Consider the following 67,012-nt stretch of genomic DNA (forward strand, 5'->3'; position numbering starts at 1 on the left):
GACTATCAGAGAGCACTTTCAGAGGACCCTCGAATTATTAAACCATGGTTTGATTTGGTCCAAAATACTATTGAAAAGTGGGGTATCACTTCAGATGATATTTTCAACTTTGATGAGTCTGGTTTTGCTATGGGGGTTGGCGCGACACAGAGGATTATTACCTCGGCTGAATACCATGGGAAAAGAGCTCTCTTACAAGCCGGAAATCGCGAGTGGGTGACTTCAATTGAGTGTATCAGAGCTGATGGAAGTGTTCATCCTCCACTCTTTGTTTTCAAGGGAAAACTTTTTCCAGCGCATCTACGCCAACCCCTCCTGAACAATCAAGAAGGAGCTGGTCTTACTACAAGTAAAAATGGCTGGAGTACCAATGAGATTGGTATTTGGTGGCTAAAATACTACTTTATCCCAAATATTGGGAGAAGGGTAGGAAAATATTGCCTCTTGGTCCTGGATGGTCATGGTAGTCATTTGACCCCTGAATTTGACCAACTTTGTGATGAAAATGATATCATTGCAATCCGCATGCCTTCCCATGCCTCTCATCTTTTACAACCTTTGGATGTGGGTTGTTTTTCGGTTTTGAAGAGGCTTTATGGAGGAGCGGTTTCAACCATGATGCGGAATGGAGTCAATTCTATTGATAAGGAAGATTTCCTTGAATTGATTGCAGATGCAAGAAAGGGTGCTTTTACGGCCTCTACTATCCAGAATAGCTTCTTGGCTACTGGATTAACACCATTTAATCCAGATAAAGTCTTGGAAAAACTGAATGTGCGCCTGGATGAACTTCCTCCTCTTGAGATCCTTTCCCAGCGACCACTCTCTTCCGGCAGTGATAGTGATCCAAATACTCTCTGGACTCTCTCGAAATTCTCAAAATCGCAATCTCGTATCAAAAAAGGTCTAGAATCTTCTTCTTCAATCCTTTCTTCGCCTATTAAACGGGAGATTAAGAGGACCTACGAAATGACCATAAAAGTGGTCCACCGCCAAATTTTCCTCCAAGATCGCTGTATACAATTAGAGGCAACCAACAAAAAACAGACAAAAAAACGAGTGATCAAACATACATTTATTGATCAGAGAGGCATTTTAAGGGGTCAGGAGAGCAGTCAGAGTGATGTGGTTATTGAGAAGAAGGATGTATGTAAAGATATATCTTTGCTGGAGATGCCTGTAGAACAACCTACAGAACCTGCTTTACCCTCTATGCCTACAGTTAGGCGGCAGGTCACCTGTTCTGGATGTGGTACTAAAGGTCATACGTATATTAAATGCCCTACACGTGTTAAATAGCAAAATTTAAGTTGTTTTTGTGGTATTATTCTTGCTTAAAAATTGAAGGTTTTTTCATTTTTGGTGGGGCCGCCCGACCAGCAGTGTCGCCCGGGAGACCGTGAATCACGTTATGTGTTTGTTGCATGTTATCTAAGATACAAATAGGCTGGTGAACAGGTATATATGCATGCACGTGATCCCAGCCTCATTATTATCTCAGCAACCGGGATATTTCAACACTAAGACCCAACCCAACCCACGGGTTGGGTTTTCGTGGGCGGGTTGGGGTTTTGGGCGGGTTTTGGCGAGGCCTAGTTGGCTCTCGATGGTCCATTTGTAGGTTGCGGCTACAGGGGCCGTAACAGGTATGAGACGCCTTCAAAGCGTTCTTCTAGTTAGTTCTTCAATCAACTCGTTCAATTGGTTCCCTCAGTAATAGTACGTACAGAAATCCTGGCTCAATAGAAATTGTCGATTCCAAGAGATACGGTACGCGCTAGTTCTACAACAGACCATTGGTCGGCCTTGATATCATAGAATGAGTGTAAATTCTAGGACAAGCTGATGCTGCGCTATTTAACCAATGCTCATGAAGCGGTGAATGGCTTGGCGAAGTAGCCATTTATACTGTAGCAAATGAGTAAGCAAAAATGGGTGCTGCTAAAACTCGAGTAAGCTAGTACTGTAAGGACCGCTTTTCTTGACACACCCCCTCAGCAGCCATTCTGCTTCTCTTTCATGCCACTTTGTCCTCCACCAAGTGCTTAATGTCGACCAATCCTAGTGTCTGAATGAATTGCGCATGGGACTGTGATGGAAGCAGCTTAGTGAGTCCATCGGCGGCCATTTCGGCTGTGGGAACCCATTTGATTGAGATAGTGCCGGCTTCAACTTCTTGACGAAGCCAGTTATTGTGGATATCGACGTGGCGAAGCTTGGTGCGAAGCTGAGGTTGCTCCTTAGTGAGAAGATCGACGGTTTGCTGATTGTCGCAGTGGATGTCTAGTCCTGATTGATAGTCGAGATTGACTGCGTGAAGTAGCCTTTTCCACCACATAGCTGACTTGCCAGCCTCAGATATAGCTAGCAGCTCGGCTTCAGTTGTCGACGTTGTGACGGTTCGTTGCTTGCTGGCTTTCCAGTCGACTGCTGCTCCAAACAGCTTACAGAGGAAGCCTTCTGAGCTTTTCCGATCAACGTGATCTCCGAATGATGCATCGCTAAAGAAGTGGAGTGCAGACTCCGTGAGAGTTGGATGATACTCGAGAGCAAGGAACCTTGTTTGGTAGAGATACTGGATAAGGCGGTTTGCTGCTTCTCGGTGTTCGGGTCCGGGGTTCGTGAGGAACTCGGCCAAGTGATTTGCTGCTTTGGCAGCATCTGGACGTGTGATGACTGTTGGATAGATGACTGATCCTACCTTCTGCTGGTATTCGTGAATCTGCTCCTTAGTTGCTTGTCCCGTATACCGAGTCATGCGATTGACTGGTAGAGGTGTTGTAACCTTTCGTCCGTTGGTAAGACCATACTTGGCGGCCATTGATGCGATATAGGAATCCTGGCAAAGCCATAGCTTATGCTGCTTAGTATCCCGGAGGATGCGAATGCCGAGAAACCAGCTTGCTTCTCCTATGTCCCGAAGTTCCCAGTGCTCTTTAAGCTGTTGGCGCAGCGTTAAAGCTTCCTGGTATCTCGCTCGGTGGTAGACGATAATTATATCGTCCACATAAAAGAACACAATGACTCCATTTCTCGTGAATAGGCATATATCCTCTGGTACGTGCTGAAATCCAAGCTTTCTAAGAACGCGTGTGGCTTCTTGCTGCCATAGTTTCGGAGACTTGCGTAAGCCATAAAGTGCTTTAAGGAGCTTCCAGACGCTTGTTGAATCGTGGAAACCTTCAGGCATATACGTATACACCTCTTCGTCGAGATCACTATTGAGAAATGCGTTAACAGCGTCGAGTTGGAAGGTTCCTAGGTCAAATGCAGCAACGAGTGCGAATATTGCACGGGCTGTACGGGCAGCAAGCGTGGCGGCTCGCTTGTCGTCTGAGCTAATGGTTTGTAGGTCGCCTCGAACACAGATTCGTGCTTTAAGCTTGGTGAGGAAACCATTGCTGTCATACTTATAGTTGAAAACCCACTTGAGTGGTAGGACCTGAATGCTGCGGTCCTGAGGGCGTGGTTCAACTTTGAATGTTTGACGGAGCTTGATAGATTCCACTTCGAGGCCTGCTGCGGCCATGAAACCGTCCCGAAACGGATGATTAATCATTTCCTTCCAGCTTTGGGGTTCAGGAGTAAGATCATCGCGATGGTAGCGAGGTTCTGGGCGAGTGGATGAGAGCGCGGAAGCAAATGCAGCTAGTACGCCTTCATGGTCATCTTGGTCATCGTACGTGAAGTAACTCGCAAGGTATGGGTCCTTTCTCACTGTCCTTCTTCGAGTGCCTTGGATAACGTTGTCTGTAGAGACGTCTCCGTTAATATCTCGAATGGCTTGGTGACCTTGTGAAGCTGTGGGGAAGCTTCCCGGAACTTGCTGATCTGGAGAGGAGGCCGGTGCTGGACTTGACGGAGTGTAGACAATTGGTCGTACTGGAACTACGTCCACTTGCTTGAATGCTGTTCGTTCTGGTGCTTGCGGATAAGCTGGACGAAGCGCTTGATCCGGTGTAACAGGCTCATATGGAATGGCCGTGAGTGGTGCCGGTAATGGCGAGTTTGGTACGCTGGTCGGCAGCGGCACCTCGCTTGGTATCGGACTTGGCGGAAGACTCGCTGGCAGCGGAGTCATTCGTGGAGTGAGTGACGGGGTCACTTGTTGCCATTGTGGCGAAGTGGATTGTTGAAGTTTTGACACTTGTTGTGATGCTTCGGCTTGTTCAATTGGCATTTGTTGAGATCGGGTCTCAATTGCTTCTTGCGGATCTTGTGGCTCATTTTGTATGATTGGTGATGTAGCAAGTCGGCGTAGGGCCTGCTCAAGCTCTGCTTCAAGCTCTTCCTGATCGAAAACCTCTGTGTAGGGTATCTGGCTGATGATTGGAGCTTCTTTCGGCTGGTGTGAATAGTTCATATTCTCATCGAACACTGCGTCTCGGACGTACTTGCTGGTATTAGACCTAGGAAACCAGATTTTCCAGATGTTGCCTGTTTTATATCCGACCAAGTAGCCAATTTCAGCTCGGCGATGCATTTTATCGGATTGAGGGATCCCCTGAATTCTGACGTAGGTGCGACAACCGTATACTCGAAGATTTGATAGGTTGATCGGAACCCATGTGCTAGTTCCTTGCTGGTGAAACTCCTGTTGTGGGATGATCCAGCGGCCATCATTGAGCTTGGTGGGCGATCTGTTTAGTATATAGATAGCTGCTTGCGCTGCTTCCGGCCAGAGATTCTTAGGGAGCTTAGAGTCTTCGAGAAGTGATCTCATCCTTGCTATTATCACCCCCCCAGATCGCTCGGCAAACGAATTCATTTCAGGAGTGCCGGGGATGCTGTGTTGGATGACGATACCGCAGTGAGTGAGGAAATCCTCGACAGCTCTGCCTGCTGATCTCTCATTATCATAATGAAAGGCACGGATCGGCAAGTTGAACCAAGTCTTCATTTGTGACACGAAGCTAGTGACTGCTTCCTGACAGCCGTTCTTTTGTGGGTGCGTTGCAGCCCAATGGTAGCGGATGCCATCAATATAGAAATGAGTTATCCACCTGTCGCCGTTATAGGCTTCTTGGATCGGAATTAGATCGAAGTGAATTCGACCAAGCGGTCCGAATGTGGCTCCTTGAGCTCTTCGAGACACTTGGCGATGCGCTTTTGTCAACTGACACACTTCGCAGTGCTCAGGATTGTCTTGTTGTGCTTGACCAGTAGGTTTTGTGACTTCGATGCCATCTACCATATCGGCAAGCTTCTCGATACGTTGATCATGCATATGACCAAGTCGGCGATGCCATGTTTCAGCGGTTGCTTTTGAGACAAGCGGTACGGTAGAACGCTTAGTGGTTGAAGCAAATGCAGTTGTTGCGAATGAGGCAGGAAACAGTATGTCTACCTCTGAGAGTGCGAAGAGGTTACCAATTTCCTCTATCTTTGCAATACACTTGCCGGACTGCTTGCTAACGATCGTTAAGTTGTCAAAGTCCGCTATAAAACCTCGCTTCTTGATGATTCCAAGTGAGATCAGGTTTGTGTGAAATCCTGGTGAGTACTCGACGTCGTCAAGCGTAATTGTCACTGGCTTCCCTGTGGTAGGACTAAGTGCCTTGATGCTGACTTTTCCACTTCCTTGAAGGGTGCAGTAGGTGTCTCCGACCTTGATAGTGCCGTTTGATTCCTTAAAATCAGTGAATAGGCTTCGTTTGTTTGAGATATGCCTTGTAGAAGCCGTATCAATTAGCCATCTGTCTTTGATTGATGCTTGCTGTGTGGTAGGGAATGCTGTTATCGGCTTATCATCCCATGTTAGGAAGCTAAAGGGAGATTCGTCCTCTCGAAATTCAGCGAAGTGCGCTTGTGTATCGCTTGCGGTGCTTTCAGCTAGCTTGGCAGTGAGGTCTTTGACTTTTCTTTGAGCTGCTGAAGATAACTTTTCCGTGTTTTGGCTGATCTTCTTCTTGATGCTAGGATCAGGCTTCCATCCTGATGGTCGGACAGCTTTGACGAGATATGGGCAAGCTTGGTAGAGATGCTTATCCTCGCAGACGCAAGTAGGATTGCTAGGCAGTTTCTTTCGGTCATTTCCGCTACCAGCTTTGCGCTGAGGTTGCGGCTTTCCGGCTTCTTCCTGGCCATTTAGCGTAGCGAATGAAGCGTGAGTTGCCTTGAGACCCTTTTTCGGCCGAAAAACGGTCCTCTCCGTTCGGAACGCATTTAGCATGCTCGTGAAGCTTACGTTGCCTTCCTCCCTGAAAGTCTTCTGATACCAAGTGTAGGAGAACTGAGGATCCACTTGCTTGATAGCAGTAAGGAAGTCGTAGATAGCATCATCAGCATCCTTCGTGAATGAGACCTCTGCAGCCTTGCATTCCTGGTATAGGTTTTCCCATCTCATGATCATTGCGTCAAGTCCAGAGTCTTTGACTGGTGTTGAAGCTAGAGCATTCCACTGGGTGCGTAGCTCTTGCTTCCTTTCTCTTTCAGCAAGTGAGAAACGGTCTCGAAGTGCGATAAGGAGGGTATGTACGTCGAATACGTCAACGGTAAGTTGCTGGAGCTCTGGCGCAAGTGAGTTTCGAATTCGCTCGGTGACTCGGTCTATGGCTCGCTTGATAGTGTTGTACTCGGCTAGGTCGGTATCATACTCCTTTCTGTCTTCTTGGTATTCCCGGCGACCCTCCTTCGTGAGCTTATCGCTTGTTTCTGACTCTCTTTCGTAGTCGAATTTGCTCGGTCTCACTGGCTTCGTCGGTAGGGCCGGTGGGTGTTGGTCCTCGGGATCGAGGTATTCCCAGACGTCATTGCCCTTAGCAACTGTCTGGATTTGGCTGTACCAAGTCCTCCACTGGGCGGAGGAGTGTAGCACAATGCTCGCTCGGACTAGGCCGAAGCGTTGAGCGTCGGCGGGCTCATGTCTGTAGAGCTCGTCGTATGGGAGTGACATCTCGGCGTGTTCTCTTGTTTGAATTCGGAGGGAGTTTGTGATGGCTTCAGCGTGCTTGCTCGGAAGCGACTTTGCTGGAAGCGACTTGCTCAGGGGCTCGAAGGCTTGCTCGGAAGGCTTCGAGGTTTGCGATCTCGAATACTGATTTATTCAATGATACGCTTGCTAACCGGGCTCATAACTGTCGATTCCAAGAGATACGGTACGCGCTAGTTCTACAACAGACCATTGGTCGGCCTTGATATCATAGAATGAGTGTAAATTCTAGGACAAGCTGATGCTGCGCTATTTAACCAATGCTCATGAAGCGGTGAATGGCTTGGCGAAGTAGCCATTTATACTGTAGCAAATGAGTAAGCAAAAATGGGTGCTGCTAAAACTTACCTCAGTTACCTCAGCCGCCCCAAAAAGGCGGTGAATTTGGCCATCCACCGCCTGCTGTTTCCAGCGATGCTGACACACCTTTTTTGGGGAACGTCTGAGCTGGGAATTTGGTGGTACCATACAAGTTTCCGGGGTTTTTGCCCGTGTTTATATGGCGAAGTTTCCAGGCGCGTCTTTCAATATTTCCAAGTTTCTCGCGCACCCACGCGAATATTAAGAATCGGGCGACGATGTCTTCTGCATCTTTCTGAGCTGAACCCATTGACACCAAAATTGTATGTATAACTGGAAAGGTGGGTGAGAAATATGTCCTTAAAATACCCGAAGGAACCCTTTCTTAAGCTGTCAAAGCCATTATATGCCCCAAGTATTCCGCCAAAACCTCCATGAAGCATATATTGACATATTTTAATGTATAGTGGCTACATCTGATCCACAATATTAACTCTATCGCGTGAGAATTGACTCCAAACCCGCCTCACGATGCCAGATCGACGCCCATCACGACGGAAGCCTCCTCGGAAATATAACGCGAAACTGAACGACCCCGGAAATGGACAGACACAGTTGGATAACTGGTTGGCCTCTGAGAATAATCGAACTTCTTCAAAGGCTGGAGAGCCTATTGAATTGGGAGTGGAGTACGAGAATGAGGGCGCAACTGTCTTGCTGGAGAAACAACAAGTTGAGAAGAATTCAGTTCTTCAAGCGCAGAAACTGATTCGCGATGCGTCTGAGAAGCGTAAGGATGAACAGGACCAAGCCATCAGACAAGCAATTCGAGAGCTGTATCCCTATTATCCACGTGCGGGTCAGTTGCAAGCATTGAGACAATTGATCTACCTGAGAAAGGACCTTATCCTGATTGCGAAGACGTCATTTGGGAAGAGTATGATATTGCAAGCAGTGTCACTCTTGCTTGATAAGTCTATCACCCTTGTTGTGCTTCCATTGAATCAAATTGGCGTTGAGCAGACCAATTACATCGAGAACATTGGAGGGCGACCTTGTTTCCTAAACAGGGAAACATTCTCATCCGAACTTCTTGACAGGGTACAAGCGGGCAAGTTCACACATGTCCTCGTGAGTCCAGAGCTTGCAATCAGTGACAAGTTCCGTTCAACTGCTATGCATCCAGGTTTCCGAGACCGGCTGGCTCTGGTTGTTGTAGACGAAGCTCATCTTGTGGCTCAATGGGGCAAAGATTTTCGAACGGACTATGCGCGATTGCATCAATTGCGAAGTCTATTCGGCAGTGGCGTCCCCTGGTTTGCATGCTCTGCTACGCTTGATATGAATACATTGCGCGTTGTTATTGAGGGACTTGGGTTTCCAAAGGATGTTGAAATCTTGCGGACATCCGTCAATCGTCCAGAGTTGCTCATTCAAACAGCTTGGATCCCACAAGGCGCGCATAAGAAGGCAACGGCCTTGCGTTTCCTGTTTGACAATGGTCCTTGTCAGCCCATTTTACGACCGTCACGAATCCCAAAGACATTGGTATTCTTTGACTCGAAGAATGATGCATATACTGCCATGGAAAATTGTCGGTATTGGCTGCAGCATAACAAGCAACCAGATGGGGCAAGTGTTCAACATTGCAACTATACCCTCAAAGAGGCAATGGATACGGTGAAGGTCTACCATAGCGACACCGCAAAGGGAGACAAGGAAGCAATGATCAAAGAGCTTCAGAAACCCGGACCGCAATCCAAGCTTCGTGTCCTCATGACCACCGAGGCACTAGCGCTCGGAGTGGACCTCCAGGATATTGATCAAGTTGTCATGTATCGGTTCCCCAAAAACCTACAACCAGCAACGCTCTGGCAACGCGGTGGTCGGGCATCTCGCCTTGGACAGGATGGAAAGATCGTTATTCTCGTTGATCAGTGGATACAGGGGCGTATCAAGAAACGTGCCGTGAAACGCAAGATTCATACAGAAAATGATGATCTAGCGGAAGACAACCCACTGGCCGATTCAGATGATGAAGTCAAAGAAGCAAACCCTGAGAGACCACAGAAAGGTGGACGCTTAAGTCATGAAGAGCGACGTGCTGTGTTGCCTGAATTTTGGTATCTCCTTGCCAATGAGCCTACAGAATGCCTCCGGAAACGGTTCCTGGACTACTTCAATGAACCTGAAGAGTTCAGATGTAATCCTCGGCGTGACCGGTGCTGCAGCAACTGCAATCCTGAGTATCAGCTCAATGATCCAACTCGTTATCTGTATACTGAGCACGGTCCGAGGTCAGGACAGATGGACGAGATAATCATCAACCAGTTAAAATATTGGTCCAAGGAGGTCCTTTCAAGCGCTTTGAACGGAGTGAAGTTCATACCTGATTGCTCAAGCATACTGGCAGAAGAACAATATGTCCATCTTGCGATATATATTGAAAATGCCACCTATTCGGAGCGGGAATATTTCCAGGCAAAGGATCTTCAGACAATATTGGGAATATGGGCTTTGTCGAATCAGCTTGCTGAGGGTCTTGTGGATGTCTTGAAGAATGCATATCAAGCAGCCTTTATGGCCACTATTCAAACCCCTGCAAAGAGGAAGCGTGTGTCGAATGACTCTAGTCAAATGAGTGAATGCAGCAACCTCACATGGTCTTCTGCAGTCACGCCAGAAAGCACCAGTCAACCAACTCCATCTCGGAATATCTCTCCGTGGGTTGATATTAACACGCCATCCCAAGCTTTTATGGACATGCCTCCTCCTTCGGCAACTCCAGTTCCCAAACGCAAGGCCCTCGGTGTGGTATCAGGAAATGGGCGTCGCGTGATGAAGGGTGGAGAAGACCTAGGTTCTAAGGTCTGGTAGAGAATGATGAACAATCCATCTGATGCATTCCATCAATGTGTGTCAGTCACCTTATAATATAGCGTGGGAGTATTATCAATGGAATGAAGAGAAGTATAGCTAAAGCTGTCCCGGCAGCAACCTGCTATTCAGTGTCATGTGTCATTCTCTTCAATCTCATCTAGAACAGCAATAGGAGTCGATGTCATCTTGCTAAAATCAACTTCTTGTGCCCACTGTCCGTTGACGACGAGGCTATTGAAGTTCTGTACGGCTTTGAAGAGCTTTTCGCCAATTGTTTCTGTGAGTATATCACATGGTTGAAAGCCTCTTGTCCGACCATTTGGTTGCTTTTGGATGCACTTCGAGATCTGATAAGCTAGATGACGAACATCCTGGCTAGCATCCTTATTTTGGTGTCGCCCATTGCTATATTCTCCAAAGGTAGCCTCCAGAAGCTCCTTTAGATCAGTACAGTAGCTGGCTGTGAGAGCAGTTCGACGGAACATGGTAGTGATGTCCAGATTTGAGGTCCGTCGAGTCGACATGAGTGTCTTCATATGAAGATTGAAGAACTCATTCAGTCGATCAATTTCGAACCAACCGTCCTCCGCACCCCGTAGATTCACAAGTCCGTTGGCAAGAATGGCAGTCTGCAGCTCGGGATCAGCTACTTTGGTTTGAGTGAGCCATGTCATATACAAGGAGAGGAAAGAATATCGGGTTTTCTTTGTGCCAGGGAAGAGGAGACAACATTGTGCAAAGATCCGCTGGATAATTCCAATGTCACCAAGTTTGATGGCAAGCTTCAAGGACTTGTAAGTCTCCATCTGCTGAAGGAATTTCGCATGTGCTGAGAACTCATAGTCGACTGGTTCTCCTTCTCGTTCACGAACCTTAGACTGCTGCTCTTTAAAATGGAACAGAGACTGGCGTATCTGATCCACAACGTCCAGGAATTGACCCCTTCCGAGGCTTTGAATCCAATCATCCACATCTTTAGCATCCGCGAAATTGACTGTTAATGGGACAAACTGATAGAACATGGCCGTGACGCGAGCGTCAAATGAGCGAGTAGCCACCTCTTCTTTATGGTGGAATGGACTTTTGTGTCCCTGTACGCAACCGAGACAGACCTTATTATGATGGATCGTCGATTCAACGGTAGGGTGGTCTGTCCCAGCATAGAGCTCAAAGATCATATCCAAGTAGTTCATACGCCAGTGGAACAGTCCGGGGATTGGCAATATCCAGCTGAAACGATCGAAAAGACGAGAAGCCTCCGCACGTTCTTTTTTGACGGCACGAAGGAGTGACACTGTTTTCTGATCTCCATAAACCAGTTGTAAAAGCCCATCAAGGTCTGTATCATCATCATCCCCCAGTTGCTCCAGAAAGACATTCTGAATGACCTTGTATGTCCCCTCTGTCGTGCCTTCGTTGTATAACATTGGCCCAAGGCTGTAGTGAATTGTCTTCTGCGCTTGCAGTCGTTTAACTGCTGGGAATTCAGGCCAGTCAATAAGATGGGCTCGCGGTTTCATCTGGCCTGGTTTGACGCACGCTTCCGCAGTAAATAGTTTCTCTACTGCCTCCCGATGAGTATAGCGAATGGCCTCTGCAATCCAATGGCGCTGACATTGATGGAAGATCTCATCATCCTGATTGCCTGGTGCCATGTAGATATCATGAGGACTCAGTGTAACCTCTGGATGGAACATAGATCGGAGAAGCCCTCCTGCAGGGATGGACTGACCGATACAAAGCTTGCCAGTGGTGGCGGAGATATGCTCTGATGGATCACGAATAGTTTGATGTCGAACAGTCTGGCTGTAGTCAAAGTTATCCCATGCCACAATGAGATTCCTGCGAGAAGCCTGGGCATTCTGTTTCAATTGTTTCTGTACACATCTTGGGGTAAGAAGTCAGCCAGAACATGTTATTCTCCGGTAAATGCGGTTATAGTACCTGTCCTAGTTCTGCAAGTTCCTTCCGTCTGTCCATGATAGTCTGGTATGCTGAGTTTATCCCCAGGCCAGCCAGAAAGCTAATCACACGTCGCTTGACACCCATTGCATGTAAATACAAGCCGATCAACATCGGGAAGTTGTTGCTTTTCCGTGGTGCAAAAGCGCAAGCCAGAATTGAACAGACCATCACAATGCTGCCCTGGTGGATCTTGGGTGTATCGCGATGGTTTCCTGGAGGTGTCATGATGCTAACGAGCAGTCCACAGAGCTCTGGAGCTTTCCTCTGCATCTGCGTAGCCAAGCTAGAGATGTCCATATCTTTAGGGTCCACATTGGACTGGAACTCGCCGAGTATATCTCCGTTAATCAGCCCTCGAATCTCGGTCTGTATCCGAGACACGAGATCGGATGCACCAGTGGCATATATGTCTTTTGAGACACTACCTAGCCGCTCAATAATTTCAGGTTGCCCATATATAGCGTCAGACAATTTCTGTGCTCGATACGATGTCGAATATCCATTTTTTTTGACTGGTTGTGCATGCACCATGTGGTAAAGAAGATCCTTGATTGTCCACCGGTGCTTATCATTAAGCTCAGCCAGTACCATATCGACACGTTCGCGTGGCTGCAATCCTGAGATATAACGAGATCGCTGAGTAGACGCAGGTGGTTCTTGTAATGGTGAACTGGAAGAAGGCCACTCGAGGGAGGATTGTCGAGCACGCTTTCGCGATCTAGAGATCATATTGGGCAAATCCGGTGATGCCATTCTTTCTAACAATGTCAGAAATACTCTCAGAGAGCTTGAGAAAACACACCTTGACCAAATGGTGGGGTTGCTGGCGAGAACCGGAAACTTGTATGTACGGAAGGGGTTCCCGGCTCAGACCACGGGCTGATGAAGCAACCCAATCGGGTTAGCGTGGCAGAATCGGCAGAATTCTGTCTCATCATTGGCTGTGGTCTGAGGGAACTGAGGTAAGCTAAAACTCGAGTAAGCTAGTACTGTAAGGACCGCTTTTCTTGACAGAAATCAATAGGAGCCAGCTGTAAGTAACTGCTCCACTATCCTCAACAGAAACTCTAATACACCCCTCTGTCAGGACAAACCCCCTCCATGTCCCGACATTTAGCAATCTCAGCACCACAATCTCGAGAATTCCTTAGAATCTTATGCCTATTACGGCACCGAAACTACCCCCATCAAAGCTACTCTCCACCCGTGATATTACCAAGCGTTTACTAACCAAGCTCAGGGGGCCACCAGAGGTGAGTGCGGCGAATTTTCGATTATGAAGATTGTCAGAGGCTTCGCGAGAACTCGAAAGTTGTCGCCACCCCTCTCCCACCAATACCTCTTCCCCAACTGCATCCATCGGAGACCGAAGTGGAACGCATCCGATGTTAGGATCACTCTACGATTAGCTATCCCTCACGGCATCACCAATCCCCAACCAAGTTAGGCCTTTGTCTACAGTTGCGATCCGCTACGAAGCATAGGCTGGATGTTGCACCTCAACAGTAAGTGATGGGGAATTAGGCACCAGAATCGGGTATATTTAACCGTTTTCAATCATTCACTTTACTGAAACACAGGCCATTATCCAGCTATGTGACTATAACTAACATACATTCAACATGCACTCACAAAGTACTCCTGGAGTGCTCAGCAAGTAAACCGATATACCACTGCCTTGCCGCCTTCATATTGTTGGGACGGCAGGCGCATCAGCACATTCAACTTGAATAATCTGATGCTCTATTTCCTTGTCGGAAACCCCAATCACAATCGCGCTTAACTGATGGCCGTATAAGCATGCTGAATCCAGTCCAATCGTAAACCTGCCAAGCTGCAAACGACGCTTTGCATCATGTCCGAAAATCACCGTAGTCTTGGATGCTAGCTGATCTTGCCACCGGTCCCATTGCATAACCCAGCTTTCTTCTCCGGGAATCTCAGCCGGTATAAACTCAGCCTCATCAGCCATCGTGCGGACGAGGCTTCGCATATGCATTATAGCGTGTGGATCCTGGTCTTCAAGCGGGACACTAGGAACGAGACCCGCGTGTACGACAATTAAAGTATCGCCAAAGGGGGATGTTAGGCTATGAGGTAGCTCGACGCGCAGGATTAAAGGCAAAGCGGCAAGCCAGTCGAGTTGGAGCGTCGAAAGTGATAATGCCGTACCGTGCGCTGTTGCACTATATCTCATATCAATGCCGGCTGTTGCAGACGCACATTTGTCAGGAGTCTTCAAATCTCGGACAGTATTCCCAGGCAGCTCCGCTTCAGAGTTCCCAGGTACGACTGAAGCCTTGGTCAAAACTTCAGAGTGTAGTCGACTACGCCCCGTGACGTTGATCTCTGCGGCCGCATTAAGAACCGCATTGTCGTGGTTGCCTCTCACTGCACTGGCGCCTAGCTTGATAGCCAGGTCAATAACACCAGGACTATCGGGCCCCTTGTTGACTAGGTCGCCAGCTAGTATAAGATGATCTCCTCTGTGTTTGTCGAAGCCAACTTTGTCTAGGAGTGCCTCCAACGACTTTCTCATCCCATGTACATCGCCTACAATAACCAAGCGTCGGCTATTTTCGGAAGATGATAGGAGGGGCTGCGGAATGAGATTTGTCGGTAGGTCTGAAATAAATGTTGCGATTGGGAATATCTCGTCAGGGACTTTCGTTGCAGCCATTTTTTTCTAGACTTGAAGGATGTCTTTGTTAAGAGGGAAAGGGAAGACGGAGACAATTGTGATCAGTGCCACGGTTGGGTGGAGGCTCCCCTGCTTTGTCACTGGGAAAAGTAACTTAAGTTAGTCAACTAATTAGTTAACTATTGGTACGAAGCGAAAGTAGTGGCCGAGTACGCATGGCTTCTGTACTGTGTACGGTTAATAGTCGGGTGAGTGCCGTTGGCCCGATCGGCCCGATGGGGCCGACGTGCCCCCACCCGACACGACAACAGAGCAAATCCTTGAGTGAAGGAAGGTTGATTGTGACCCACTGAAGGAGATCTTAGTGCACGATTTTGGATGAGATTTATCATCAACCATCTTCTGCGCATCCTGGGCAAGAGCAAACGAAGAGAATGGTTGCTGCACGATATTATTGCCAAGGTCTCACTGGAGATGTAATACTCTGGCAATTTTGACTGTGTCCTAACGCAGGATCAAAATGTAAGATTCCTAGTCAATTACAAACTGTCGAGTGTACGTATCGTCGTAATTGTGGTCGTAATACTCTGCACTGATATGGATATCTCGGGCCAACCGAATCGCTTTATCCGTCTTCCAATCACCGAGTTGAACCGAGATGCGAAAAGTGGAGCCCACCAGTTTTGACAGCACTTCGATCTTTGAGTACTGCCAGTCGCTATTCTGAGGGACTTTCTTCGCTATCGTCAGAGGCAGCGTGGGCCAATCTTGGAGTTCCCGGTGTAAGGAGGAAGAAGCTAGGGGAAGTAGGTATTTATATTAATGCGCTTCACAAGTGCCTGGTTCTACGAAGGACATCCGAGAGTTTCTTAAAGAAAACCCCGCGTATTACGTATATAAATTAATCATCAGGGCACAAGTGGACGTGTATCGAAGTAACATTTACACATATTAAAATGGTCTTCTCGTTCGGGGATCATGACAGAATATTCAGGTATCTCGAAACTGGCGGCGGTACGCTCCCTATCTTGCATCGGAACTGAATCTTTGACACTTACCCTATCCATACACAAGACACATCTGGACGTAAAAAGTGCGGTTGGATCTCTGCCATTATCGTCTTGAAGAAGTTCAAGATTGGCAGATACCTCAGAGCCAGTACCCCTTCCTCAAGTAGAAGTAGGAAGCGAAGTCAGACCTGCCTTTTCTAACATCGTGATTAGGTTAGTAGCTTCCAAGTGGGTGGGGGGATTCTCCCCATTCCCGCTACCTGTGTGGAAACTTAACTACTCTTTAACTACTCTTTAATACCGCTCGGGATATCTGTCATTATAGTCGAGATTCTCGCATGCCTGGAACATTTAGGGATCTTACGCTGTTCATGTGTACATCAAAGTTTGATGTCGAGGACGATCAACATATGTTTTTTGATGAGTATCTCTCTCATTCGGAGGAACAGGCAGCAAAAGAGGAAAAGAACTCAAAGGAGAATGATTTTGATCCAATTAGTGACGAGTCTGACGACGAAAAAGAGTATCCACCTTCAATTTATCCACAGTCTCCGATTCAGCCTCTTAAGTGAAACAGCACTCGGTAAAAGGCGAAGGAGGGTCGGAAGACCGTCCTCACCAGGAGCTGTGGAGCCTTTTGCTGCTCTGAGAGATCGCTGGTTTTCTAGTTCCGTGGTCCATGGCCATGGTAGCTCCAGAGGTGCCTGGACGAGTGAATCCTCGTGGTGTAACTACAATCATTCTCGAAGTCGGCGTGACATAGGCACACCCGATCGCTCTTCTCTGGCCCCACCGCGGCGGCCTTAGCGCGGATAAATTTATTCAATGTTCAATATTAAGGTGACTGAGAACAGTAAAATCCTTGACATTATTAGGAGAAGGCTGGATCATGTTAGGCTAGGCTGGGGTTGTTAGTTGTGAGAGTAGTGGACTGGATGGGAGCCGATGAGGGTCCGCAAGATTTGTGTGCTTTGCTTGATAGGCATGCCTTTAAGCACCTCACCCGCTGCCCTCACTTCCTGTTTCTCTCTTTCTCTCCACTTCCGATACTTTCGTTAGTAGGCACCGACTTGATCTGCTCCTTTCGATTTGCCCGAAGCATGCAATAGTTAACGTAGTCCACGTAAATTTATAGCCAACACTTTAGTTACTAAGAAACAGACCTAGACAGCCACTGTACTATAAAGCAGTAGGGAGGGTTAATAGTGCGACTCTCAATTTGATGCGACTGGTCGAATATGTATTCGTGATAGGGCTTGGATGTGAGGCTAGAAAATATTTGCTCCGTGTATTAGTTAAGCCGATTTCGAGAATGACAATGCTCGGCAACAATGTTTGCTGCGTATTTTCGGGGCATTTTCATATACAGAAGCTCGGGAAATGGTCTGCGAGGTGTTCAAAGAGCGAGGAGAAGTGTCGGCTAAGTAGGTGTAAGCGATTGATAGGTGGTCAATCAACCCCAGTTGAGCAACTGCATCTATTTGCAATGAGTAGTTCTAATTCAAAGGCGGATTTTAATCACAGAGTTCTATCGCAGTCCACATAACAGTCGATAATATCTCGCCTCCAACCTTCTCCATAACCCTCCGACTTGCCATGTTATACTGAGCCACATCCGCATGAACCCACTCTCTTAGGTGGTTTTGCACTTTCTCGTCCTCCCCTTTGGCGCTAAATATCCCGTCCAGATCCATTCCTCGACGCATGGTTTCCACTGATAAGCAAGGAGCAAGACCCTGGCCCCGGTGGCCAGGCTCGACATGAAGCGTTGCTAGAGCGCCATCTAGGCCCAGGAAAGCCCACGCGATAGGCATTTCATCCGTTTCCTTAGAAGAACAACAACTAGAACCTGAGCATCCATGCACGTTTTCTTCTTTGCCTGAGTCGTGGTATATTACTACGCTCGGGATACTTGACAATTGCTCTTTTGACCGTGGAATATGGGTACGACTCTGGATAAGGTCCAGCTGCGAGTAGAGGACACCGAATCTTCCGCGTTTGTCACAATACCGATAGCCCTTCGGTAAAGGTATCTCACCATCAGAAATTTTGGAGTTGACGCGAGTTTGTCGAAAGAAGTATTTCAGGTAGGGCCGACCATCAAATCGATGGATCTTTAGGCCGGGATAGGGATCTAGATCCACATCCGCGTCAACTATCGGGTGGGCGAATGACCCCGAGCGTAGAAGAAGCGTGAAAAGACCAGTATGTAATGACCCGATCAAAAACGCCTTTGGTTCCAGACTAGGAGGCGCACAGTTGGAGGCTGGTGATGACATGGCTCCGATTGAGCGCATCGATAATAGAGATGCCAGGTAGTCTGGCAATAGGTTGGCCTTGATATATAACAACATCTGCAGGAGCTGCTCTCGCGTGACGTCCAAGTGTTCCGGGCTAGCTGTTAGGGAGGACGCAATGAGGCTCGTGTTAATGGGGCCCGGGCCTCTAGATCCTGCTCCGTAGGACGTGGTTGCTTGATGCGCAGGATCAGTAAGGAGAGGAAAGATAGCCGGAGTCAATGTATGCTCTGCTTCGAGGCTAGAGTACAGAAAAATCTGGGTTTCCCGGCTGCGAAAGAGATCTACTCGTGCGGCTAGCCAAGGCTGGCTATGCGTAGGTGATGATCCCGGGGGGAAAGTTGCTAAGATTCTGGCGGTTGAAGATGGGTAGGCAATGCCATGTTGAATACGACGTAGAAGAGCGATTGAAGATGGCAATTGTGCAGCAAGATGAGTAAGGATTCCGATGTCATGTTGGTAGATTTGGGGCTTCAGGGCTGCCATGGAGAACAATATGCTGCTTGGTGTATTGCGAAGCTATGAAATGCAACTCAGAACTGGAACTGGAATCCTGGACTCGCATATTTATGGTTTTTCCAACTCATAAATCAGTCAAGCAAACAGTTTAATCCCTGGCTATGAATGTCACTACCAATAAGGTATCTCAGACCAGGGAGAATAGGCGAGTGGCTGAAGTAAACTTCGTGGCTTGGCTGCAAAACACGTCATCAGCTCTGCACAGTTCAGTGCAGCCCTCAATCCGTTGCAGTTCACTGATCTGCGCTAAAGCCGTGAAAGTGGGTCCAGAAAAGAGTGATTGAGTGTGTTTTGGTCAGGCTGAATTCGAGAACGAATGTAGCATTGGCTTGGGATTGATTTCGGAAGTATACGGAGCAGACGAGCCCTTGAGGGAGGCTATTAATAGACCATCAGACAAAGTGCCTCTTGCTTTCTACTTTAGCCTGGACTCGCTACTGAATATTGGCTCTGGCAGGACATTGTATTTCGGCAGAACTTTCCGCTCCGGCAGGACTTTCCACTCTGGCAGGACTTTCCACTCTGGCAGGACTTTCCACTCTGGCAGGACTTTCCACTCCGGCGGGACTGTTGGCTAGGCTACCAGGGTTATGAGACAGGTACGAGGGCCTAGTATCAGTTAAAACAACAGACATTTCCCAGAAACGAGTCTGGGCTAAATTAAAAGCAGCGGGTGCTTTGTATTATGGACTATAAATAGCCACTGCTTGGGCGTCTCCAGCTTACCAATACTGAAGTATTGACGCCTCAGTTGCACTTGTGTATATAGTATGCGTGCCACCTGTGTTAAGTTTTCAGTAGTGGTCAATGCCGCTGAGGCCTTGTTAGATACTAGGTACTCGTCCCTGAGACGCACTAGCTTGATAGATATCGTGGATCTTAGGGAAGTGCGTATAGATCGGTGGTTTATACGCCAGAGAAGACTAACTCGCCAACCGGGTCAACCATAACACCGCCAGCGGTTGCAGTCGCACCATTGGCCTGCCCTATCCGAGTACAAATATTCGTTAATATGTCAGAAGGCATGTTTGTGGTGTACAGAAAAATTCTCGGGAATGGGATTATGGTGCCTTGATCTGGTTGCTGGAGTGTCAGTCTTGTGAACGAACTTTAGTCTGATTAATCCAGATAAGACTCTCGCTGCTTACTGAGATACAATCGGGGCGCGGTACTTGTTGCACCGTGGACTGCAATGACTCCTTCTTATGCTACTAGAGTCTAAACGTAGACGGGGTTCGTTCAGAACTCGGCCAAGTTTACCCGCGACTAATTCTATTCTGATCAACTATTTAGGCCGGTGGGGGGAGGAGGGTAAGCAGTTAACAGTAGACTAAGCGACCCTGATGCATTCCAACCCTCCTAGGAGTAAAATCGCCCATCCCGAGACCACAAGGTTGATTTTTCGAATACACATTCTTTTGCCTCGCTATGACCTTTTTTGACATCTCCAGCTGTATCCTCGGTGCTGAGCACTGCAGAAGTGTGCAACTCTTGCGCTATTTCGACCCGTCTGCTTGTCAGACGGCCATCGAGTGCTTCCCTCTCCTCGACACCTTGTTCGTCCAGCAGTAGCCTGACCACCGCTTCGTGTCCACCTTCGGCCGCACAGGATAACGGTGTCCGACCCCAATTAGCCTTCGAGTCCGCCTCAACATCTTGTCGGTCCAGCAGTAGCCTGACCACCGCTTCATGTCCGCCCCCAGCCGCAAAGGACAACGGTGTCTGACCCCAGTTAGCCTTCGAGTCCGCCTCGACATCTTGCCGGTCCAGCAGTAGCCTGACCACTGCTTCATGTCCGCGCCAGGCCGCATATAACAACGGCGTCCGACCCGAGTTATCCTTCGAGTCCGCCTCAACATCTTGTCGGTCCAGCAGTAGCCTGACCACCGCTTCATATCCACCCCGTGCCGCATAGGATAACGGAGTCAACCCATCGTTATCGTTCGAGTCGGCCTCGACATCTTGTCGGTCTAGCAGTAGCCTGACCACTGCTTCATATCCAGCTCCTCCACCTCCAGCCGCATAGAATAACGGCGTTCGACCCAATTTATCCTTCGAGTCCGCCTCGACATCTTGTCGGTCAAGCAGTAGCCTGACCACCACTTCATATCCTTCAGCCGCATGGGATAACGGCGTCCGACCACAGTTATCCTTCGGGTCTGGCCTGATACCCTCATTTGCGAGCAGTAGCTTCATCAATTCGCCCTCCCCCTCCCTCGCGAGTAGATGTAGGATGGTCCTCCCTCCTTCGTCCTGATGCGTGGTATGCTGGAAAGTTAGGACCCGTGCGAGCCCAGGAGCCGCACATAGGAGAGACAGCAGGTCAACAGGCAGAAGATATTCGGCGGAAAGCAGGGTAAGTTCGATAGGGAGATGGGGTCCTACCCTAGACGCTCTCATTATGTCGCTTTCGTGGAGATACGGAAACGGTAGATATAATTCACACGTCTAACTAGGAAGCAGAACGACGTAAATGATTCAACGAGGAACAATGTTCAAGTATGAATGAGGTTTCAATTTCCCCAACTTGTCGAAGTGCTCCTGAATACTATCTCACCTGTTTCTTATGGTAAACAGGGTCAATTTGGAATACCCAGTGTCGGAACATGCCAGTATTAGCCCCTTGTAGTATATGTGCGAAACCAGTGTCGGTGGGCATGGCACGGTGACTGGATAGCTTTCTCAGGCACCTCATGAAAAGGTCAACTGTTCGCCACTTGCGGCCCGCGAAGACGCTATTTTCCATGGTGTATCCCCACCGGATCACGAAGGACACTCTTGTACCGCGTGTAAGATGGTTGTATTGTGTGTGTCACACACGCAGTTTTATAGATACAGGTCTGGCCCTAATGCATGAGTGGTGCTTGTCAGAGTGACAGAACAATACCATCAAAACAAGTTGCTCCAACAAACACCAACCTTACAGTCAGTCACACCTCTTTGAGTTTGGACACACCTGGTTGACCCACCTTTACACCGCATTCACCGCCTACTTCTTAAAACGTGTTCTACCTCTAGTTTCTCCTTAATGAGCGTCTTTCCCTAATTATACGGACTGTGCCACATTGTACGGGAGCTATTATTGAGAATAAGGGTTAGTACGAACTATATTAGCTAGAGGTTAGATGAATAGGAGATGTTTTTGGTCGGCAGAATATTAGGTACTAATGGGGCTGTGGGGCGAAGGGGTGTCCAAGCTTATGAGGCGTCATTGTATGTCTCATACGTAGCCCGATGATTGATTGGTACTGAGCGGCCCCTGTCTTTCTCCAGTTAAAGTTCAGACCATCGGTAAGTGGAGCCCGATCGTTAAGAGGACCACTAAAAACGCTTTCGCCGTGGTCGACGCTCCTGAGCGCGAGTCGAATGTGGTTCGCGCTCGCCTAAGATTTTTTGTTAGGATAGTTTTACACGAGTTTAAGTCAAGAGCGTGAGTGATGATTTGTCACAAGAAGTGCGACACCGCCAGCATTCAGCGGCCACCTGTCCGTTCCCTTCTTCAACATCTATTTTCGTAGCTTATTTCCTAAAATTGTGAGGAAGTGGCGTTGGTGGGCTTCGGGCACGATAGTCTCCGGTACGGCTTCCCCACTTGGCGCACTGAGACGGCCACTGGGCATTCGCTCTTCTCCTATCGAACTACTGTACTCTGTCAGTGTGTGTATGTGCGTGTTTCTCCCGCGGCGCACATTCGCTGTGTGACCTGTCTGCCAGAGAGTCCCACGAGAGTCGCTTCGAACAACTACGTTCGTCGATGACAGATGGAGAAAACCAAGAGGGGTTGACAAGGTTGATAGATAGCTCATCGAAGCTGGGGTTAAGACGATGGGGTGCGATCACCACCTGGCGACTTAGTTTCAGTGGTGATCACGCTTTTCAGCCCATCCATTTGCAGAGCGGGCCCGCGCAAGGACGCGTTTCCGGAGAGCAGTCATACGGTACAGTATCAGGAGGTATGGTCTACGGAGTATTAAGTATAAACTCGTAGTCGCCATCACTGGCAGGCTGGAAGACGATGTGCTGTACTCCGTAGTTGTGATATCGAGCTGTGAGGCTTTCCGATAATATCCTGGCTCTGTGGGTGAACTCATATTGTGTGCATCTATTTGTCCGTGCGTTGGCATCAGTCGTACTAGTCATAGCCGGGGTCACTTGCGCATGCTCATCTGAAGGCCATTATCATACTAATAGTTATTTTTATTTGCGGCGAGTGTGGACACAAGAAAGGATGGACGAGAGTTCCTAAGAGGGGTACGCATGTTCAAACAAAAAGCCAACCACGACAGCATACTCAAGAGTAGATACGGAGTACTTTTACTATGGAGTAGCACTACTACTGAAAACTAACCGCTGGAGAGACCAGAGACACCGTCCCTAAATATCTCTCTCCATGTCCTCTCCCAAAAAAAAGTGAAAAAAAAGAAAACCAAAAACCTGAGCAGCCATCAGCATCGCCGCCCCTTTCGAAATCTTCCATCTCCTTTCTGATTTTGGTCCTCTCCTTTTTCCCTCCTTTGGAATCCTGTCGTTTACCACCCCTGAGAACCCTAATTTGCCTTCTCTCCAACTGCCTTTTCCCTCCCATACCTACTTTATCTCATTTTGCGGCCTTAAATCCCCGCAAAAGAACGCGTCGCTTACATAACTGTCTTACCAGGTCCAGGTGGCTGTCCTCGCCTCCCACGTCATCCTGAACATCCTTGGATACCCGAACTCTCTCTTTCAGGGTCTCCTTTTCGACATCCCCGATTTCCCGAGTCAGTCGGGACGTCCCTGGATCATACCCTCACATCCGTCCCCGAAGAACTCATGTTGAATCACCCCATGTCGCTGTAACCGGCTTGCTGGATTTGTCGTGTCCGGAATCCGTCCAGTAAGTTTGTGCTTGTCCTCCGCTTCGGCGTTCGACCGACCCCGGCAGATGACTCCCATTCTGGCCCACGATCGCCTCAAGGTATCAGGAGAGACATTTCACCCTGGATTCGTATTTTGCCGGGACGACAGGCGCGGGGACTCGCAGTTTCGGATTCTGCATATCATCACGACCGTGGATGACCGACTAACAAGTTGCTAAGGCACAATGGCTGGTGCGGACGAAACTCTCGCGGCAGCGACGGCGGTGCTGCAGTCTCTCGCTAGAGACGAGCCCACCAGGGGGCTCTGTCTCCCTACCCTTTGATTTTAAATTTCCCGCGACCATCGGTGCCAAATCATCCAAACTTCAGGGGAATCCCAGCCCAGCAAAGGTCGCCTTCGAAGCCGAGTTGGAGGCCTTGATGCGCCGCGTGCACCACCTGGAATTCCGAGCTGTCAGTCATCACAAACTCCCCGACAACCCCTAGCAGACCGCCCCGTTTCCTATCGGATCCAACGAGAAGGACCCTGATTTTTTTGTGGGCCTTCGGGCTCAATCGCTTGTTGTCCGGTCAAGATTCTGACTCTTCTTATTGCCTTACACAGCAGCAAAAACTGAATCAACCCGATCGGTATCGGACCCAGTCGGGCCCTGAAGAGAAATTCGGTCATCCACCCCAACCATCCACCCCAACCATCCACCCCGGTTGGAGACCTTGACGAAGACGACACCGACGAGGAGGATGAGACCGGCGTAACGCGTGTGGTACGTGAAGAAGACATCAGCATCCTATGCAATCATGTGCAAAAGCAAGCCGAGGAGATCAGCTTCCAGAAGGGTATCATAGCACAGGTTCGCGACGAGTTGCAGAAGCAGGAGGAGCGCACCCGCCGTGCGCTCACCAAGGTCGAAAACGAGGATGTTGTTCTGCTCGAACGGGAGCTCCGGAAGCACCAGCAGGCCAACGAGGCCTTCCAAAAGGCTTTGCGAGAAATTGGCGGCATCATCACGCAAGTCGCCAACGGTGATCTCTCCATGAAGGTCCTGATACACCCCTTGGAGATGGACCCGGAAATTGTTACGTTCAAACGTACGATCAACACCATGATGGACCAACTGCGAGTCTTTGGTAGCGAAGTGTCTCGAGTCGCTCGCGAGGTCGGAACGGAGGGTATACTCGACGGGCAAGCTCAGATTACTGGTGTCCACGGTATATGGAAGGAGCTCACGGAGAACGTCAACATCATGGCCAAGAACCTGACGGATCAGGTGCGAGAAATTGCGGTTGTCACAACTGCTGTCGCCCACGGTGATCTGAGTCAGAAGATCGAAAGTCGCGCTCAGGGCGAAATTTTGGAACTGCAACAGACGATTAATACCATGGTGGATCAACTCGGAACATTCGCTACGGAGGTCACACGAGTCGCACGCGATGTCGGTACGGAAGGTGTACTTGGAGGTCAAGCTCAAATTGAAGGTGTCCAGGGCATGTGGAACGAACTTACGGTCAATGTCAACGCGATGGCCAATAATCTAACCACGCAAGTGCGTGATCTCTCCACTGTCACCAAAGCCGTCGCCAAGGGTGACCTGACGCAGAAGGTGCAAGCTAACTGCCGAGGAGAAATTGCCGAGCTGAAAAATATCATCAATTCCATGGTGGACCAACTACGCCAGTTCGCGCAGGAAGTCACCAAGATCGCCAAGGAGGTCGGTACCGATGGTGTACTAGGTGGCCAGGCCACCGTGAATGATGTGAATGGCACATGGAAAGACCTTACAGAGAACGTCAACCGCATGGCAAACAACCTGACTACTCAGGTGCGTGAGATTGCGGACGTCACCACGGCGGTCGCCAAGGGCGATTTAACCAAGAAGGTCACTGCCAACGTGCAGGGCGAGATGCTTGATCTGAAGAGTACCATCAACGGCATGGTGGATCGTCTCAACACGTTTGCTTTCGAGGTTAGCAAGGTCGCGCGTGAGGTCGGTACCGATGGTACCCTGGGAGGTCAAGCTAAGGTGGACAATGTGGAAGGAAAATGGAAGGATCTCACAGATAACGTCAACACCATGGCGCAAAATTTGACGTCGCAAGTGCGAAGTATTTCGGACGTGACCCAAGCTATTGCCAAGGGTGATCTTAGCAAGAAAATCGAGGTGCACGCGCAAGGAGAGATGCTGACCCTCAAAGTGACTATCAATCACATGGTGGGTCGTTTGGCCAAGTTCGCTACTGAACTGAAGAAGGTCGCTCGCGATGTCGGCGTCGATGGAAAGATGGGTGGCCAAGCTAACGTGGAAGGGATCGCAGGAACCTGGAAGGAGATCACAGAGGATGTGAACACCATGGCCGAGAACCTGACATCCCAAGTGCGTGCATTTGGCGAAATTACCGATGCCGCCACCGATGGTAATTTCACCAAGCTCATCACTGTCAACGCTTCGGGAGAAATGGACGAACTGAAGCGCAAGATCAATAAGATGGTTTCCAACCTCCGAGACAGCATTCAACGAAACACTGCCGCCAAGGAGGCTGCCGAGCTTGCTAATCGCACCAAATCTGAGTTCCTGGCAAACATGTCCCACGAGATCCGAACTCCCATGAACGGTATCATTGGTATGACCCAGCTCACGCTGGATACCGACGACCTGAAGCCGTATACCAGGGAAATGCTGAACGTGGTGCACAATCTGGCCAACAATTTGCTCACAATCATTGACGATATACTCGACATTTCGAAGATTGAAGCCAACCGGATGGTCATTGAGAGCATTCCATTCACCGTGCGCGGTACCGTATTCAATGCGCTCCAGACTTTGGCTGTGAAGGCGAATGAAAAATCCCTTAGCCTGACTTACCAGGTCGACAACACAGTCCCCGACTATGTCATTGGCGATCCGTTTCGTCTGCGCCAGATTATTCTCAATTTAGTCGGTAATGCCATCAAGTTCACTGACCACGGTGAGGTTAAGCTCACGATCCGCAATTCCGATCGTGAGCAATGCACCACCAACGAATATGCCTTTGAGTTTTCCGTCTCCGACACCGGTATTGGTATCGAGGAGGACAAATTGGACTTGATCTTCGATACCTTCCAACAGGCCGATGGGTCAACCACCCGCAGGTTCGGTGGTACCGGTCTCGGTCTGTCAATCTCCAAACGCCTGGTCAATCTCATGGGTGGTGACGTTTGGGTTACCTCAGAGTACGGACACGGCAGTACTTTCCATTTCACTTGCGTCGTGAAGCTCGCCGATCAGTCCTTGAACGTCATTGCTTCTCAGCTCTTGCCATACAGGAATCACTGGGTGCTGTTCATCGACAAGGGCCAGAACGGTGCCCAAGCCACTAGTGTCATGAAGATGCTCAAGCAGATCGAATTGGAGCCGTTGGTGGTGCGCAACGAGGAGCATGTCCCACCACCTGAAATCCAAGACCCCTCTGGAAAGGAGTCTGGTCATGCATACGATGTCATCATTGTGGACTCGGTGGACACTGCTCGCATTCTGCGAGCATTCGACGAGTTCAAGTATATCCCCATTGTTTTGGTGTGTCCTTTGGTCTGTGTCAGCTTGAAGTCCGCTTTGGATCTTGGTATCAGCTCGTATATGACAACGCCTTGCCAGCCTATTGATATGGGCAATGGTATGCTTCCTGCATTGGAGGGTCGGTCGACGCCGATGCCCACCGACAACTCCCGCTCGTTCAACATCCTTCTTGCTGAGGACAACGAGGTCAACCAGCAACTCGCCATGAAGATACTCCAAAGGCACAACCACAACGTCTTTGTTGTTGGTAACGGTCTAGATGCCGTGGAGGCTGTCAAGAAGCGCCGCTATGATGTAATCTTGATGGATGTTCAAATGCCCGTCATGGGTGGTTTCGAGGCTACTGGCAAGATTCGAGAGTATGAACGAGAGAGAAGTCTCCAGCGAACCCCGATTATTGCACTCACTGCACACGCCATGCTGGGTGATCGCGAGAAGTGCATCCAGGCTCAAATGGACGAGTACCTGTCCAAACCACTTAAGCAGAACCAGATGATGCAGACCATTCTCAAGTGCGCAACGCTTGGTGGATCGCTGCTGGAGAAGAGTAAGGAATCTCGGATTTCGAGCAGTGGAGAAATGCATCCAATCCACTCATCTGTCCCAGATAATCAAAATCAGCAGCAGGGGTCACAGAAACAACAAGGGTTACCCTTCCCACCACGGCCTGTTATAGAGACAATCTCCGCTGTTGGCCCTATAGGCCGTGGTAGTGTCGCCGAGCCTGAAGACAAAGATGAAGAGATGATCGATGATCGAGTACGTTACCATGTCTGTTGTCGAAGGACTAGGTTCTGGATCAACCCTTGGCTAACCGTTCTCTTTCGTCATAGACCTTGCTGCGCTCTAACAGTACCTGAGCTCTCGTTTGCATCATGAACATTTACTTTCCCGCCCTACAGATTGGGCCGATGGTTTTGGTGTGGCCTGTTAATACCCTGTCCATATGAGACTGTTGATTGCTTCTTGTTATCGTTCCCATCTTCTTTTCAAGGTGGTGAAGCCGAAACGGAACTCTCATGAATTTTCTGCTTTATTCCCACTTCACTCATATTTGCTTATACCCGCGTACTTCATTATAACTTTTTTTCCCATCGTCTTTGCCATGGCTGGTTGAGTTCACACTTCCTCCTTGTCTCTCTGCCCCGTACTTCGAGCACCTGGCCATCCCCTGGCTGTCGCTCCGTTAGGCGTTAAGCGAGTACTGGCAAACAGCACGGATATATCCTGTGGCATATCGATCCTCTGTACCTTTGTTCTCGACGTGATTAAGCGCTTGGCGGGCTCCTTCTGCGATGTCTTCCATCGATCAAGGGAGTCACCGGGCACCATGGATTTTGGTGTTCCTCTCCTTTCATTAGGCAGTTTCCGTGCTTCGCACCAGTCGAAACTGTCGCGGCCATCTTACTAATATATAGGTATCAGACGATAGTGCTTGAAGTTACGACTAATGTTCGAGGCTGCACGATCTGTGATGGGCGAGATCAAGAAACCCTTTTTGCCAAGAAAGAGTCGTCTCTTCCTCGAAAATTGAGTATGTGACAATACTCTTCCGGGACATTTTTCTTTCTGTCTGGCTTGCACTCACATGGCATGGTAACTGTGTAATGGCCCGGGACTGGAAGTGGCTGGTGATTTGAATGGATACCCAGGGTAATTAGTGGTAATGTAACCACTCTTCAGCTCGCCCAAACAGTAAAGTTGCAAGACGGGGGCGGTTCGCCCCCGTCTATGAAATGGTTATATGTAGCGACGTACAGACTCCTACTAAAATGATGGCTAATTGACTCCGTATTGCTAACGTAAACCTCTTCACGAGATTGGGGGGTTTGAACGCGGTCACATAGGACATAAAGAGCTATTAACCCCTTACTCTACCTCCTTCCATATTCTCTCCAGCTGAGCAAGCTCTACCATGTCACTCCCACTAACGGCGTTTATGCTCAAACCTTGATTGAACTGTATCGCTCCCCTTGCACCAGCGGCAGTCACACCCATACCCAATATCGGAGTTCCCGTACCTACTACAACTTGGTCCCTTTGTTAGGGCGACAAGATTGTCTGAGGCCTGCAGCGTGAGACTATTTATCAGAAGGGCTTTTTTCTGGTTCATCCGCATCTGTATGGTGGCCAGGATAACCTGGATCCGGGGAACAGTCTGCGCGTATACCGTAGCGCGGTGTTTCGCGAACTCCGTGACATATGACATATCACCCTTCTCGCACGCTTCGTTCCATAAGCCACGCATGCGGTGGGAATAGAGATCGCAACATGCGTTAGAGAGGACGATGCCGTGATGAGGGAGCTGAGCGGCGAGACTTGTACCTTTCGCGAACTCTTCCCAACAGCTCTCACAGATGAGAAATTCATTACTCCCGTACCATTTGCGGTCTTTGACTAGGCTGTACGTTGGACAGGGCGGCAGGACAGCGAATCTAACTGCAAAGTCCTGGAACCTCGAAAAGTTTCTTGTGCTTATCGCGTCGTCAAATTTCTTTAGGAACTCCTCTCGTCGAGGTGCCGACTCGTTGAAGATGCATATGCGTTTCTCGTTTGATGATGATTGAGCCCGCACGAAGTATTTGCCGAATCCGAAGGGCTCGACTATCCCGGCATAGCACTGGGAACAGGCACCGACTTCCTCACCAGTGAGCCTGAGACCGTACCAGGTACCACGGTAGGCGCCATCTGCGGGGCATGGAGGGCTGGAAAGGATTACCTTTGCAGCGTTCCAGAATATGCAGTAGTTCTTCTGCTGCATTGCTTTGATATACGCTACCTTCATCGAGAGGAGGGACATATCGCACACCCAAGTATTCCAGCCGCGGTTCTCAAGGTCCACGCGGACTGGCTCCCACTCTGATTCCATGAATGATGCAGCGAAATAGTGAAAGTAGCATGCGCCACAAATGGCCATATCGTCGATGTACGGCTTCGGCCGATACCATTCTCGTTTCGATACGATTACTCCAGTCGTACCATCACAAGGAGCCATCGCCATCATGTGTGCCACAGTCGCCGTAAAGGCGCTCCAGTTATTTGTTTGACCGAGCTTCTGCATCGCTCGCCGTGAATACTCTGTCATGTCACAAACCCACAGCTCACCGGCTGGCTGACCAATCGGATTCGGGTGGAAAAGATTCCCAAACGGTGTGGCAAGCGCAACATCCTCGTAACACGCAGCACAGATCGCGAAGTCATCAATATCATTGTTCTTAAGACGATACCAGTGTCGTCCTACGTCGGTAGTCAATGGCGCCGAGCCCTTACAATCCATAATATCAGACCGGTGGTTCATGTATCCGCTGATGTATGCCCAGTCATTGTTGCGAAGGACCTGCGACCATAACCGGAGCATGCGTGGGGTACTAAAGCGGCATCGACGGTCCGTATCAGGGGTTTTAGCTGTCGTTCGAATTTTGCCGTCCACTGGCTTGAACGAATGTACGAGGCAAAGCAATAAGAGCAGATCTCGAACGCGGGGGCGTCCGGTGTCGAGTACCAGTATGCGGTGGCGTAGAGGATATTGTTTTCTGGGCAGTAGGTAATGACCTGGTATAAATTGGTCAGTTTAGTGAATCGTTGCAAATGGCTCTAGATATTCATTGTGATTTACTGACATCCGGGTCATCCAGACCGTTATTTCTCGGAGCGGGCGGTGTAAGTGTTTGGGCAGCGCCAGTGGGTTTGGATGCTAGAGGAAGCGGCGGGACAACTGGGCGTCCAGTAATCGGAATACGGGTGGTCGGATTTCGCGGAGGAAGGGGTGGTGGACGAGAATGATGCCCCTGGAAATTCATCGTAACAACTGATTGCTGAGAGCTATGAAGAGGCACGTAAGAGTCCAGGAGATGGTTCCAGCGTTATACTCACACAACCTGTTGTTTGGCAAAGGCCGCCGAAGTTGGGGCTGGGTGGCTCGCAAAAGAATACTTAATTCGTCTCTGTGGCAAAATGGGGCGCAACCAAGCGTCAGCCCAGACTCATTGAGCAGTTCCCCTCCTCCAGATGGCGCTCAGTGGATGCTGACATCTCAACGCACTGACCACTTCAAGGTGTTGTAAATCAAAGGAGGATTGGTTGTTCTTGGCTTATGAAGAGATACAAGAGGCAATACATGCAACCTGAGATCCAAGTTGATTTCGAATCAAATGGGCCCTAGGGTGTCCTCGCACCTTCCGCAGTTTTCATCTTTTCTTCAACTAATTCAGTTAACTCATCTCATCTTTTTGGATTGGTTTTCTTGGTCAATTAGCCCCATCTCACGTACAAATTCGATACTGTAATACAACTTGCTTTGACAGCAGGTAAGCTACAAAGTGGCGCGTATGCCAAGCTTTTAAAGACGGGTCCACCAGGCTTTGAGCTAATCCAATTGGGAAAGAGTTACGCCAATTTTCGAGCTAAGCTTTTTCGATCCTCGAACTCAATTATTTGCTGCAAGGATGTGGCCACCAGGATGGCTTTTTGCGTCGTCCACCCCCACGCACCGCGTAACCTCGATGGCATCTGGTTGTCCCTCCGGCTGCCGTAGCATACTCTGGTAGACTAGGTTGGGATTACCAACAACCTCGAAGACAGGCTTATCACACTCGGGCATGAAAGAAGTGACAACGCGCTCTCGCATACCCTCCGTGTTATAGCCCTTAGTGGGCCCTCGCTTCGCAGCCTCCCTCTTCTGCTCAACACTGCTCCGAACATACTCCAGGTACGGCGGGTTACCCGGACGGATCACATTGTCAGCCGCGAGAACCGAGCCAGGAACGATCATACCATGGTGCTCGCATAGCTTCAAGTCCGTAGTATACGCGGGCTTATAATGGTCAATAAACATAAGCTCGATCTTGGTCACCTCACCGCTCTGGTGCAACTTGTTAAGCGACACATCGCTGCGACCGACAAGCACCCGCACAAAGTCGCGCAGACCAGCCACCTCGATTAACATGTTCGCAATGGCTCCCCACTCCGGGTTCAGCTCTAGACTGAGATAGCGCTCGCCACCGTTGCGTCGAACCGCCTCGCCGAATAGGATGGCCGAGTAGCCCACGTAGCAGCCCAGTTCGATCATTGTTTTGGGCTTCAGTTTGTCGATTAGGTCTGTCATGATTTTGCCTTTGGGCCCGCCGACGGTCATCATGTCGTAGTCCTTTTCAAATTCCTCTATCAGGTCGAGCACCTTTTGTGGATGGCCTCTGATCTCATCGAGGTTTGGCTGGCCGTAGACAAAGTGAAGTAGCTTCATTTCTCGGCCTTCTTCACGTGAACGCTCTCCAACTCGGGGATGTGGGGGCGGCGAAGTGGATAACGGCATTTTTGAGGCTGGAGGAAAATGAGACTTGACAGGAAGTAAAGAGTCGTTTGAAGGTAAGCTTGCAGGAAGGAACAAAGTCAAATGGAAAGTATCGGACGGGGCGAACACTCGTGAAACAGCCGCTTTTAAGACGAAGGAGACCAGGTCCGAGTAGTCAGCGACACGAGGGGATGAGCAATACCTCTCTATATGAACTGGCTGATGAGTTGCACGCAGCCGAGCCCCGACAGTATATTTCCGCCCTCCTAGGCGGATGTGGTCCCGAGCACCTCGGGAATAAGACACGCAGTGCGGCGTTTGGCTTTTCGGTTACTCGGGGGTAGTACATTGGGCAATTAGATACTGAAAATGCCGATTCCGATTCGAATTTTGTCGTAGGTCCATCCTCAGGAGCCACACATGCACTACTACTAACTTGAGGAGCCCCGAGGGGTTTTTTTTCCTGCGACGCTCCGCAACCAATAATCTAGGTATATTAACTTCGGAGAAAGTCTGAATGAATGCGGGAGGCCGCAGGAATGTACGGTGTGCGCACCGCTGCTGAGACATGGCGGGCGGAAACTATGTGAACGAGAAGTTCCGATGAGGGCTCACAAGTCCCTGTCGATAGGGGAGACTTTTGGACCTGACGGCGACGGGAGCCAATCTAAACTGGTGGCCGGCAAATTAACACTGAGTGGTTGGATCACGATATCCGACGTGCCTCAGCAAGCCGCCGTAATTGGCTGTCGTAGGCAATCGTTCTTTCGCGCAGTGCTTCGGCGCAGGCAGAGAGAAAAAGTTGTTGAAAATGCTGAGACATTAGCTATATCCCCAGCGGGGTTGCCACCAATACCCCGTTGCATACGGAAATAGGTGCCCCAGTCTTGGGAGGCGGTCCTCATTCGTGGCCATTCCCGAAGGAAGCCGACTTAGCCCGCGCGCAATACGGGAAGCCTGGTTAATGTGTAGATAGGCCACGATCCAGATGGGATGCACGGGGTTAGATTGGAGACGTTGGTAGCTGGATGTCAAGGCATTTTCAAGATGGTGTGGAACATATAGACCCCCCTATTCTTGGAATTTTCCACTTCAAATTAATACCTGATCATTTAGGGTTTCGGCAAGCTGCGTGTCGCAAAGGACGCAGCGACGCATATAGACAGGATAATGTCTGACAAGTCTTGGCTTTCCCTTTCCGTTTTAGTGCTCACCCCTTGCCGCTTTTTGCTCACTGAGTAGAACTGAGCACGCCCTGAGTATCACCTGATCGTTATGTAAGCCACATACCACGCTCAGTGAGCAATCCGATCCCACTCACTGAGCGTGACCTGAGCGCTCTGATTTGCTCACTGAGCAGCCTGATCATACTCACTGAGCACGCCCTGAGCATTACCTCAGTGCCTCAGACCAACAGCCAATGATGAGTCAGAATTCTGCCGATTCTGCCACGCTGACCCACTTCATCAGCCTCCAAAAAAGATGTGTCAGCATCGCTGGAAACAGCAGGCGGTGGAAGGCCAAATTCACCGCCTTTTTTGGGCGGTCGGCTGAGGGAACTGAGGTAACCTGAGCAGAGCGCGGGAGCAGCTAAGTCAGCAGCTCACCTCAATAAAATGCACCACGCTAACCTCATCCAAATGCAGTTGGTCAGCACAACTCTTGACCGTTGTCCCCTCAACGAAAGGCTGGCGTCATCAATTTGGTGGTCGATTCTGGTTGTTCCACCTCCAGCTGGGAGGCGAAAGCTGTCGTAGGACCACTTTCTTTGGTTTTACCATTCTGCGGCTATTCCACTATTCAACTCGCCGCGTCTCACATCTATGCCGTCTCAACACAGTCGCGGAAAATATCCAACCCTCAATTTTTGATTCTACAATATCTAGCATCTCAAAAAAGCCCAACTGAATAGTTTGCAAACCCAATGTAGTTTTTGATTTTGATTTCTTTTCCTTTTCCTTTTTTTTATTATTTTGCGCTTGAATAACAACGAATTATCGCTCTTGCTGCCTGCGCTTGCTCCTAGGAATACGAAGCCAGCTCTGGCGACCCGGACATCCACAAAAATAGACTAAACTCATCGATCATGACTATTGGATTATCTAGCTATCCATGACGTAATTTGTGGTCTCTCATTTGCCTGACATACTCTAACTAGCAATCAGAAATACCTCGTCCTGTAAAGTCTGATAGGACTTCCTAGGAGCTCGCAGGCCTTTCGTGCCACCAATGTGATTGGTGTGACAGAAATAGATCCTAGGAGCTCAAGTGCTGGTACCCATTCGCGAGAACTGGTACCGCTAATGCTGAGAGCCAATGTATATAAAGAAACACCGATCCCTCCTCAAGGCCTCATGAAATCTGCTCATAAATTTAGCAACTTCAGTAATCCAGGTCTGTCTCTTTCAACCCCTCAGCCAAAGTATGAGCCTCACTATTGTGCAGATTGTCTGGTGCCGCAAATAAAACCGACTACCTGATCGATATCCAATATTTCACATCCGATGAGAGTTGCAATGCCGTTTCCTGCATATTCCCGAGCTCTGAGTTCGTTATACAAGGTCAAGAGCGAAATGGGAAGATGTACGTGACTTTCACTCTTGTACCCGGGGAGGGTGTGAATTTGCAGGGTGCCTGTGGCTGACTGAATTTAGGAGCATGGAATCCACTGAGATCTGAGAGAGAACAGATCTTGGCTTGATTCCTCGGTCTGATTACACGTACTAAAACCCATTTTACTTACGCATGCTCGTTTTGTCAGTTAGCCCGACGCAAATAGTATATCGGGTATGGCGTGCTTCCCCAGATTGAGCTGGACCAACGATAGCCCCTCCCGCGCTAGTGAGCTTGATCCATGATTCCCATTCTTCTCAATCTTGCCAGACATCGACATAGACCGATGGCAGTGAGACAACTGAACGTTTCACAAAATTGACCTAAACTGATACTTATTTAGATGAGATTCATATGGCACAATAGTACTACTTCGGAAACTCAGAAGGCCCCAGGTGGAGTATTACACCTGAAAGAGAAAGTTTGAAGATGCCACGAATACGCATGGAAATGAGCCCTCGCCCATTCCATTACTAATGAGCACGTGTCTAATCTGACTATCGGCCATGCTACGATAATCAGCCTCGCTTGTCAGTCTTCAGTCTGTATCATTCTACTCTGACTTATAGACATCCTTTTGCCTCGGGAGCTTATTTGTTCGACCATGCTTATTCTGGTAGTAGGACTTGAAAGCTTTCAGTCGAGTCATGATATTCGAGAGAACAGGAAGAACTAATCTATTGGAGCGAAGACGCGAATCCTGCATTGCCAACATCGACTGAATAGCTTTCTACGCTCAATTCTTGTGCGTACAAAGTACCGCTCCGCACGAATTTTCGAACTGTTCGAAATTCGCGAATTTCGTCGAATCGAATCGAATTCGAACCTTGGTTTTTGGGCTTCGAATCTATGGGCGATTCGATTCGTCAAAATTCGCGGATTTCGAACAGGTTCGCGAACTATTATCTAGCTTTCTTAGGAAAACCAGGTTCTGAGATGAACTTTCGAGATGTCCGGTCTCTGCAGGAAGACCTCAGCAAATCAATCCATGGACGGAATCACGACTGCCCGTTTTAGGTAGATTCACGCGTATTACATTAGGAACTGAATATTCCACTCCCACAATAGGGCTTATAAACCTTCTCTCTTACATGTCTTTGGAATGCAGAATATCAACCGCATGTGCCAAAGAAACCATAACTATATAACTACTCAGACTTCCAACGTACAGCATCTTTCAGCCTTATTAGCGTCCCAAGAGTCTTGCCTTTCATAGAGAAACGTCGAATTCCCAGTACATCTCTCCCACCATTGAATAATCTCTCGATATCTACCTCTGCTGCTGGTATAGCAAGATGATCTTGGGCTACCTTAGCCATACAAGTAAATTCAAGTCTGTTGGCCTTCCACCAGTTCAGTATAAATTCAGTCTGGCTCTGGCTTCTTTCGAAACCAGTGCTGATTGTAGGAGTATCAAAATACTGGTCGATATCAGATTCAGCGACGTTATACTGTGTAGGCTGAAAGGCTTCCAGAAATCGATATTCGAAGCTCTTCCAATTAGTGCTTAGAGTAGTCGATACAGGCTGTTTTGGGGTGGGATATGCTTTCTTCAGGAACGCCCTGATTCGGCCAATAATCTTCTCTCCATCTGGTAGCGTTTTGAGCCACTTGGTCTTGATTCGAGGGTCCAGAACGCTTGCGATATAGTATATATCGTTGTCTTTGGCGCAGTCGTGGTACTGCTCCAGGAGTGAGATTCCATCGGAAATAAGAATAGTTATTGCTGGCGAGACCTTCTGCCACTCGCCTCGTCGTTCCTTGATAGCGAAGAGTATAGAATGGAGCTCTTCAAACATACGCGCCGCCATATGAATTGAAGGGCTATCTCGGGAGACGTACTCAGTATATTCGTTGAAGGGAGCCAGGATTTTCTTGATATCTGAGAGCTGTCTCCAGTCGTTCGGTGTGAGACGTAAGGCTTCAATGTCTGGTTCATCGTTGACTGTATCTTCGAGCTGCCGGCGGCACTCTTCAGCTCTCTCAATCATAACAAAGGTAGAGTTCCATCGAGTATCAACATCGTAGTTGATAGCTTTTGTACATCCAGGTCGATTATCCCACCTCTGTATTCGCTGAGGAGATCGCGCAATCCAAAGGACAAGTAGTCGAAGCTTTGCAATAGGTGAAGTAGGAGCATTGATCATCTTCCAGCTCCTCTTAGCAACATCATCAAGAAGATCACAGGCTTCCTTATGCGAGCTGGCGCGTAGAGACCTCAATATATTTTTCATAACCAAATTCAAGATATGAGCAAAGCAGCGGATTTGGGAGTTCTGGGTAAACTTCATCCTCCCTTCTCGGATGATGGTCTCGGCCAGGTACTTATCATACCGCTGAGACAGCCTTCGGTAAAGGCATCGGTGTAGGGTGTCATTATTAGATGCGTTGTCGGCTGTAATCGTCATAACTTTATCAGATATATGAAACCTCTCAAGAACCGTCGCGACGATATCAGCAAGGTTCTCTCCAGAGTGGTTGCCTTCGATTTCAACAAACTCAATACAAGCTCGATATTGCTGAAAAGTAGAGGTCATCCAGTGATGGCAACGAGTTCTGACTTGTCCAACCATCAAGAGATAGCGCGATTGACGAAGCTGAAGACATCAAGATTAGAAGCTCATTGTCAAGAGCATCAAGCCGAAGATATAATCGGCGTGAAACAGTATCCGCACTTAGTACGGAGTCCTGAAAGCCTGCAGACCTCAGCATGGCCTTAAATGAAGGTTGTTCGACGCATGTAAACGGCTGGCAGGTCGATACAATCCAATTCAGGGCAGCTTCTTCGAATGGGAGCTTCTTTTCCTTAGAAATCCATGAGCTTAATGGTCCTTGGCACTCTGGATGACCGTCCTGAAAGAGCTTGTGTGTTCGCTGCAGGTGCTGTTTCAACGCCGTGGTTGAAGATCGCAGTTTAGATGCAAATCGAAAGAATCGACAGCTAGATGGCGATACAATACACTGGTGTTTAAGCTCGAGCCGCTCCTTATTTCCTAGTCTCCAGGTACCAGATTCAGGTGTTGTACGGTAGTGTTTCCATACCCAGCTCCGCTCTTTCGACCCACTCTCATCTTTCTGCTTGATTTTAACCCTCTCAACCTCGTATTCGATCTGAGAGATTGATTGGGATGGGCATATGTCCGTATCAAGGTTCGATAAACTTCTAGAAACATCGCTGGGAGCCGTAGGGGACGTTGAAATCGGAGGAGTCGGTGACTTAGAGGCGGGCTGGACCGCTCTCTTCTTTCGAGGGGGCGGGGGTGATACATCCTCTGCAAGGAGGCCGTATTTATTAAGCGCCGCATAATCGCGTTTATTCTTCCTAGTATTAGGACAATCGAATGTTGTAGCAAGTGGAGAAGTCATCTAACGTTACATTAGTATATCAAGCTTGTGTCTTGCTTGATTGCTTACTCTGGAGCACCCAGAAGTGGTGGTTTTCGATAACTTTTTTTACCTCGATTCGAATGTTGTTCTGATTGAAAGCACGTACGCGCGGAGACGCGTTCTTGTGGAATCTCCGCTAACCCGAGTAGACGATCCATTTAGTCTACATTGAATAAAATATGCAACTATTGATATTTTGGCTCTATATTGATGTGTTACGTGTATCTCGAGGGGATCTATGAGATAATCTAAATTTGAAGCGAAACCGACTATAAATAAGGTTGTGTTCTTACTGAGTAAACTTAGGGGTAAAGAATATATATTATGTGCATGGACGTAGCTGGCGAAAACCCATGTATATTGATACTGCCCTACAGCTTATTCGATCCAAGGCCAAATCGTTTAAATTTTATATCAAAGACCAACCTCAGCTTAGTTATATCTGTACCTGTTAACTTAATAAGGGTTGTTTATTAGACTACAAGTCTGGTGTCGATTGCTGCTTATAACTGATGGTGTTCAACTACAGGTACTGCCCGACTTGGTTTACCGCCTTCCCAATGAGGATTTAATACAAAAAAGTTCGCGAACACCGAATCGAATTCGAACCGGTCATGAATTCGAATTCGTACGAATCGTTATTTTCAATATTAATTCGAATCGAATCGAATCAGGCAAAAGTTCGATTCGATTCGACTCGTGCGGAGCGGTAGCTTCAACAGCAAGATCCAGATAGATACAACTACCAATGAATCTCAATGGGACACCTCAATACTAGCACATACCAGTATCTGTCAATCCGACAGTTATGAGCCCGGTTGCCCGTTGCAATATCTATTAAGATATATCAGACCTCTCTGCTCTGTATCTTAGCAACGTGTATAATATTCCGCAGTGCCGGATACCCCTGAATAGCTCGGATACCTCTGAATCGCCCGGTTACCCCTGAACGGCACATACGAGCGTTGCCAACGACCGATTGCGAACAGGACGATAGAATACAATAAGGGAAAGCAGTATAAGGATGTCAGAAGGCCTCTACTCAGAAGAACTGAGGGCAGTGCCTCAGGACCAGCGACTACGGTCGGAAAGTCAATGGAGAGTCTGGATCGGTAGGGGTCGGCACGAATACATATTCGTAACATTTTGAGATATTCGCATTCGCATTCGTAGATCATGTTGAGATAGGTAGTTGTAGTGTTCTTGTTGAGGTTACTATCAAAAGTGGGAATCCCGTCTATTTAAATGTCCATCACTAGTCCTGCCATAAGCTTTGACCACTGCGATACTCAACACTCCCACTCGATGGCCACCATCACCAATGGTGTCAGTGACTATGTGATCGCGGTTGTGACGGGTCCCATTAAAACCTTCAAAAACTTCATTTGAGAAGAAAGGAAGGAAAGGGTACCCTGCGCCTTAGTCTTGTTCAATACAAATAAGGTGTAGCAATCACTCAACCCCAAGCCGTTTCCGAAACCACTCAAATCTTTCCCGAGCAAGGGGTTTGGTGAACCCATCAGCAATTTGTTCTGTGGTTGGGATATATTTGAGCTTCACTGTTCCGTTGTCTTGGACCTCTCCCTGCCACTTGCGTTGGATTTCCATATGTTTTGTGCGAGAGTGGTATTGTGGGTTCGAGGAGAGAGCAATGGCCCCTTGGTTATCCCCGCAGATGATCGTGGCGTTTAATCCTTGATTCATATTCAATTCGTTGAGAAGCCTTCTCAACCAGACTGCTTCTTTGGTGGCTTGTGTCTGCCCTAGAAATTCGGCTTCGCACGTTGAGAGGGCAACGACGCCCTGGCGTTTCGATTGCCAACTGATGGCCCCACTTCCAATGTTGAAGAGATACCCAGCTGTTGATCGTCTCGTGTCACGACATCCTCCCCAATCTGCATCTGTGAAGCCTTTCAGTTTCTGAGGCTGACCCTTGTACGCGAGTCTGAGGCTCTTGGTTCCTTTGAGGTACCGCAGGATGCGTTGAGCGAGTTTTATGTGTTGGGGCCCAGGATTTGCCAGAGACCTACTCGCCACAGAGACTGCATACGCGATGTCCCCCCTGGTTCCAAGCATAATGTACATCAGAGATCCGACCATGCGTTGGTAAGAGGTCCTCTGATCTGGAGGGCACGTGTAGTCTGGACTGTTCTCTAGAAGCGGTGAGGTTTCTATCGGCGTGCCGATGGGAGCGCAGTTGCCAATATCAAATTGATGAGCAACCTTGTCAATGTATGCTTCTTGACTGAGGGACAATTTCCTGTTTTGGCGGTCTCGCTGGATGGATATCCCAAGGTAGTAGCTGCATGGGCCCAGATCTGTCATCTGAAAACGGTTCCTTAGGCTCCGCTTGATCTTCTTGATCTCTGCGATACTCGGACCCACGATCAGGAGATCATCAACATATACCGCGATGTACATATTGCTCCGAACGAAGATACCAAGATCGGCGGAGATTGGCTCGAAGCCAAGATTGCGCAGGAAGTTCGTGAGGGTCTGGTACCAGATGCGAGGAGCCTGCTTTAATCCATAGAGGGCTTTTCGAAGCTTGCAGACCCTTGGGGTGCCATCCGTCATGTGATGGGGCTGTTCGACGTAGATCTCGTGGTCTATATGTCCGTACAAGAATGCGGTTTTGACATCCATTTGCTCGATCTCGAAGTCCAGGGCCGCTCCGATTGCGAAGAGGGCTTTGTAGCTCATTGGCTTGACAACCGAGGCAAAGGTTTCATCATAGTCAATACCGTCTTCTTGTGTGAAGCCTCTCACCACCCATCTGCTCTTATGGCGGAGTACTTCGCCGTGAGGTCCTCGTTTGAGTTTGAAGACCCATTTTCCACTGAGAACTCGCCGGTCTTTGGGGGGATCAACAAGCTCCCACGTTTTGTTTTGCTTGAGTGAGTTCACTTCTTCAAGCATTGCCCTTTTCCATTCGAGCCAGCTTGTGTCGTTCTTCGCTTGATGCAGATTCTTTGGCTCAGAGGGTTCTGTTTCCTCTGCAGCTACCGTTAAGAGTGTTGGGATGATGTTCTCTTCGGGTATATTCATTAGTGCAAGCTCTTCTTCGCTCTCATCAGACGTGTCTAGTGTGACTTGTGGAGCACGAATCTTCATTTCAGGGTGATGATCTAGTGCTCCTTGTTGCACTTCATGAACTGGGTTGTCAAGTTCAAGTTGGAGTTCTGGATATCGTTGCCATTCTCCTGAACTTAGCCCTTGTTGAGCGTCGTCTTGTTGCTGGTCGCCACCGGGTGGTGAGTCAATCCCAAGGACAGAATCCTGATAAGCAGGTGATAGGGGTCCGAGGGCATCGTCACTCCGTATGGACGACAAGGTCCTGTCTCCCTGTACAGCAACAGCTGGCTGCGAGTCTTCGTTACTCGATTGAGACGACGCTGGGGTTTGCGAGTTATCGTTACTCGGCTGGGTAAGCACTCGCGAGTTATCGTTACTCCGAGGCAGTATGTGCGAGATATCGTTTCTCGGCTTAGGTAGGGCCCGCTCCGATGGTGCCATTGACAATTGGCGCCCCGAAGCAGGCACGGATGCTTGCCGGATGCCTACCGACGGTTGATTTATTAGTCCCACCGTCTCACTCCCCCCTGCGGCAGCAGCCGTTGCCTCAGGTAAGCCGTCTTGTCTGGCTCCCACATCTTCTATAGTCTGTGTGGAGGGAGCTGTAAGGACTTCGTGAAATTCGGCGTTTGGAGTCCCAACGATTCTTCCGTCTTCCAGGAGGATACGGTAGTTGGTATTTCCTTCATAGCCTAGCAAAATGCATGGCCTTGTTCGCGGATCCGTAAGCTTCTTTCTTTGCTTTGGCGGGATCAAGTATTCCCCTTTGGATCCGATCACTCTGAGTCGTGATAGGTCAGGCTTATCGCCATACCATGCTTGGTACGGAGTCATGTTGAGCTTCGATGACGGCGACCGGTTGGAGAGGAACGCTGCGGTTCGAGCAATTTCCGGCCAGAATTTAGATGGCAACCTCGCATGTGCTAGCGTAGGCCCAACCCTATCGTAAATAGTCTTGTGGGCTCTTTCAGCGACCCCGTTCTGCTGGTGTTGATCCACTCCTGTCACCTCAGCTTGAATTGCGCGCGAGAACAACATGAACTTCATCTCGTCTCCCACATGTTCAGATGTTCTGTCGAGACGTATTCGCCTGCATTTTCGTTCGGGGCGTTCATTGTGGTCGAGGAAGAACCGTAGTGATTCTATGACGAACTCTTGTCTTCGTGGTATAGGGATAATCTCGATCCAGCCCGTGAAATCGTCAACGATGGTGAGCCAGTAACGACTGCCGTCAAGGCCCTCGTCAAATGGCCCTGCAACGTCAATATGGAGGAGCTCCATTGCGTGTTCTCCTCTCCTGCTATTTCCTGATCTGCGGTGGGGTTTTCGATCATTCGCCCCTGCAGACACGAATTGCATGGATGACGTGGCTCCATGTCCCGAACACCGTGAGCCTGCTTTTTGAGTCGCCGAAGATTTGCATCACTCATATGAGCAAGTCGATTGTGCCACAGAGACATTTGCGGGCTAACATGGTAAGAGGGAAAAGTCAGACTTGTCCACAGATCGAGTGCGTAGACTCCATGATATTCGTTGGCAGTATATAGATTCTTTTCGTTTGACTTGTTGCGAATGATAGCACTCCGGCTTGAGAATTCGACCTTTGCTCCTCGTTTGAGAAGCTGGAGCACCGATATGAGATTGGCGTGTGCAGATGGAACATAGAGGACGTTATCAAGCACAAGCCATTTCTTTCTGCCGCGTACATTGCAAAGGATATTCACTGTTCCCACTCCTGAGGGAGCCGTTGAGGTGTCAACGCCTGTAAGTGAGGGGCCATGGTACTTGGCCATTTGGACAAACCTCGAGGCACTATTGCAGACGTGCTGAGCGCATCCACTATCCACGATCCACGCGTCGCGAATAGAGAGGGTTTTTATCGCCATCATTATGGGAATATGGTCGGACAGGGCGAAATTGCCCTTGATATCGTTTCCAAATGCTTCGTTGACATCTTTCTCGGAGACTCTCGTCGCCATGAAAGTTGGTTTCTTTGGATCCTTTGGACCACCGGCATCATCATCCTCGTCATCCGTCGAAGGCCGCTTCTTCAACTGTTTGCGTGTGCCCGTATGCATCCTGCCTGGCTTTGGCTTCGGTCCATCTCCGTCTTTCTGTTTCAGTTTCGGATTCTTGGTGAAACATTCGGAGTCAACGTGATAAGGTTTTCGGCAGAAGGAGCAATATGGGACGTTATCGATCTCGATTCGACAAGTAGTTCCGTCCGACGACGGGATGAGTTTCTTATCACCTGGCCCACGGACTAGAGCAAGAGCAGGAAGTGCTTGCGTCTCCATACCAGTAGCAGAAAACGGAAGTCGACCAACAACCACATAGCCCTTTTTTAACTCAATAAAGCCCCAATACGGAGCAGTGGGCTTAGTCCACTTTATTTCTTCAATCAGAATTCTTTTAACTTATACGGTCACGGAGTTACAACCCATCGAAGTTGGCCATTTTTGGAGCTTTGAAGGGAAAACGGTTACATAATCGTGCTTCATGTTTTTGTCCTCAAAACTAAACCCTTTTTGATTTATTTCCTCAAAACTAAGCCTATTTGGGACCATAAGCAATATTTATATGAGGGATCATAAACCGCCTCGATAGATCAGAACCGCCCTCCATGCTTATGTCATTGACCCCTTATTTTGGGGCTCGACTCTAGTAAGCTCGATATCTGCTTACCATCGCTCTTACTCTAGTTCTTCTTTAGTATTATGGCGCCCGACTCCCCTCGAGCCCCTACGCGCAAACGAGGGCGGCCTCGGAAGTATGCATCCGCCGAGCAAAGACAAGAGGCTAAGATCATAGCACAGCGAAACCAGCGACAATCTGGTCGTGCTGTGGAGCGTGCGATAGAATTCGACCGGTATTATCCCACTACAATACCAGCATCCGTTTATGTCGATGAAGCTTTGCCAACCTACTTTCCCCCCGGCGAACTAACGATTCCTACGGACATTGAGCAGCTCCTACCGCCCCTCAGCCTAGGACTTAGACCACTAGACTTATCTACAGATAACAACCCGCCTACAAGCGATGAGTGGCCGTTAGCTCCGCCCACTGACCTAACTGATGAGCCATTTCGGGCGATATCTCCGGAAACCCAACCAACATGGCCTGATCAGCGTAGCCCCAGGTTAGAAACCACAGAGACTTCGTTGCAGGTGGATCCGCCTCTACAACGTTTGGCATCTGCACAACCGGAAACACTAGAACCTAACGTGGCCAATGTCATGTGCGACTTCGCCCGACTACTTGCTGATCAGCTCCAGCAACACCATGGTTGCTGCTACCAGTGCCATACGCAGCAGGAGAGTGAGCACGAACTCAAGCACGCCGAGCATATCAGCTTAGGAGAATATATAGACCAGGTTCAGGTCGACGGGGGCTTTCCGGATGTTCTCAGCGATACGACCATTGCCAGACGCGAGGACAACCTAGCAGGACAGACTAGTGCAGAACGAAAGCGTGAGATTTATACCGGGATTAGTTCAGTCACGCCTGACGCTCCTCCCGCCCATATTTGCCTCGCTGTGGATCATCAAAGAGAACGCCCGACCGGGGTCACCTTTGACATTGATAGTATCGTGGGGTTTGCGGAGAGCCTCGCGGTAGCGAAACTTGGCGTGCGGTGGAACCCAACTCAGATGCCCGTCTCTGATCTTCACTCGAGTCTCCACCTTGATCCCCTTCGTGTACACCATACTGGAAGCAATGGCCGCACCCACCACGTCCAACAACCAGTACATAACATCCCGCATTATACCTTCGGGCGGTTGATTGGATTTGAAGATATTTCTCTCTACTTTCTGTTTCCGCGACTATACCGGGAGGAGCAGCAGTCCAGCCGGCTCCGGGATGATGACTTTCGGGTCTGGATGGATCAAGTCCTCCTGCCTGCGATCTACCAGCACTGCGAGGGATCTCTAGTCCAGCACTATCCTTCTAGCTTTGATCACAGCCGGTTCAATGCCACGGCCCGGGGAGTCGAGATGCGCTCCCGGCGAGTGGATCCGGTAGCTCGAGAGCAGCGTCTATTTTATTTCCTACCACCAGATGCACTCCCGCTTGTATGGGCGAATATCTTAGAGACTGTTCAGCGTGCTGGGTTCCAGCACTTCCTAGACGTGACTATCCTGGTCCAGGGTAAAAACCTAAAGACATTGACCAAAGCAAATACGTGGAACGGTATGATGCAGGAGTTTGCCCAGCATTGGGGTAACACGATCGACGAGTCTTATCTCTCCGATCAATTCTACATCGACATTGGGAAAGAGACCTGTCCTACTGGGCCCTCACGGGTTGGTGGTGTTGGACTTCACGCATCTAGGCTCCATTCGGACGGGGAGCTCCGTGCAAGCCCAGTGGTGCCACAGACCATCCTCTGGCGGCGATGTTGCCTAGAGTCGTATACCGAGTGGATCGGGCAGCAGCATCCTCCTGGATCCTCACGTCCAAAGCAGCAGTTTTATCCCATTAGTCTGCTCCACGATACTGGCAGCCTCACATTAGAAACGCGTCCATCCTCACCGCAGCGGCAGGCCGGTCTCCTCTACACGCAGTTTTATTCCAGTGTTAAGGAGGTCTTTGCGGCAGGGGATGCTTATCCCTTTTCTAATCCGGCCCTAGAAACCTTGGCACTAGATCCTCAGCTTCGTAAGACCTGGCAGTATGTCGGGGGCGGTCTCAGCCATGACCCAATCGCGTTGATCCGGGCATATCTGAACATGAAACAGCGGTGCCACGCTGCCTTGCAAGGATCTTATATGAAAGTATTTGGTCTTCGCGAAGAGCACCGCATCTCCCTCCGTCTGTTCTATATGATCGATCAGGAATTCCGAGAGCGCAACCTTCACCAGGCACAACTTCCAGGGATTTCGTCTGAAGTTGAGCCTTTTTACTCCCTCCCTACCTCCACTCTCCTCTTCTGGTTCCACTGGAATATCAACAAGTTCTGCGTGGGGTTTGAGACTGTCTATAGCATCAATGACCGCCATTTTGTTACGTGGGAACATACTCGGGTGATGATGATGTTTCTGCGCTGCCTGCAATTTTCCTATGCGGGTGGCCTTCTACAGCGGGTGTCCGGCTGCTGGCGGGATGTCTGGTTCCAGCCTGATGCTCGGCGGACGGACGGCCTTCGCCGGTGTGAAGGTCTCGGATTCCAAAGCAGCAAGGAGAAATATGGATATGCCTGGTTTCTGGATAAGCTCAACTGGGATACGATGACCTTCCGACAACCGTCCGCGCAATATATGATGTTTAACAGCCCTTCGATGCAGGCGGCGTTCCACGCACGGTACGCGCAGATCCGAGACGTTCGTCTAGACTTCCTACGGGTGCACCAGGCCCACCGCTGGATGGAAGAATTTAGCTCCATTCCTCCTTGCCTCGATCTTCTCGCCGAATTTCTACGACAACTTTCTCTTTGTGTGTTTCGCAAGGACGTGTTTCTGCAGGTCAAACGACTGTTACACCCGGACCATGCTTCTCGGGCTCTAGCAGGAGAGGTTCCCCTCAGCTATGATAGCATCAGTGGCGTATTTATTAAGGGTGCCCAACCGTTACAGCTTCTAGATCAGCGTCGGATCGCGGTAAAGAGCGTGGACACTATCTTCGCTTGGCTGTGGGAGTGGAAAGATGGCCGTTTTGATCGAAAGGGGTGGAAAGACAAGCCATATCGTATGGTGTACCAGCAAAGCTTCGAGGCCGTCCATCAAATCCTAGGCAAGGATCGAGCGCGCGAGTGGAAGAAGGCCCTAAAAACTTCATTCCTCCAAAGCCACTGGTTACTTCCATACCCACATAGCAATGGATTTATGCGCAGGTCTAAGGATACAGGACAGGAGGTATGGTGGTCTAACTTCAATGCCGGATTGTACGAACACTACAGGCAATGGTATGGTGTGTCGCGAGGGGGTGACCCTTTCCCTGCCGAATATATCAAACACCATCCAACGACTGGCTGGGGCCGCTCGTCTGGCGAATCTCAGTACATGGAGAACGCCATGGAACCGGAGATGGATCTGGTTAGGCTGCCTGAAGGGGAATTCTATGAGAAATTGTTACAGATCGCCGATCAGTTTTCCCAGAATCCCGATGCCCCAGCGTGGAAGAGAAAAGCCCCGCAGACTGTCTTTCGCTTTGGTATCAGAATTGGAGATGAGTCGTTGTTGAAAGCCCAGCGCAAGGCTAAAGGCACCGTGGCGCAAGACTTATGCATGCGAATGATCCAAGCCCTGGATGAATATGAGGTCTTGGGACATTCTGGACGGATGCTCCGGCCCCGCAAGAGGCACAGACGACAAGTTCTGTTGGCCGCGTGTGACACCGAAGACGAGATCACATCCGATGAAGAATCAATCGCCAACCGACGCGATCGCTTAGCGGCAAACATCCTTGAGCTTGAACCGAAAATGCGGGTGGCAGTTACCGCGGAGCGAAAACAGTACCGGTGGCCCCTTTTACATAGTGTTCATCTGAAACATCTTGAGCCACGACTTCAGCGATTCAAGATTGCCGGAACACAAGCTGGCGACTCGCCTTAAGTCAGCTGTTTGGGCTGAAAGCCGTAAGGCTGGCAATTTTGGTAGGGTGGTCTATGTTCGCACCTCACAACCAGGCTAACCAGATTTGGCTTAGTGCCCGCACCGGCATAGATAAAGTTGCTTTAGCGCGATATCAAAGCGGCTTGATTCTATACAACCCAATCCACGCTTTCCACCTGTCCGCCCGCAACGCAACGCCCACGACGGCAGGTAACCCTATCCCACGGGGGTGGCCCAGTCTACTAGACTGGGAATTATGGTTTCCTTTTAACTACTAGGGTTTATGGGACATAAAAAGTGGGTCCCGTTAGACTGGGAATTAATTTCCTCGTTAGACTGGTGAGGTCTAATGACCTCTGATCGCTCTCAAATTTTGGCAAGTTATAATAGACAATCTAATTTATCTCCGATTCACTTCGGAGCATGCGCAGCCTCCTAATCATCGAGAAAATGGCGATTCAATATTGGAGATGTTTTGTTGGGGTACGGCATTTTGTACCTTTACGGCGTACCTTTACTACCAAAGACGCCACCACAGCACTCTAGACGAATAGAACAACCTCGATAATGCTAGTCTATAATGATCAAGAGGGGTAGCAATTAGTTTAGGGGGTTTTGAAGCTTTCTCGCTATTATCTCACTTTCTTTTTACACTATTTCACCCCGAAATCAGCATTCGACATTCGTCAAATTTCATGCAATTCATTATGCAAAATCAGTTATTTCACAAACCTTCGACAGACCCAGTCTTCGTGTGTAAGACATGCGAGTACGTTGTTAGACCAAGAGAGGTCTTACGACACCTCCAATCGGCGAATCATCGACTTCCACTACGTACGGCACGTCAAATTGCGGATGTTGTTCAAACCTCCGACCGGGCGCATGAATGCGACGCATGGCAGCCACCAACCGTGGTCAATACCCCAATTGCTAATTTGCCAGTTTTTTCGGACGGCATTTTATGTGAAAAGGACCTATTTTGTCAATTTATCGCGCGTACAGCCAATACTATACGACAGCATTGGCGCGATCAGCATGGTTCGGTAGCACCCTCTAGCACTCGTGGACGGCCACCACAGGCATCACAAGGGCTATCGGCAGCCGAGCAGCAAATCCAGCAATTTACGCGTGTCGTACGATGCCAGCGAGCATTTCCTAGTCGTACTGGATCTCACTATATTCGGGTGCGTACGCTCGGGGCGGATGCCATTGCCGAGGCCGATTCAATGCCTACGACCGAGGTCGGCGACCGGCTTATTGATGAAATCGAACTAGCTTTCAAAGAGGAAAGTGAGCTACCCCAGCTAATTGAAGCTGGCGAGCGCGATGACGCGAATCCATGGCTCCGTCGTACGCGGTGGGCCGTCTACCTCCGTGGAATCGACCCCCAGCACCTTATTAACTGCGTCCGAGCACCCGAGGTCGATTCATGCGATCCGACGGAAATGGCGGCAAGCGCTATATGGGATGCAATGGCGGCTGTCGCGAGAATTAGCCAGTTGATTTGTACGAAAACTAGCCATACCATTCGCACCGAAGCCGTACGTACGGAGCGCGACCGACTACCGCACCAGCCATTGCAAGCTTACATGGATGCCGATAACATTGAGAGACATACCGTGCCGTGGCAGCAAATTTTGATGTTTTTCACTCGTACGCAGGCTTCGCATGAATGGGCCAGTCCAAGTTACAAATTCACTAGGCGCCAGCGAGCCGCGTGGAATTCGCTTTGGAAACTGGCTCAGCCGGGCGTATTACCTAGTCTAGGCATTGCTAGGTTAGCTAGCCTAGCCACGGCTAGTTCAGACGATTGTAGCGAGCATTCAGAGAGTCAGCATTCAGAGAGTGACACCGAGGATCATCCCACGCAGCGAATCGCTAGCGAATCGCTAGCTAATCGGCAAAATAGCACCGATTCTCCGTTTCAGCTCGCTCCCATTGATCTAGCGTGTCTCAATTTTTGCATTGAGCTTTTGAATCATCGAATTAAGGTCGAGGACTATGAGAGCGCGCTGATTTGTGCCACGGCAGTGCTCGGTCGCGGTGAGACAGGCTGGCGTACGGCAGAGAGCTATCCTCCGATTTTATCGAAGCTTATTAAAATTGCACGATTCATGGTAGTCCACAAGGCATTGAAATTGGACTCCACGGCTGAGGCAATGCTATATCAGCTAGCAGAGCATCAAATGGCAGGGGATTGGGATACCGAGAGTCCACTCGATTCACCTGAATTTCAGACATCAGATGATCAATTTTTCAATTTTGAAAATGGGCTAGTTCAGCCACCGTCGCAGCCATCGCAATTCATTCAATTTACCCAAGCTCAGCGGCAGACCCAGCGATCATTTCGAGAGTGGGTGGCTGAGATGGTAAGCCAATTCATGGTCCGTGGAACTAATAGTCCAATTCAATGGCTATTAGATCTACGGACGTACGGCTTAAAGATCCATTACAATAGCACCACTACGGGCCACGTCGGCTGGATGAATCAGGACCAGCTACTTTACCAGCAATTCAATTTCTCAATAGGTGACTTCCGTGGGTTCATCCACGGGCTTACGACCTCGGCACGCCAAATCCTTCACAGTGAGCTATTATTCGTCGAAAATGGGTTAGTTCCAGCTATTCCATGGCAGGCAATTTACGACGATCCCACGGAGACAGCTCACGGGTGGAATTTCTTAAAAGACACCCGTACGCCATGGCCGGTAGACGGCGAGCAATGGCTAATCGGGCGGGTACGGCAGCACGGCCCGGTACGGCAGCGATTTATCGAGAGTAGTGCCGGTCGGCTACGGATGGCAGCAATTGACGTATACCTTCAACGGGTAGCGCATTTCCGTGAGAAGCTTGCTATTGCTATTCACGTGAGTGGTGGCCAGCCGGCTCGAGCGCCAGAGCTATTAAGCATTCGGCATTGCAATACCGACAGCGGGGGCCGTCGCAATATATTTATTGAGGATGGGCTCGTAACCTTCGTCTCACAATACCACAAGGGGTTTTACGCATCCAATGATACGAAGGTGATTCATCGCTATTTACCCCAGGAGGTAGGTGAGCTTGTGGTCCATTATTTATGGTTAGTATTGCCATTTATACGACGATTGGAGGCGTACGTAGCGAAGGTGCGGAGATCGGACGGCGTGGAAGAGATCAAGAGGTGAGTTGTTTCAATTTCTCAATTTCTCAATTTCTCAATTTCTTAATTTCCAATTTCTCAATTTCCAATTTCTTAATTTCCAATTTCTTAATTTCCAATTTCTCAATTTCCAATTTCTTAAATTTCTTCAATTTCTCAATTTCCAATTTCTCAATTTCCAATTTGTTCAATTTCTTCAATTTCTTCATGATTTTTACTAATTTTGGCAAGTAGGCAGCGTCAGGCTTACCTCTGGGGTCCGGATCCTGGCACTAGCCGAGCTTGGTCATCTGAGAGACTCCGTGAGGTCTTAAAACGGGAGACCACCATTGGGCTTAATGGGCAAGCGATCAATTTGAATGCTTACCGAGATATTGCTATCGGCATTAGCCGTCGCTTCATGCGGCCATCTAGCGTATTTCCCAATAATACGCAGCAGGATGCAAGGGCCGATGCTTCACAAGAGGATGACGAAGACGGCATGAATGCTGAGCAATGGATGGGCCATATTGCTGACCTCCAGGCGGCCCATTCATCCCACGTGGCCGGCATGATCTACGGCCGTGGCATCACCGAGCAGCCCGGTACGACGGCCCACCGGCGTGAGATGTTTCGGCTTAGTAGCACCGACTGGCATCGATTTTTAGGCTTTGTGTCCACGGATGACGGCGGGGCCGAGAGTGCATTAGGAATGGCCCAGTTTTCACCATGGCAGAAGGAAGCCGAGATCGGCCGTACGGAGCGTCGCTGGCAATTAACGCAGGCAGCTATAGAGCCCGAGATGCAGCGAATGCTAGGAAATAGCGAGCTTCACTCCGAGGGGTGCAGGCACCGGCGTTAGCAGCGATTCAACAAGGCCAGAGCCCGGTGGTGGCCGTTATGCCCACCGGGGGTGGAAAAAGCTTACTTTTCATGCTACCCGCGTGGATCAGCCCCCGTGGGGTGACGGTGGTGGTCGTGCCATTAATTGCATTACGGGGAGACATGGTATATCGATGCCAGCGGCTCGGCATTTCATGCGTGGAGTGGGAGAGCCGTCGGCCGGCAGACCAGGCATCGATTGTACTCGTGACGCCGGAATCAGCTATTACGGAGGATTTCATGACATTTTTGAACCGCCAGCGGCTATGTCATCGGCTAGATCGCATTGTGATCGATGAATGCCACGTGGTATTAAATGATCAGACCTATTTCAGGCCCGCCATGGCTCAATTAGGTCGATTGCTCGTGGCTCAGGCTCAGATGATATATTTGACTGCCACGCTGCCACCGAGCGTCGAAAACCAGCTATTTCAACGGCTACGTACGTCGCGAGAGAAGGTCCATTTATTTCGAGCTCGCACCCATCGCATGAATGTCGCTTACCGGCTATGGCAGCCCACGGTGGCGAACCCAAGCCGATACGCTAATAGCTACGATTGGCTAGAGAACCCCGAGATCGTACGATTTATTAGAGATCGTATTACGCGCGCGCGTGCTCAGACCGGCCGGGTGGTCATTTACGGGCCCACCACCAAGACCGTAGAGCAACTAGCCCAGTTAGTCGGGTGTGAGGCATATCACAGCCGTACGATCGATCGCAAAGGCGTACTAGCTCGTTTCCAGGCCGATACCACGGGGGTAGTGGCAGCTACTAGCGCGCTAGGCATGGGTGTTGATATACCCAATATTCGCAGTATAATTCACATTAGCTTGCCACGCAGCTTATTGGATTACGCGCAAGAGAGCGGCCGTGCTGGCCGAGACGGGCATCGTAGTGAGGCCATTATTATACAACCCGCTAGGTTTTCACGGCCGAAATGGGACCCGATTCATGAAGACCCCGTGAAAGCGCAGGCTGAGCAAGCAAGGCTTGACCGATATATATCTCGAGACTGCTGCCGACGCGTCATACTTGACGAGTATTTAGATGGCTATCCACGGCAATATTGTGGAGAATCCGATGAGACAGAGCAGCGCTGCGATAGGTGTGACGAGCATTGGCAGGTAAATAAAGAGGTAGGAAGTGAGGTAGGAAGTGAGGTAGGACGTGAGGTAGGAAGTGAGGTAGGAAGTGAGAGAAATGGCCCAGTTTCCAATGCATCATTTCACACATCCGATCCCATGGTTTTATCCCATGTTTTGAACCAGCCAGCCGACATCCCGGTCCATTCGGCCATGGAGGGGATTCAATATAGCCAGGGGCCACGAGAAGTGATCCAATTAACCGATTCGGAGGTGAATTCCCAGAGAAGTGAGAGTGAATCGGTGGGATTTCGATCCCAGGTCGGATCGACTAGTCCGATTTATCGTCGCAGTATTGAGCCACCAGGTAATAACCCCGTGGTTTAATTTCAATTTAAATTTCAATGCCAAGGAAACTGACCAATTTATTGCTAGGATCAATGGCCAATTCAATGCCAGGATCAATGGCCAATTCAATGCCAGCCCCAATGGCCAATTCAATGCCAGCACCAATAGCCAATTCAATGCCAGCCCGAATGGCCAATTCATTGCCAGCCCCAATAGCCCATTCAATGCCAGCACCAATGGCCACTTCAATGCCAGCACCAATGGCCAATTCGACGGCACGGCAGCTGACCCATTCATTACCAACGCGTGTGGCCCGTCCATCGATCCCCACGCATGCAATTAGCCAGTTCCAGCGGTTAGACCGTGAGAGACAGGTCGTCCGAGAGGTAGCTCAGGCAGGACATCAAGAAATTGCCACCGGGGTCGAATTTTTACAACAACAGGCCCAATTATGGATGGGACGATGCTGGTTTTGTACACAGCGTGGATTCGATGACCAGCATGATTTATACCAGTGCGGGGCCCAGACCCAGCACGGCAATGAATCACCGAAAGGCTGGTGGCTACGGGTACGCCGGCAGATCAAATATGACCCATTCGGTGGCTGTTACGGGTGTGGAATGCCGCAGTCTATTTGCAGTCGATTCGTGAATGCCGGCAGCCAGGGGTATTGTACGTATCGAGGGTTGTTATTATCAGGGCTAGCAGTCATGGTATACGGCGAGGGAAGTGAGGTGATAAAGGAGGCGTGGGCTCGGAGATTAGACGGGCTCGCGGTATCAATCGGCAATGAGAGTGAGCTAGTGCGATATTTAGGGTCACGGCATGATGGTGAGACGGTGAAATTGGTACATGAGTATATATGGGTCCGAAAGATGTGGATAGAGCATGGCGAGAGGCTATGATATAGTGAGAGCGTTGAATATATATTAATTGATTAGGTGTTAGAAATGGGTCATTTTTAAAACTAGTGCGAATAAGGTAGGTAGAGTATAGCGAGAGGACATGATATATAAGAGCATTGAATAGATTATTAATTGATTTACTGTTAGGAATGGGTCATTTTAGACATAGGTGTAATTGCCGTACGGGAGTAGGTAGGAAATAGCCATTGATTCGAGGTGGGTTGAAATAGGCTATTTTAGGATAGGTGTAATTGGAGTAGGTGGAAATAGCCGTAAATTGCGATGTCCGTTAGAAATTGTGAAGGGTCGAAGCAAGTCTTGATTCAAACTAGCTAAGCCGTCATGCTGTCTATCAAAAGCTTAAGGAAAGGAAGATCTACGTGGCCGTGCAGCGGTGTAAACATGCCTAGTCACGTGGTCAGCACGTGATGTATACGGGCCCTGGCCCGTTACAGAAATGGGCCATTTTAGGATAGGTGTAATAGGAGTAGTCAGCAAAGCCATGAATTGCGAGGTCCGTTAGAAAGTATAGGTAGAGAGATAAGATATATTAGCTAGTATTATAGTAATAAACGGGTGAGGGTTAGTATTAGTGTAAGGGGTAAGGGTTATATTAGTGAGAGGGGTAAGGGTTATATTAGTGAGAAGGGTAAGGGTTAGTATTACTAAAAGGGGTGAGGGTTTTAAAAGATATAGGGGGTAGGGTTTTAATAGTAAGAGGGTGAGATTTAATAGATAGGTAGGTAAAGTATAGTGAGAGAGGTGAGGTGTAATTAGACCTCGAAAGGATCCGTTCTGATCTGTATCCGGATCCGCCCCGATCCGCCTTTGGGGCGGATCCGGATCTAGTTCTTCGATCCGCGGGGCGGTTCTATAAATCTTTGATCCGCCCTGTACGGGGCGGATTGATCCGCCGGATTAACAAAAAGGACAAACATAAGAAACCCTGTGATATGCATATTTTATGTAGATTTGGGCTGTATTTTTAAGTATTTGGCTTACAGATTAATCAAAAAAGTATACTAATGAAATAGAAATTGATTTGGAACTCTCTAATTCTATTAAATCTAGGGCTTTAAGTACTCCCATTCACCATCATCCCGCTTTGAACGCTTTGGAACCCGCCCTGATGTACGCCTCTGAGTACCACTTGCATCCTGCAGATTTGAATTATCAGGTAGCGGGATCTCATCCTCTTGGACTTCTTCATCCTCGTCTCCGAGTTCAATCAGAGGTGTATCTCTGATATCTCTAAGAGGTCTTTTACCAAGCGCAACCCTGCTCGGGCCCTGCGATGGTTGAGCCTTAGCTGAGAAATCTTCTTCAGTATCACTGATTAGATCAAACATATCATCATCTAGCCTTTCGCTCTTCCTTTTCTCCTTCACTGCTTGTATCTCCTGTGCTGTAAGATACTCCTCTATCAAAGTATGCTGATCACTTTCAATGTCAAACCTCGATGTACATAAATACATCATAAGATCCTGGATAGTTGTCGGTTTAAGAGACCCTCGGCGGTAATGACAGATATCACGAGCAGTATTGAAGAGTCGTTCAACACCAGAACCAGTCGCAGGAATAGAAAGAACATCGCGTGCAAGGCTCGCAAGAACTGGGAACTCATACTGATTACACTTCCAAAAGACACATGGATTAATCTTGCGAGTACCTAGTAAAGGATTAGTAAGAGATAATAAAAGGTATTTAGTAATGATTCACTTACTACTTCCAAGATATTGTGTAAGCTCATCGTCTTGGTTGATCTCACACCCCTGGGCTTTCTGCCTGTCACCTATCTGATCAACTATAGAGAACTGCTCTATAGAAGAAACTCCATGCAACGCTGGCCGAGTTTCAAAGTAACGCTTCTTGTATGGCTCAAGGTATTTTTCAAGACTCTCGCGGTATTGTTTGCGATAAGGCCCATTCCAGTCCTTCCCAGAGAAGTATTCAAGCTTGTTCTGGGGTGCCATGATAGTCGCAATCGCATAGAGATCACCATAGGCCTTGTCGGTCTCGGCATAATAGTCTCTTAGCTTCTGTGTTGCATATTCGAGAGCGGTTCGCATTATTATCTGCCATCTTGCTTTCTTTCGTCTAAGCTGGTCCCTAGACCTCTCGAGATGATCGAATAGCTGATTGTAGATACTAAAGACTATATGGATAGTGACATCCTTAGTCTTTGAGAGAACACTTGTGAAGTTGAAGAAGGGTTGTGTGATAGAAAGAAGATAGTCAATCTGCTTCCATTCGTCCTTAGTGAGCACAAGGTCAGAGAGGCCACACTCAGAGCAATACTTGTCGCAGATAGTCTGTAGTCTTTTGGCACGCTGGAGCATCAGAAATGTAGAATTCCACCGGGTTTTAACGTCCTGCATCAGAACAAGCTTTGGTTCTTTGGACTGGAGCTCGAGGAATTGCTCTCTACGCTGAGGGCTTCTATTAACCCAGACTGCTAGTCGCCGAACCTAGGTTGATATTAGTATAATATTAGCTAAGAAAGAAGGAGGGGGGGGGGGGATTTCTTACCTTATTAAGGGTAAGCACGATATCTTTCTTCTCTCCATGAGCTTTACCCCGGGACTCAGAATCTGTCCATTCCATTTCTTCTCGGTCATTCTTTGGGGCTGCTTCCATCCTGCCGAGAAGCTCGTTTAAACTGAGTTGAATAACATGTGCCATACACGGGATTCGAACAATAGGGGTACCATCTGGTAACACGAGTGAATCAAGAGCTTTCATGATACTATCATGGAGCGTCGTGTTATTTGATGCATTGTCAGTGGTCATTGTTAAAACCCGATCTTCGATGTGATGTTTTTTTAAAAGATCCAAGAGGACAACACTAAGGTCGGCCCCTTTATGGCTTCCATGAAGTGGCTCAAATCCAAGCAAGATCTCACGGTAATGCCAGTCTATATCGATAAAATATCCGGTAATGGCCATAAAGGCTTGGCGGAAGGGCGAGGTCCAGCAGTCTAATGCAATAGAAAGCTTCGCACCTGACGGAAGCATCTGTAGAAGGCCTTTTGGCGTTCTATCACTTTCGCCTGGATGTTCTGTCGTACTAGATATGCAGACAAAACCCGAGGCGGAGATGAGGCGAGACTAGCCAGTTTGACTAGTTTATGAAACCGAGGATGTTCAACAAACTGAAATGGTAGTCGTAACTCAGTAATTAGAGATATCACACACTCATCAAACTCCTCGAGGGTAAATTTCTCTGGCTGAGGGCCATTAAGTACCTAAGATAAACAAGTTAATTGTAGGTTCAAGGAGGAGTAGGCATAATAAAAATAAGTTCTAACATACCCCTGATTGAAGAAGCTTTCGAATATCCTGTGAGGGTTTCGATCTCCGGCAATTAACACCCTCCCGGACATGCTTATTTAGGGAGGATGTCCCACGATTTCCGACCGCGGGGTGGATGATAACCTGGCTGCATACTTTGCACATGACCTTAGGTGACCCATTTTGAATCATAGCAACCTGATAGAAGTGTTTCCAACAGTCCGCTTGGCGTCGTTTCTCGAAGATATTCCTTTTCATCTGACTTCCATACTCTGTCATCAACCACCACCCACAGAATTCATCATTCATCTCCTCAGTCCAGAGTATAAAGTGCTTCTGGTTTGTCGTAGGCCCAACACGTTCTAGAGTCGGTGGAACAGGAGGTACTATTAATGGTCGAGCGGAATCGCCGTCAGGTGTAAGGGTGGATGTCTGCTGAGATAGAGCACTAGGGGTAAAATATATTGCTCCGTCAGAAGGAATATCTGAAAGGTTATCTAGAGGATTATCCTCAAAGATAGAGGAAGGGTAGGTATCCGAGAACTGAGAGGCTTGACTTTGTGACATAGTGAATAAGTATCACTACTAACTTTAGTAAAGAGAAAGAAGGAGACTTACAGGGAGGAAAGAAGCGAGAAAGAAGGGAAATTAAAAGACGCGACCAGGAGCGCGAGCTGAACGACATTGTAGATATATCAATTCTAATATGGGCTAGGCGACCTACAGCCCTACTATATGATTGGCTTTAAGAGCAAAACGAGCCCACAATAGAACGGATCTTAACGGATTGATCCTGATCCGCCCTGGGAAAATCCTGACTGATCCGCCCCGCCCCGCCCTCCTAAAACCTTTTAGTATGTTTGAATTTGCCTGACTCTTTAATCCAAAGTATGCTATGTAGGCTACAGAGATAGGTATTTCGGTAGGAATCACTTATTAAAAACAAAGGAAGAAATGAAGTACCTTAGTTTATCAGCTAACTAATCATAAGGATATAATGATTTTAGAAGGCTTTGCTTTAAAATAGTTCAAGAAAGTTCCGAAAAAGTGTGACATGATACTTGGGTGAGAATATATATTTCCCATGTCATTACAACACCTCAACTTTACTTTAATAATTGGCTAACAACCAAGGTCGGAAATGATGTTACGACTTCTATTATTCAAATTCCATAGGTAAAATGATTTACATACGGTTTCAAAACATGAAATTTCAACCAAAAAATCACTAAATCTTAGGAGTTATGAATGCATTGACCAGAACAAGTGTATATTACAGTATTTTATTTAGATAAGTCATCATTTATATCCGCCAAAACAGGAAAGTCTTGGCGAGTTTATGCAAATCAGGATCGAAACGGATTGATCCTAATCCGCCTTGCGTAGAACCGCGGTGCGGATCCGGATCAAAGAATTCGATCCGGAAATCCGGCGGATCAGGATCAGGATTCAAAAGTTGGATCCGGATCCGCCCCATTTCGAGGTCTAACTCACACTACGTTTTATTTATTTGGTTAGACGGTAAATCCTTATATAAAGTAAGGATTAGCATTTTACATAATTTGCCAAGCATAAAAGCTGCTTTTTTGACTTCGAAAAAGGACATCTGAGAATAGACAGGAAGAACAGCTAAAGCGGCTGAATTAGATAAAGCTATTTAGGAGAAAAGCTAACCAAGCTAAAATAGACTTGATTAAAAAAACTCTGTGGCGAGGATAATAGTTTAAGATGTGAGACACGGATCGGATTTCGGATTGCTTAGAAGAAAACGATACGATTGGCGGTGTAGTTATAGTGGGCTCCATTAATTTGCCTTGGCGTGCCAACTGCTGTATTACTGCTAAATAGAGATAGGTGACGGCGATTATTGTCTCCTGGTAATACGAGTCCTTTCTAACTCCATTACGACCTTATTGAAGACCCGATCATTCTCCTAGGGAGCACATGCCAGGTGGTAGACGTTCCTGGTGGCCTCTATCATTAACGTAAATCCAACAACGGGCGGAAAATGAGACTGAAGCTATCATGTTGTAGGCATGCATGTAAAATAGCGTTACACCACTCAGTGGCTCAGAAACGGACTATTTTTTAAACTTGTGAATTGAACTAAAGTTCTCTCTTATTTAAATTGCTGATCCAAACTCTGATACAGTACCCTTTGTAAAGTGAAATTCATTACTCCACGAGCCGGACTTTTCCGAGGTCGAAGGTTCCAACGATATAAAAGGCAGAGAAAGTTACCGTCTCGTTCTACAAACAGTGTCGCTCTAATCCTCCTCAACAAACTTCCTTAACTCTTCTCCTCAAAAATCTTCTCTGCTTAGCGACGATGTTACTTCGAACGGTTCTGAGCTTTGCTATCTTTGCACAGGCCTCCTTCGGCGCTGCACTGTAAGTACGCTGAAATATCATTCTTTAAATACTTACGTTTGTATAGAAATGCGCGGGACGACCATGGCTGGTGTTACTGCTATCGAAAGGGTATCCCTGACACCGGCGAGCTCGCGCACGGCCTAGATACAGGACTCACCGGTAATGTTTGCGGTAAATTCCCAGTGGTATGTTACTCTCAGCCTTCCTTGGATTTTGCTCTTTAAATATCTAACTCTCTATTAGTCTGTCACTTTTAGTGAGCTGGACAGCAAGGCATGGTCCCCTTCTTCCTTAGAATAACAAAAACTAACAGTAGCCAGTGTTATACTACCTCTGGTGAAAGCCGAATCAATGGTGATACATGGAATACGTACTGCAAGGACATTGCTTTCAAAGGGTATGATTGGGAAGAACGTCATTACCAGTATGAGAAAGATGACGTTAGTGGAGCGTGCTCTTGAAAATATGTGCTTGTCAAATTCCAAGACGACGAGACCACACAATTAGCGCACCTTTCGCAAATCAGAAGGCACAAATTCTCTCGGTTCTGACTGCCAATTGCGTCGCAGTGTTGTACCGCTCTGGCATTGTGGCATTACATTTCCTATATCATTTCTTAGTCATTGATCGAACTCCTAAGTTAACTACACCAACTAGAATGATAATTAGTCATTGGTCGAGTTATTCATCTTTTCTTAGATAAGAGTTCATTACAATGCATTCATTTGCTAACCAACATATGTGTCGACGTAGGCATAGACGTCAGCAATTTGAATACTGGTTCATAGAGTTAGGCCCCACCCATTGTCGACGGCCTTTGTAGCCATTTTATGTTACAGGTCAATCGAGATCAATTCGGTACCAAGGGCGAAAGTATCGAAGCTAGAGAGAGAAAGAGGGAGAGGTCAGAATCGTGGGGTGGGTCCCTGCCGAAGCGTTGCCCACGATTGCCGTGTTTGTTTCCATGCCAAACTTCCTCCATCTTGCATCAAACCTCCATCACTAAGCCCCAGTCACGGCTCGCCAGATCGTCACATCGTACGCCCCGGGTTTAACTGTTCTTGTACCGAAAATAGTATTATTCTAGTTTATATGGCTCTATTTTGTCCCTCTTTTCTATCGTCTCCTGATGTCGGCTATCTTATAGTCCAAAACACTCTTACGCTCGCTTCCTTGAAACAATAATACGGGACAGCATTCATATACAGTGGTGTAAGTATTTGATCTCTGATACTTCGGGCCCCTGACCGCCAGTATAGACCCTACTATTTTATTGGTGACCTCACGCAGTCAAGAGGAGCAAGAAGAGTGTAGTTTGGCCATAGCGGGTCACCTGTCGCTGCGGTCGTAGACCGTAACGTCAGATAGGGCCCAAATGACCCGGCCAAACTAGGATGGTGGAGGGGACGGTGGTGGAAGCAGCAGAGACAGCGGGGCCGGCGAGCCTGTCTGGAATTTGTGATTGAGCTTGTACAAAACTGACGCGTTCGCCGTAAAATACACCCTGAAATACTCTGAGGTCCATCTCCCTAGCATCTGAATCTGGTCGTCGAGTATCCCACTATCGTGCGCATGCTGAGCTGCGCCCTTCCGAAAACTGTGACCGGAGTAGCCCTCTGTCCGTAGTCCAAGCGCTCTTAGCTTAGTAGATAAGGTCGAGAGGAAGTTGTTGCGACTGAATGGTCTTCTGTGGAAGGAGAACAATGGGGCGTCGGGCCCTCTAGGATCGAGAAGTAGCAGCTTCTGAAGGGCATCAACTGGGCACGCGCCGTCTCCTGTCTTTGCAAGAATAATTTGCACCCCTTCGTGGCGGCGGTTTGTCTTACTGCGCTTGAGTGTGAGTTGTGCGTGGTCTAACGAGGGCGAGAATCTGACGTCGGAGCGTGTTAACTTTGTGGCTGAGAAGATAGAATGTGTGCTGAGATCGTCAGCCTTGTAGGTGAATTCTCCGAGGCGAAGGAATCCAGCAAATGCTACCCCGCACGCGGCGGCAAAGTTATAGACGTCTAGAAGGTTCGCAGACATCTCCAATGGCCGTGGCGGGAGTGCGGCGAGGCTCGCAGATAGTTCGTAATAGTGTCACGAGAAATAGGTTCTCTGACCCGTATTTTTGTGACGGGTTTGAGTCTTCTCGCGCCATCTATGAGACGTCGAAAATGTTTGTTATCGAAGAGTTTATCGATAAGGAAATTATCGATATGGTAGGCTCAGAGAGCGACTTGGTCGGCGAGTGCGGTGAGGATTGACGCCCTTTTGGCTGGCGTTACCAAGGAGTCGTGAGCTTAGCCATGAGGTCAATGACTGTCTTGAAACCGGCTATACAGAAAAATTTTGTAGCGCGCAGTGCTTTTCGTAGTTGCTCTGAACAGTGAGGTAAACGGAACGTGTGTTGGCGCTGAGTCCATTCCAGAGCAGTTTCAGGTGGCCGGCGTTGAGCTGAGGAGCTCGTGAAGAGAACCACGAGGGCGGTTCAATACCCAGAGGTCCTGCAAATGGGGACAAATGTTAGCAATGTCTTCAAGATAGTTACGTGAGAGCGCGTCTGCTGATGTATTTTTCCCGGGGGGGAGCCAGTGTGGCACGATGTGGATGTCTCTCGCCGCCGCTAGGATAAGCAGGCTCTTCAGAGGTGCGTTAGGCGGACCATGGAGAAAGCCTTTCTTGAGTCCCGTGTGCGCTGTGGAGCTATCCGTGTGGATAACGAGAGTATGATGGAGCCAATTGTGGCTGAAGAGTAGGAAGCCCTGTAGAATAACGTCTACTTCGTTGGTATCGATGTGCGCATGTGCGTCTTGGACATATGGCCAATGTGGCAGCTTTGCTTGGACGAAGCCGGTGACAACGGGCCAGCCAGCAGTCTAATGTAGACTTGAATGAGAAGAAGAAGAGCTCCTGGCCTGTACTGGAGGCATCTGTGTAGAGGTGCGTGATGGGGCGGAGGCAGAAGTCAGTTAGGAGTACGCCGTTGAAGAGAGACAAGGAGCCCCTTTACCATTCCAAATCGTCACGTACCTCGTAAGGGATACGGCGGCGCGCACTCCTCCCATGTGGGAAAGCGGCTTGGAAGGTGTATAGAGACTGTAATCTTCTTCTTCCAAGTCGGACAACTCTTGAGCAAAAGGCTAATAAGCCTGTGAGGCGCTCTGCCTGCTTGAGGGAGAGACTCGCTGCGTTCAGGGCAGCTGCGGCGTCCAATGTGGCGCGGCACAACTTTTCTGGCGGCAGACGAGCTTCCATTGCAATAGAGTCGATCTGGATACCTAGCACTGTAACACAGGTTCCTTGCTGGTCCTTTTTTGTATTGCGAGGAATACGTAGATAGTCGGTGACTCTGTTTTAAACCTCATCAAAAAGATCCGTGGGGTCGGACACTGAGGGAGACTGAGTAATTGTGATGAAATCGTCTAGGTAATGATTGATATGGAATTCAGGGAGGTATCCAATGAGTGTCTCGACGAAGAGGTTGAAGAGAAACGGGGCCGTTGCGAGGCCAAAGGGGAGGCAGCATCCGACATAGGTGGAATCGGTCCACTGGAAGGCAAGGAGGTGCTGGTTATCCTCGGCAACGGGAACGATTCGGAAGGCGTACTTGATGTCTCTCTTGATTATTGTGCAGCCTGGGCCAGCTTGTATGACCTGCTCGTATATATCTTCGATTGTCATGTATCGATAGCTGACCAGGAGTCCGGTACCATGGCGAGTGATCATCTTTGTGAGTGGACGCTTGGAGTCACACTGTAGTTGCACCATGCCTAGACCTCCGCAAAGCCCATAAATGGGCCCAACCTTTAGGCCCATAGCCCAACCAGCAGTGGGCTGTTGGCCTAACCTCTATAGCCCGCCCCAACCCATAGCCCATGAGTGGGGGCCCATGAGGCCCCCAATATAGCCCATTTCTATGCATAACTACGATCTTGGCGCTCATAAAACCGCTGATTAATGCCTGTTTTTTACGCATGTTCCAGTCTGTAAGCCTTTACAAGGCATACATCGGCCCGACATTTTACCAGGCCTGATCTAGTATTTCAACTCCCAATCCGGGGGTTCAACTCCCCCAAGAATCAAGATCTCAAGATCCAACGGCGACGACATAGTAATTAAGGTCGTAGATGAAGCCAGCTACAGTAGGCACTATAGTTTACCGGCGTCATCCAAAAAACAATCCAATTTCACCAAGTTTTCGTAGTATTCTGGTACTTAGAGAGTTCCAAAGTGTCAACATGTAGAGATATATATCTCATATAATTAGAAGTAGGTGCATGTTTCTGTTGAACTGTAGATTCAAGGGTCAAATCTATGAATTATAGGTTTATAGAGTTGAAATTTATACCAAAAGATAGCCAATCTCTCAGACTTAACGTCTGTCTTCACAGAAACGTAATATTCTGGGGATTACAGAGATGAGAGAGGTTTGAAGATATCTCATGAGCCATGGGGTGAAATGTTTTGGGCGAACAAATTGTAAAATGGGCGGGGAGATGGGTTATCCATGGACTTTTCTTGGGCTTTGGATGGGCTGAATTCACTGCATATGCATGATCTAGCCAATCAGATGCTAGAATCAAGATATTCCGTTTTAATGTCGACTGCTACGGTGATCTCTGTTTACAATATCTGTTTGCTACGGCGTCGATACGTCGACAGTTCTCTCACTAAGAAGGTATGTCGATTTCTTCCTCCTGAAGCTATTCCCCTGAAGCCCTTCATCCAATTTTGAACCTACTATCAAGTTGTCATCCTGATCATGTCGCAAAGCCAGGAGTTTAGATCCTCCCAGTTGGGCCTGTTCGACACTGAGCCCGACAATTCGTCAATTGCTACGCCTTCTCTTTGCCCAGCTACTCCGTCCACCTCTCGGCAGGTTGATAGCTTCTCGTTCGTTGAGCCGTCTGTTCCTTCGTCTATCGCCCTAGATCCCCTTGAACGCTTCCAACGTGTCGGTCCTGGTAGGAGAGGAGGCCAGTTTTTCCTTTACGACGCGATGAATCACACTGATTGGGTCAACTGGTGGTTGGAGACTGACTATGGATCTAAAAACAAGATCGCTTGGGAGTCACAGCATGGCTCCGCTTCGGAGACCTGGAAACAGTTTGAGCAAGTGGCCCATACGGCGACTGGAAACCCAAAGGTCTTGTGTAAGCGTTGCGATGCAATTCTTGAGCACCCTTATACTACTAAGAAGGATGCCAATGGGAGGGTTGGTCGTCATGGCACGACAACAATTACCCGTCATCTTCAGACCCCAGCCTGCCAAAAGGCTACAAGTGGACGCCGGCAGAGGGCTGAATTGACGAGGTTCCTTCAAACGGTATACTATCATACCTAGCTCTACTAGACCCTACTAACTAGCATCATGATCAGGGTAGTCATAGCCAGACATTCTCGCAAGAAGGTTTTGAGAGTAAAATCTTGGAGTTTATTACTACTAACCGGCTTCCATTCCAAATCGTTGAAAATCCAGCATTTCGTGAGCTCATCGCAGAGGTAAGTCCGTCAGACGCCAGTCCGTAGGCGTCAAATCGCCCAAATCCTCCAAATCCGCCGTCTTTACCAATCAGCCTCTATTTGCCTCGTCACCTAACTAAATCTTAAGTCTTGAATCTAGGCACAATCCGCCCTAAGCCCTCCGATCGTGCCCTCCGCTGATGCAATTCGACGTCGCCTGTCTGGCCGTGTTAAAGAACGACAGCATGATACACTCAGAATGCTTCCAGAACATGCAAAGATCTCGATTGCGTTAGACTGTTGGACATCTCCATTTCAGCAGGCATTTATGGCTATTACTGGCTATTTCATCGATGCCGAATGGGTCTACCGTGAGGTGCTACTCGGCTTTAAACCCCTTCACAGTTCGCATACAGGTGCAAACCTAAGTGCTATTCTGATGGAGACGCTTACCGAACATGGCATTAAGGACCGAGTCTTTGGAATAACCACCGATAACGCATCGAATAATGAGACTCTGGTTAAGGCACTACAACAGTCTTTACAACAAGAGCCTTCGGCTTCGGCTACTGGTTTTAACGTCATCCGGGTCCCCTGTCTCGCTCATGTCATCCAATTAAGTCTGAACCAACTACTTCACCGACTTAAAGCACGCCCAAAGAATGAACAAGCCGAGACTGTCTGGACAGAGGAACAACAGATTAGCCTTGCTAAGGCGAATGCGGAGGCCAGGTCTAAGAAACGGGACATTGCGCATACCTTAAAGAGGATACGATCTCTTGCTGTTTATATCCGCGGGAGCCCTCGGCGTCGAGATCACTTCCTCAAAGTCCAACACGACCTCGACAAAGGCCAAGGCAAAGTTCCAGGGCAAGGACTTATGCCGATCCAGGACGTCAAAACTCGATGGAATTCAACGTTTCTGATGCTACGCCGGGCGAAGAGACTCCGTACTGCTATCAATGAATACTGTCGTCAGTTCAACTGTACAGAATTCGAACTTGATGATGAACAATGGCGCCAAATTGACTATCTGATCTATCTCACAAAGCCATTCTTTGACTTTACGCTCGCCCTTTCGAAGACACGAGAGGCGACGTCGTTTCTTGTCTTCAGGATCTATAACCAGCTCTTTGAACACCTTGAGAAGTGCAAGTCGCAGCTACAACGAAAACGTGTTCCATGGAAACAGCAGATGCTTACCTCCCTCGGAGCAAGCCATTCAAAACTGTCGGAGTACTATAAGAAGACGGATCATATGCGCGGGCATATCTATGCGGTTTGTACGATGCTATCGCCGGATAGTAGATTCCAGTTCTTTTTATCTGATAACTGGGAGGATGCCAAAGAGATCCGTGAGCAGTATCGAGTGGCTTTCCGTGAGGCACTTACTCCTATCCAGGAGCGTCTTACTACTTTAAATAGCCCGCAAGTGTCTTCCTCTGGATCGATGCCAAGATCCTTCCTTCTTGGCCTGATGGCTCCCCCGAAGTCTCTCTCCAAACGCAAAGGCAAAGCTGGTAAAGCAACGCTAGGCCCGACTAAAGATGATGAGATGACGCAGTATCTCGACGGCAGTAAGTTAATCTCTATGTTTATTCTTTCTTGAGAGATGGTTTTTCGGCCGAAAACCCATCCCTATCTTCATGATACTAATTTCTTACCGGTTTAACTATATCTGATGAGCCGCTCTCCTTTTGG

At 48.7% G+C, this 67,012-nt stretch overlaps 7 protein-coding genes across 7 annotated transcripts; 3 read left to right on the forward strand and 4 right to left on the reverse strand.

The window, feature by feature from the left end:
* Window positions 1–13,763: 13,763 nt before the first annotated feature.
* Window positions 13,764–14,756, reverse strand: N7446_012390 (metallophosphoesterase family protein; the record flags this gene model as incomplete). The annotated part of the gene is made up of 1 exon (XM_058521132.1): window positions 13,764–14,756. The coding sequence occupies one exon, from the start codon at window positions 14,754–14,756 to the stop codon at window positions 13,764–13,766; it is 993 nt and encodes a 330-aa protein (XP_058366498.1).
* A 2,485-nt stretch (window positions 14,757–17,241) lies between these two features.
* Window positions 17,242–18,510, reverse strand: N7446_012391 (Acyl-CoA N-acyltransferase; the record flags this gene model as incomplete). Its single annotated transcript, XM_058521133.1, has 1 exon — window positions 17,242–18,510. One exon carries the CDS (start codon window positions 18,508–18,510, stop codon window positions 17,242–17,244), a length of 1,269 nt encoding a protein of 422 aa, XP_058366499.1.
* A 5,162-nt stretch (window positions 18,511–23,672) lies between these two features.
* N7446_012392 (histidine kinase osmosensor) lies at window positions 23,673–27,859 on the forward strand (the record flags this gene model as incomplete). Its single annotated transcript, XM_058521134.1, has 4 exons — window positions 23,673–23,852; window positions 23,889–23,968; window positions 24,043–27,709; window positions 27,784–27,859. Coding segments are annotated over 4 exons (3,954 nt in total), but the record flags the coding sequence as incomplete, so codon positions are not given.
* A 1,018-nt stretch (window positions 27,860–28,877) lies between these two features.
* Window positions 28,878–30,750, reverse strand: N7446_012393 (uncharacterized protein; the record flags this gene model as incomplete). Its single annotated transcript, XM_058521135.1, has 3 exons — window positions 28,878–30,318; window positions 30,399–30,502; window positions 30,571–30,750. The coding sequence occupies 3 exons, from the start codon at window positions 30,748–30,750 to the stop codon at window positions 28,878–28,880; spliced, it is 1,725 nt and encodes a 574-aa protein (XP_058366501.1).
* Window positions 30,751–31,376: 626 nt separating this feature from the next.
* On the reverse strand, window positions 31,377–32,261 carry N7446_012394 (O-methyltransferase; the record flags this gene model as incomplete). Its single annotated transcript, XM_058521136.1, has 1 exon — window positions 31,377–32,261. The coding sequence occupies one exon, from the start codon at window positions 32,259–32,261 to the stop codon at window positions 31,377–31,379; it is 885 nt and encodes a 294-aa protein (XP_058366502.1).
* Window positions 32,262–44,032: 11,771 nt separating this feature from the next.
* Window positions 44,033–47,866, forward strand: N7446_012395 (uncharacterized protein; the record flags this gene model as incomplete). Its single annotated transcript, XM_058521137.1, has 1 exon — window positions 44,033–47,866. One exon carries the CDS (start codon window positions 44,033–44,035, stop codon window positions 47,864–47,866), a length of 3,834 nt encoding a protein of 1,277 aa, XP_058366503.1.
* Window positions 47,867–59,822: 11,956 nt separating this feature from the next.
* N7446_012396 (uncharacterized protein) lies at window positions 59,823–60,166 on the forward strand (the record flags this gene model as incomplete). Its single annotated transcript, XM_058521138.1, has 3 exons — window positions 59,823–59,884; window positions 59,931–60,051; window positions 60,110–60,166. 3 exons carry the CDS (start codon window positions 59,823–59,825, stop codon window positions 60,164–60,166), a joined length of 240 nt encoding a protein of 79 aa, XP_058366504.1.
* Window positions 60,167–67,012: the final 6,846 nt, after the last annotated feature.

The sequence above is a fragment of the Penicillium canescens genome (genome assembly GCF_028828765.1).
Source record: "Penicillium canescens strain IBT 15451 chromosome Unknown utg000010l_segment0_segment0, whole genome shotgun sequence".
NCBI classification, from domain to species: domain Eukaryota; kingdom Fungi; phylum Ascomycota; class Eurotiomycetes; order Eurotiales; family Aspergillaceae; genus Penicillium; species Penicillium canescens.